The sequence below is a fragment of the Folsomia candida genome, unplaced genomic scaffold (assembly GCF_002217175.1).
Source record: "Folsomia candida strain VU population unplaced genomic scaffold, ASM221717v1 Fcan01_Sc006, whole genome shotgun sequence".
NCBI lineage: Eukaryota > Metazoa > Arthropoda > Collembola > Entomobryomorpha > Isotomidae > Folsomia > Folsomia candida.
This window is the reverse complement of record NW_019091198.1, coordinates 9,486,194-9,554,689: the sequence shown is the minus strand read 5'-3', so window position 1 is coordinate 9,554,689 and position 68,496 is coordinate 9,486,194. Positions and strand designations below refer to the sequence as shown.

At 39.0% G+C, this 68,496-nt stretch overlaps 7 protein-coding genes and 2 long non-coding RNA genes across 24 annotated transcripts in view; 3 read left to right on the top strand and 6 right to left on the bottom strand.

The window, feature by feature from the left end:
- Nucleotides 1-953, bottom strand: part of LOC110851449 (ribosomal protein S6 kinase beta-1) — a 5,188-nt gene extending 4,235 nt beyond the window's left edge. The window contains exons 1-2 of the mRNA XM_022099225.2: nucleotides 193-953; nucleotides 50-93 (exon numbers count right to left, since the gene is read on the bottom strand). Coding sequence (XP_021954917.1) covers nucleotides 50-93; nucleotides 193-318 — 170 coding nt within the window. The 5' untranslated portion in view covers nucleotides 319-953. The remainder of the gene's footprint in view (nucleotides 1-49; nucleotides 94-192) is intronic.
- A 179-nt stretch (nucleotides 954-1,132) lies between these two features.
- On the top strand, nucleotides 1,133-5,343 carry LOC110851448 (KAT8 regulatory NSL complex subunit 1). The gene is made up of 15 exons (XM_022099224.2): nucleotides 1,133-1,357; nucleotides 1,468-1,530; nucleotides 1,622-2,131; nucleotides 2,386-2,508; nucleotides 2,588-2,716; nucleotides 2,780-2,875; nucleotides 2,986-3,305; nucleotides 3,384-3,635; nucleotides 3,714-3,807; nucleotides 3,896-4,012; nucleotides 4,078-4,207; nucleotides 4,303-4,468; nucleotides 4,542-4,765; nucleotides 4,848-4,985; nucleotides 5,058-5,343. The coding sequence occupies exons 3-15, from the start codon at nucleotides 1,629-1,631 to the stop codon at nucleotides 5,166-5,168; spliced, it is 2,403 nt and encodes an 800-aa protein (XP_021954916.1). The 5' UTR covers nucleotides 1,133-1,357; nucleotides 1,468-1,530; nucleotides 1,622-1,628; the 3' UTR covers nucleotides 5,169-5,343.
- Nucleotides 5,344-5,558: 215 nt separating this feature from the next.
- LOC110851370 (cell wall integrity protein scw1) lies at nucleotides 5,559-28,139 on the bottom strand. 4 transcript variants are annotated; one of them, XM_035853030.1, is made up of 9 exons: nucleotides 26,346-28,139; nucleotides 22,710-22,828; nucleotides 12,870-12,947; nucleotides 12,725-12,778; nucleotides 12,592-12,654; nucleotides 12,100-12,459; nucleotides 11,059-11,258; nucleotides 10,365-10,620; nucleotides 5,559-9,742 (listed from the first exon to the last, which is right to left on the bottom strand). In XM_035853030.1, the coding sequence occupies exons 2-9, from the start codon at nucleotides 22,773-22,775 to the stop codon at nucleotides 9,707-9,709; spliced, it is 1,113 nt and encodes a 370-aa protein (XP_035708923.1). In that variant the 5' UTR covers nucleotides 22,776-22,828; nucleotides 26,346-28,139; the 3' UTR covers nucleotides 5,559-9,706. The 4 variants fall into 4 exon arrangements, with proteins under 4 accessions (XP_035708923.1, XP_021954807.1, XP_021954806.1 ...); XM_022099115.2 differs by having other exon boundaries at nucleotides 5,559-9,176; nucleotides 26,346-28,138; XM_022099114.2 differs by having other exon boundaries at nucleotides 5,559-10,620; nucleotides 12,100-12,254; nucleotides 12,321-12,459; nucleotides 26,346-28,137.
- LOC118436050 lies at nucleotides 12,954-16,502 on the bottom strand. Its single transcript, XR_004835158.1, has 3 exons — nucleotides 16,270-16,502; nucleotides 14,932-15,078; nucleotides 12,954-14,853 (listed from the first exon to the last, which is right to left on the bottom strand). It is a non-coding gene; the product is annotated as an uncharacterized LOC118436050 (long non-coding RNA).
- A 2,498-nt stretch (nucleotides 28,140-30,637) lies between the features above and the next one.
- LOC110850845 (zinc-type alcohol dehydrogenase-like protein C1773.06c) lies at nucleotides 30,638-35,083 on the bottom strand. 3 transcript variants are annotated; one of them, XM_022098428.2, is made up of 11 exons: nucleotides 34,766-35,082; nucleotides 34,546-34,617; nucleotides 33,346-33,502; nucleotides 33,069-33,257; nucleotides 32,856-32,959; nucleotides 32,671-32,762; nucleotides 32,527-32,604; nucleotides 32,301-32,454; nucleotides 32,076-32,223; nucleotides 31,820-31,972; nucleotides 30,638-31,630 (listed from the first exon to the last, which is right to left on the bottom strand). In XM_022098428.2, the coding sequence occupies exons 3-11, from the start codon at nucleotides 33,484-33,486 to the stop codon at nucleotides 31,514-31,516; spliced, it is 1,176 nt and encodes a 391-aa protein (XP_021954120.1). In that variant the 5' UTR covers nucleotides 33,487-33,502; nucleotides 34,546-34,617; nucleotides 34,766-35,082; the 3' UTR covers nucleotides 30,638-31,513. The 3 variants fall into 3 exon arrangements, with proteins under 3 accessions (XP_021954120.1, XP_035708940.1, XP_021954119.1); XM_035853047.1 differs by lacking the exon at nucleotides 34,546-34,617 and having other exon boundaries at nucleotides 34,766-35,083; XM_022098427.2 differs by having other exon boundaries at nucleotides 34,546-35,081.
- A 1,045-nt stretch (nucleotides 35,084-36,128) lies between these two features.
- Nucleotides 36,129-38,800, top strand: LOC110851338. Its single transcript, XR_002548040.2, has 3 exons — nucleotides 36,129-37,771; nucleotides 37,879-38,119; nucleotides 38,193-38,800. It is a non-coding gene; the product is annotated as an uncharacterized LOC110851338 (long non-coding RNA).
- A 681-nt stretch (nucleotides 38,801-39,481) lies between these two features.
- LOC110851109 (diacylglycerol kinase 1) lies at nucleotides 39,482-53,454 on the top strand. Of its 3 annotated transcripts, XM_035853299.1 has the most exons (23): nucleotides 39,495-40,177; nucleotides 41,444-43,263; nucleotides 45,171-45,247; nucleotides 45,399-45,599; nucleotides 46,016-46,265; nucleotides 48,700-48,828; nucleotides 48,925-48,974; nucleotides 49,256-49,330; nucleotides 49,414-49,533; nucleotides 49,640-49,763; nucleotides 49,935-50,020; nucleotides 50,501-50,593; nucleotides 50,668-50,691; nucleotides 50,793-50,960; nucleotides 51,161-51,271; nucleotides 51,351-51,431; nucleotides 51,539-51,659; nucleotides 51,783-51,907; nucleotides 52,007-52,141; nucleotides 52,221-52,313; nucleotides 52,393-52,455; nucleotides 52,560-52,752; nucleotides 52,997-53,454. In XM_035853299.1, the coding sequence occupies exons 2-23, from the start codon at nucleotides 42,948-42,950 to the stop codon at nucleotides 53,191-53,193; spliced, it is 2,832 nt and encodes a 943-aa protein (XP_035709192.1). In that variant the 5' UTR covers nucleotides 39,495-40,177; nucleotides 41,444-42,947; the 3' UTR covers nucleotides 53,194-53,454. The 3 variants fall into 3 exon arrangements, with proteins under 3 accessions (XP_035709193.1, XP_035709192.1, XP_035709191.1); XM_035853298.1 differs by having other exon boundaries at nucleotides 39,495-43,263; XM_035853300.1 differs by lacking the exon at nucleotides 52,997-53,454 and having other exon boundaries at nucleotides 39,482-43,263; nucleotides 52,393-52,495; nucleotides 52,560-52,675.
- Nucleotides 53,186-56,763, bottom strand: LOC110850752 (cytoplasmic polyadenylation element-binding protein 1). 4 transcript variants are annotated; one of them, XM_022098294.2, is made up of 9 exons: nucleotides 56,250-56,763; nucleotides 55,599-55,947; nucleotides 55,369-55,524; nucleotides 55,048-55,270; nucleotides 54,900-54,976; nucleotides 54,654-54,809; nucleotides 54,433-54,559; nucleotides 54,131-54,268; nucleotides 53,186-53,982 (listed from the first exon to the last, which is right to left on the bottom strand). In XM_022098294.2, the coding sequence occupies exons 1-9, from the start codon at nucleotides 56,630-56,632 to the stop codon at nucleotides 53,450-53,452; spliced, it is 2,142 nt and encodes a 713-aa protein (XP_021953986.1). In that variant the 5' UTR covers nucleotides 56,633-56,763; the 3' UTR covers nucleotides 53,186-53,449. The 4 variants fall into 4 exon arrangements, with proteins under 4 accessions (XP_021953986.1, XP_021953987.1, XP_021953988.1 ...); XM_022098295.2 differs by having other exon boundaries at nucleotides 55,063-55,270; XM_022098296.2 differs by having other exon boundaries at nucleotides 55,048-55,186.
- Nucleotides 56,764-57,083: 320 nt separating this feature from the next.
- LOC110850761 (UDP-N-acetylhexosamine pyrophosphorylase) lies at nucleotides 57,084-65,152 on the bottom strand. Of its 6 annotated transcripts, none has more exons than XM_035853302.1 (12): nucleotides 65,045-65,150; nucleotides 64,911-64,983; nucleotides 61,266-61,493; nucleotides 61,007-61,176; nucleotides 60,198-60,408; nucleotides 59,614-59,789; nucleotides 59,355-59,527; nucleotides 59,197-59,262; nucleotides 58,990-59,117; nucleotides 58,584-58,910; nucleotides 58,329-58,376; nucleotides 57,084-58,195 (listed from the first exon to the last, which is right to left on the bottom strand). In XM_035853302.1, exons 3-12 carry the CDS (start codon nucleotides 61,382-61,384, stop codon nucleotides 57,943-57,945), a joined length of 1,671 nt encoding a protein of 556 aa, XP_035709195.1. In that variant the 5' UTR covers nucleotides 61,385-61,493; nucleotides 64,911-64,983; nucleotides 65,045-65,150; the 3' UTR covers nucleotides 57,084-57,942. The 6 variants fall into 6 exon arrangements, with proteins under 6 accessions (XP_035709195.1, XP_035709196.1, XP_021953999.1 ...); XM_035853303.1 differs by having other exon boundaries at nucleotides 64,911-64,978; XM_022098307.2 differs by having other exon boundaries at nucleotides 64,911-65,151.
- Between the last annotated feature and the right edge of the window lie 3,344 nt (nucleotides 65,153-68,496).

Below are 68,496 nucleotides of genomic sequence, written 5' to 3'. Positions count from 1 at the left end.
TCTCTTTTCAACTACATTCAATTCTCAAATTTCTAACTGCGTCACTCACTTCATTATTTCCTCTGGATCCCTGCCTTCCGACATTTCGCTGGCCTGCACACAATAATATGAAACCATATTGAGTCATTTGTTTAGACGACGAAATGAACTAAAATGTGAAACCCGATCCATAATTTAATTATTTTTGCTTACATCATCCAGCTCTATTTCAATATGTCCCACCTCCTCCCTAGTTCTCGGGTTGAGAAAAGGGACTCGACTGTCATGACTGATGATGATCTCATCCTCCAATTCTATATCAAATACGCCCGTCGCCATACTTCCGCCGTCAAAGTCACCCCCACCACCAACAACCTCTACGCTATCAACGTAGTTAAATCTTCACCAAGGTTTAGAGGTCACCCTTGGCGAATGGGGTCACAGAATTTTTGCGTATAAACTTGCCCCTACTTCCGGGGAAGAAGAAGAATGTCGAGAAAAGAACAGATTATTCCACTCTGCTTCCTTTTGTTTGAAATACTTTCGAATTTTAGCTGCTCAGCTTGAGCAACTTTTTCTCGTCGTAATAACTTAACTGCGTTTGATTATTAGAGAATTGACTCACGTTCGAGTAGTGTCTGTGGTGCGAATACTGTGATTGCAACAGCGAGTGGTGGACAACATCGTGCTCTGCTCGTGCCGTGTGTATAAGGAAATATATGAAGGCGGTTGGTTGGACAGTGCTATAGACGAACAGTGACTGCACACAGACTTTGCTTCTCTCAGCCACCTCCACTTTCTCTTCTATTATTAAATCCCACCACCACCAGAAACACTTTTATACGGCTTCTTTTTTACCAAAAGAGCCCCATTCACACTCGACCCTGAGGACTGCTTCCTGGTCGAGTTTCCGTGCTAAGATCGACACACCGTGGGTGAATGGTCCCCAGACAGGCCAGCCACCACCAGATCAAGATCAAAAAGACATGCAAAGTAAAGTAAGTAGCGTTAAAATACTTCTTATCTCCTTTTGGTCTGGTCTGTCGGTCGTTTGGGGATTTTGAGACGAGGGTTGCAGCGGCCTTTGAATCGTGCGTCTCACATCGTTCTTTTCTGCTCTTGCCTCACTCTTTCTTCGGCTGGTGGTTCGTGAGGTTCTGCTGGTCTGGTTGGAAGTAGAAAAATTTAGGTTTTCTGAAATTTTAAAGGGGTGTTTTTTATAAAGAAGTTTCGGACTCGGCTAGTCATCTTATTGTGCTAAAGAGAATGGGCTTTTCGTTTTGTTGGTTTATTTTTTAAAAACTATAAGGTCCTTAAATAAGGCAGGTTCGCCCGGCTCGGTTCGGAGAGATATGATTGTGATTGCTGGAGTGGAGATGTAAGTTTTTGAATTCTTTACTATGTGCTTGGCTAATGAATCATTAGTAATGATGAAGACTGCAGTAAGGTTTGACATGATTGAAATTAATATTTTGTATGGACTTGTAGATTTTGCGGATTGTTATTGGAAATTGATAGTTTGTAGTTTACGCCAAACAGTGAATCAAATAGGTATGTGTTTTATATCCAAGCTACCCCTTTGTTACTGCTTCATTTTGTTTTTGTCGACCTTTTTAAGAATAATAATTGTGCACTTTTCTAGTACCAAGATGAATTCCACTATAGCCGAGAAGCTGTCAGATGTACAGCGATCCTCGGCAAATCAAATGGCGAGATGTCAGACCTTGCTCAAAAGATTGAAAGTAATCCAGCTCCAAGAGTTGGAGGAGTATGGAGAAAGGCAGATGGAATGTGCTGTTAAGCTTCTCGCAGAGACGAAGGGAGTCAAATTGAAAGAAGCTATCGTACCTGACTTTCTCCAGAAGCGAAAATTACCAATCCCACCAGCGGATGCCTTTGAAGAAGAGGATTTTGTTGAAAAGTTGGATCCGTCACCGCCACCAGTTTACACGAAACATGGCCTTGCTGATTTAAGAGATGTGGCGCAAATGTTTCGACAAAATATTCGAGAACTTTTACTCTCTACAATTCCACTTGGGACTGATGATGTGGATACGGATTCTTGTTCTGAATATGAAGATGAGGTTCAGGCGACTGCCAGTACTAACAATTGTACGAATTGGAGGGATGATGATTTGGTTTATCTTCCTACGTGAGTAGACTGATCGATAGTTACAAAAGTTAGACATTGAGGTAGTTCAATCATGCGTTGTATTTTGTGTAAAGTTTCATAATTTACAAAATTTCCTTGGACAAAGAAAGAATTATTAGATATAAAGGTATATGAGGTGCCGTCTTATTTTCTAAAAGTTTGTAAAATGTAAAGGGAGTGAATACTCATTGTCTAACTTTGGGTGATTGGAGGACAACACTTATTATAACTATATATCACTTTACGCATTGCAGAGGAAAGAATCCAACAACTCCGTGGGCAAGAAAGCGTACGAATCTTAAGGCCAGATTTGCGTGGCTGAAGGACGCTGTCAGAACTGTTGATCAGCGACTGATGCAGCATAATAAGTTATTGAAGTAAGTTTTTTAAGAGAGGCACCAAAGTTTTATTATACTGTCAATTTCTTAATCTCGTATTCCTACAATAACCATATAGGTATATTAAAGAGTATAAACCATCTTTCAAGTTTGATGAAAGACGCAAAATCACTAAGCCAGTCATTATTGGTGGAAATCTAGACTATTCAACAATTCAACTATATCGAGAACAGAGGAATACTGATAAGTTGGTTTGATACTTAATAGTGTACATTTTTTAGGTGTCTAACATGTGAATTTGTTTAAATAGAATTCCCCACACCATGAAGAATATTGTCAACCCAATTTCCGGGAACGTTGTTAAACGGACGGACAACTTGATGAAAACGATCGACAATCCAGAGAAGTAAGTTGGTTGTGGTTATATGATCATCTTCACTTAGGATTAGCATAGCGGAAATAGTTTTGCGCTTTAGAATGTCATTGTACATCTTTTTATTTATTGGTATTTTGCAGGTCGGAGCGTAATTTCATACCACTACGACTGAGAATTACCGAGTCATGCGACCCCAATTGTACGGCACGTCGATGCATTCCACTATGCCGACCGATCCGACGTAGAAAGGTACTTCAAATTGGAGGTATTCACAACGTAGTCGAGAAGCCCGGTCACCTTCCTTCTGCCCTATGCAACTGTTTTGGACGGGAGGAGCTATGCATAATATGTTCTGGACGATCTGACAAGATCAAACGAGTGAGAAACGGTGCAATGGCCAGAGCAGAAACTACAGCATTGTTGGATCATAATTATCATAAAGTGCTGTCGTCATTAGATGGTAAGAGTTAAATGTCGTAAAAAAGATTTTGGTTTTTAACTACTCGTTTTTACTTTTGAATTTAATAAATGATTACAGACAAACCATTACGACTTTTGACCGAAGCAGCCCTCAAAATTGCAAGTTCGGCTAATCCAAAAAAGATATTACCAACATATGACAGCTCTGATGAAGAAAGCAAACGTGCATTTGCTGAAAGTTTTCTTCCTACTGCTCCGATTCGACCTCAAAACGACATAGTAGCAGAAGAGTCACCAGAAATGATTTCTCCCCGTCGACCTTCACCCGTTAAGAAAGTAGGAAAAACTGAGAGGAAATCTACCAGAAGGAGTAATTTACATTTTGTTAAAATCACATTCTAAGCATTAATTGAATTATTTGTAATCTAATATGTTAACTTTATTTCAGAGAAACGTACTAGTGACGACGAAGAAGACGAGGAGGAAGAATTCGAGGTGAATTGGGTACCCAAAAAGTCGTCGAAGCAAACCGATTCTTCACAGTAATATAGTTTACTTATTATTCACTATATTCAAATCATATTTAATCTCAAAGAGTAATGAGTAATCAGACTGTTTTTTTTCTTGTAGGAAAAAACGAAGGATAGCAGATGAAAAGTATGACATTGATCATATTGTAATTCCATACAGCATCGCGTCTACTACACGTGTGGAAAAGATTGAATACAAAGAAATAGATCTTCCAAGGTAAAAGGAGGACGTAATTATTTAATTCTGGTTCATTATACAATGTGCAGCGTATTATTTTTTAGCTGGAGAACTAACCAGCTCCTACTTTCCAAAAACAAAAACAAAAATAAAAACCCCGAACCTCCGAAAAAGAATACTCGAAGAACACGAAAGTCACGAGCAACACCCGTCCCAGAAATTGTTCAGAAACTTGTAACATATATATATATTATACCAATTTTATGCATTGCCATTCACCTATTTAAAGTAATAATATAAACGAAACAATTTTTTATTTGAAAATTTAGAGCGAACCACTCCTCGAAGATATTAGATTAGAAACTATCTTGGCTCGACATGCGAGAAGTGAGGAGGAGGAAAAGAAACGATTTCTGAAAGCCATGCACGTGTTATCAAATAGACGTAGTCGTAAAAGTGAAACAAAAGGAGAAAATACTGACATTTCACAAGATAGTAAGCCACATTTTAAAATCATTTTTTTACATTTGAATATCTTGGAAAATGATTTTGTCTGTATTTTTTCTAGTCTCGCCACCGCTTAAAGTGGAAATTCCTGATAACATATTTATCAAGGAAGAAGTCGTGTCTCCAACTCTACCACCTACTACTGTTAATCAGATCAGTGCAGCAGATGCTTCTTTGGCCGTTACAGCTTTAAAAATTTCAGTTCCTAATGCACAATCCTCTACTGCTTCATCTGGTCGTCGACGAACCGTATCTATTTGCAAGGTTGAAGAGGAAGATCCAGAGGTAATTTATAATTATTATATAATACCATAGTTGAAGTAAAATATGAAAAGTTAATGTGTAATGATGAGTCGATTTATTGTAGGAGCCTGGTGTAGCTCCATACGAGCCAAGGAAGTTCCCATTGTCTGACGAAGAGTTTGCTGCTATGGTGAAAGAAATGGATGAATCATACCTGGAAGAGCAAGCAAAGCGAGCACGGCGTGAAGCCCAGGTGGCATTGGTAAGTTTAATACCAAGAGAGAGGGAGAGATTCTTTCTATAATTCTCTAATTATTCCCGATTATGTTTGCAGAACATCGCGACCAAAATTGAAGGGATTGATGAAGAATCTGACGATGGTGGGAGCGAAATGGATGACCCTGACTGGCGAGAAGTTTCTGAACATCATTCCGTGATTTCTTGAAATACTGCATAAAAGACTACAGCCCATGAAGCTATTTAAAAAAATAATATGAATTAAGTCTTTAGCTTTTTTTTGAAACCTTTCATTTTATTAACAAGCACATGTATTCACAAATGTTATATTATTTTACGATTGCAAGACCTAAATTTGAATAAAAGTTTAAGCATTTACATAATATTTGGAAACAGTCACAACTAAATTGAATAACTATCAATTCATTATCGAATCAACATCAAAAACAAATAAATTGAACCAAGCCGAGTCTGATAAACAACAATGAGTGTACATAGAATAGAATAGAACATGATTTTTATAAGAATTTTTGAAATATGTAAAAGACCTGCTTACTTTTATGCTAAACATAATATCGTTGCATGTCACTTTTTTTTATTTGTATCGTTAGTATTATTATTATTATTATATTGTTATGAATTAATAGAGCAGTACTGTATTTCCTTCTTACTTAGTTGCTAATTATTGTAAACATGTAAGCAACAAGGGGCTGGTTATGAGATAATTATTATATTTAACTAACCACAATTAGTTGCTGCTGCGTCGTTGAGGCTAGCACAGTTCTGAGATATGTATTTGTTGCTAGATTTCTAGGCAAAACGGTGGAATTATTTTTATGTGAAATCAGTTGGGAAACCTTCCTTCTTCACAATTTTTTTCTAAAAACAACGTCCTCCCATTTTACTCAAGAGTCAGAATGCATCCTTCATTTTCTTTTGCGTTTTGTTTGTAAGGCATCTGGATTTCTTTCTTTCGTCAAAATAAACTACATGATACAACTGCATGATATTATTGGGTTGGATTGTGGTTTGGGGTGTGTGGCTATACTTTGAAAAAAAGTCCTTCGACTTATCATATCATCATCATCATATGTAGTACGTATTGCGGGAGGAAAAATTATATTACAATAATTATATGATTGATAAATGATGTATTTTTTCACTAAGATTGAGTTTTCACTATTCCGGTTTATTACATATGTCGATTATAATCGAAAATGATTATTAAATTACAATCGTCTCAAAAGGCGATCATTTTGGATAATCGAATCCGATTATAATTCGGTTTACTGTATGTAGAAACCCTTGATTTTTTAACCACACACGCAATTACAGACATACATCGGTAAGTATTTTGGTATCCTTATAAGTTTACATGATCTCTATTTCCTCGTAACCTATCTAACCCTACGTACGTCCTACCAACTATCGCACCGAATCTCTTAATTATATATAATGTTTAGCATTACTACTATTTTATCATTATGACCAAATCAACACAACCAGCACAAACTATGTCGTCCTTCCTCAATTTCAATCCTTTCATGTATTTTTTCCATGTAAACCACACTCCTCAATTTATATCACAGCCGTGCCCACACTACTACAAATTGTTCGTATTCACAATAATTGAAAGAAAAGTCGTCATGATTAGAAATTATCTTCCATACTTGAAATTATGCATTATGATCGAGGGATGTTTAATATGCTACTTACATAAATTTGAGCTTTTTTTATCTGACATCAGTTTAAAGTAATATCAAAATCGGGGAATGTACTAAACTTATCAAATGAAAATAAACGCCTATCATTTTAACGACGAGAATATTACAGACTTTGCTACGAATGAAGGTTGTTTATTTAGTCGAGTACGTCCTACATACTTATTTTTCAATTGACAATAAAAAAGGCATTAAACCGTAGCTGGTGAAAGTATGCACTGGAAATGAACAGAGTACAAAAAAGAAATTCGTTCTTTCTCCATTTCATGCATCAAGTGTTTTTTCTTGTCTAACAATAAGTGGATATCTTTAAATAGATACAAATACGATACGAAGTTTTAGCAAACACAACGGCCCGATATGATTGATCGCGTTTGGACGGATTGAGATTGACGAGTTGAAATGTAATGTAAGTCTGTTCTGTGTTTGCATGAATAAATCCATTTATTTCAGAAAAAACTCTCTCATTGCAGTTCTTTTGTGTTTGTCTTCAGATTATTATGAGAGTTTTTCAAAATTTTAATTGCAATCCTGTTTTTATTACAACAAGTTGTGTTGTCTCACTACACTGTCTCCTACTTTATCTCGCAGGATGATGATATGATATGAATGGTATTTTACATGTCATAACTGGGATGATGAGAATGGGACCGTTTTCTCTGTTTTATTAGACGAATAGATATTTGTGATCCATTTTAAATAGCCTCAATTATTTGGTTAGTTAGGTAGTTAGTTAGTTGTACCCTATAGATTCTAAGTAGATAGATATACGCTCGGCATCGGCTTTGGTCATTTGTGAAACTTCAGAGATTCATGATATGTATTAGTTTCATAGCACTGTAGCATTCTTTGTGACCTATCTCTCTCTCTACCTAATATGGATGTAGAATTACAGTATTATACTAATTTTACGGTTATAGCTTATCCTGACGCATTCCCTTCTCCTTTTGTAAGTAGTGTTGATACGCACTCATATCCATCCCAGAAGAACAAAGAATTAATAAGATGCTCGAAAAGAGTTGGAGCTATGAATGATGAGTTTTTTCAGCAAAAAAATGAGGCTAACCACCCATCCAGACTTTTTTTATAATGTAATCTATGAATATATAGAGAAAAATGACTTTCACTAGAAACAATATTTCAAAGTTTGATCCTAACAGAGTGAGAAGAAATAGTGACGAATTGTTGCTTTAGTTCAAATCTATTTAGATTTTATGCGATGATAATTACGTAACTGTATGTAACTGTTTCCGAAAAAACAATATCAATATAGACAAGCCACTGTAGACAATCAGTCAATTGGGGAGTGTGACCTTTTAAAATATTTCTTGAATTCCTATCCTGTTATGAAATCTTTGGATGTTTCAACTTTGGTTTTTCTTTTGGGAACTTATTGTGTGGTCGCGTAATGGATAGCCGTCGTAGGTAGGTATCAATATACAAGTTGTGTGTGCTTCTGCACGTGTGTCTCAAATCAAATCATTCAAATCTGACGTTATCCGTGCTAGGAAAACTCACAACTTTTTTTTCTTTCTCAGAGAACCCTTTGGTTGGATATGTATACTTAATTTTAACTAGTGACGCACCACAGCCCAACTTTCTTTCGAGGAGAAAGCACCCCTCCTTCCTCGTCATCAACATTATGATCCACCAATCACTATACGACAAGCAACTTCGCATATCACAACTTTAAGAAATAACAAGATATTTTGTCTTATATCCTAGTTTTACAAAATATTTTTAACGTACATAGATATTTAAGTATTTATCCTAATTATTATGAATCGCAATAACTCGCAGCATTTCGACTGGTCCAGTTCTTGTCTGTTGTGTGTTTATGTGTGTTTGTATATAGTTTATACTGTCACTACTACGTTTCTCATATTTAATTATTGGTTTTTCCTAAATAGTACTAAATTTAAGAAAGGTAATAGATAATCACGACTAATTAATAAAAATAGTAACAAAATAATACCACAAAACTTGTAATCATCAGAATGCAGATTTCAAAGCACACTCGTAGTTTCCAGAGGTAACAATAAGACGTGTGGTTAACAGACTTGGTGGTGGCTTCAAGAAAGATAACCACCAACCACAATCATTACCACCACCACCCACGAGATATCGTCATCATCAGTCTAATGAACGTATTTTCTTATTTCCTTCCTTTCTCGTCAATATAAAAATCTAAGCAAACTAAAATATCGACAATATATATTTATATATATTTATCTAAATAATTATCATCATGTTTTCTTGTTTGGTAGTAGCACAAATAAAATTTTGAATTGTTGCGTCACGAAAATCAATCAGTTTCAGTTCGATCAGGAAAGTTCGCAGTTTGCAATGCACAGCAACAGCAGCAATGTTTTTTTTTAGTTCATGCAACAATAAACTGAAGATAGGAGACGAGTTGACCAGAAGTGGCGATAAGCTTCAAGTTCACAGGGTTCAGGACACATCTTCAAAGACTATTGGTCGTATCCCACCAACATCTTGTAATGAATAGGAAAAGAAAGAATGCATGAACACACATTAACTTAATTTGGAGAAAAACAGACGTGTTTTAAATAGTAATAGGTCAGGGAGGTGGTTTTGTCAAGCGGGCATAAGAATAAGAGAATGTTAATAAAATCATAGGAATCTATAGGGTTTCAAAATCTAGCTACGAGTGAGAGTGCATCCAACCTTGGTATTATTATACGATCTTTGATTATGTCAGAGATTTCTTGCATGGCTTCTAAAATTTATGCTCCTTTCTCTCCCATTTTCGAGAGGTGAAAGTGGAAATAGTGCTGTTAAAATGTTTAATCTGTTTTGTAGAGACTCTGCTGTTCTCAATTAATGCAGTGATGTTACGTATTTTGTGTCGGAACTTTTGCTAAGTAAATAATAAGGCTACTACTAAATTAATAGAGACTGAGAGTGATATTTTCGTATTCTGATGTTAATAAGAGTGAATAGAACAATAGGTCAAAATGCATCCAGCCAGCCCGTCGAAAAATGAAACGAGAGAGTGAGTGAGTTAGGACTGTCCACTTTCCTCCTTGATTATCAGTCCCTGCAGACAACAATTAAATAATCCAAACTTCAGATTTTTTCATGCTCAAAGTTATCTGGAGTTATGATTTTTAGATTCATACACTACGATAGACTACGACTTACAAAGAATTTGTTTTTTCAAACTGCGGCTAAAAAGCACGGTGTGGGTGAGCAAGTTAATAATAGTACTTGAATAATGTGTGTGTATGTGTGTGAGATATTCGGTATATACTGACGAGTAGATTAGTGCATATTATTTTACAGAGAAGCATTATCATGTGTGTATGCATGTACGTATTTTTACTAAATTTACAATATGCAACAATAACGAGGATGAATCCTGACACATTTATACGTATGACAATATTCTAAAAGAGAAAGTTAATTGATACTGAATTACTTTCTGTTATGATGAAACCTACACAAGCCTAGCTGAACAACCTACGTATTTAGTTGACCTCTCGTCATTCGTTAGTTATTTTTTTGCCAGTTTTTTTTCTGTTTAGAAATTATGAATAAGTGTGAAGTGGGGCAACTGATTAGATGGCGTCGACAAGGTGGCGATGGAAATTGGGATTTCCATACATGGGATGTTGACTACTGGGATTTTCAGAGGTGCTGGTAACAGTGAAGTAATTTACGTGGTTATATTGAGACGCGTGCCCGTTCATGGTGCCGTTATTGGTGGCGGAGAGGAGGACGCTGTTGGGCCCGTTGATTTCGGCCATTTTCGTCTTGGCATACTCAATGCGAATCCCCCCGCGGTCGGAATAGCGGAGGAAGGAGCCTTGGAGCGCCGCCATCGACTGAGTCGCACACCGCACGTCCATGTACTCCACAAACGCCACTGGGCTACCTCCTTTCGTGTGCAAGCGCAGTCTGCTGAAACCAGGAAAGCTGGAAACAGCAAGCAATCAGTCAGTCAAAACTTGGTCATTATAAATTAGTCAATAAAATTTATAAATGAGATGAACAATATTTTGGGCAAGAAATCGAAGTCGTCGACTTTTCTGTTTAAACGCTTTCTCTTAATCATTATCCGTGATTACTTGGAGTACGCGTTCATCAGCACTAAAAATACTTGCAGCTATATAATTAATAGAGTGGTAGACAGGTAGTAGTAGTAGTGCCACAACCCCCAGATATTAAAGTACTGTGCAGGAGGAGGACTTATACTTTTTGTACTAGTTAGAGTAGTGGGTGGGGAGGTGGTGGTGACACTGTCGTTGTTGGTGTTTGTCCTCGCAATCGTGTTACCCTTTCTCTCTGCCCCAGAAGTTTGACTGCCCTCGCCCCCAAAGGTAAATGATGTAATGATGATGAGTGAGTGTTTACCTGCCGAAAATATCTTTCAATTCTTGCTCCGTAATGAATGATCCCAGGTTCGCGACGAAGAGTGTGGAGCAGGGGGCATGACTACCAAGTTGCTGTGAACATGCAGAGCCGACCGATGCAGGCGATGCCAGGGATGGTGAAGTAGGTAACAAATGGGGTATACTGGCGTGAAGTGCAGGCCCCCCCAGTGTCAACGCTTGCTGTTAAAAAATTGAGACAATGAGCATTGAACTAACTATAGTGGTTCAGTGAGAGCGGTGATTAAGAGTACGCAACAACGGCTCTATACATTTAGAGTTTTTAAAATATTTGAATATTTAGTAAGGAAAAAAAGAGGAGGCATTTAGTTTTGTAATTTTATATAAAAAAGAATTTATAATTTAGGATTAAAAGTTGTTGAATAAGGAACAAAATATGTAGAATAAAAAAAACACCCGACAATGATATTTGACAATTATGAGAGGAGAAAGTGGCATTATTATTTTTTCCTTCCCTGCACTTTCTCTAATAGTTAAATACTTATTAATTCCTTTTCGAATTGGAAGGAAATTGAACAGAAATTATAAAATTCACCGAGAATAAATCGTATATAAAAAGTTGTTAACATTACCGAGTAAAAAGTGAACAAGTGAAAGCAATTGACGTAAATTAGCATGGATTTATTTGTGACGCATTAGGAAAGGGGGCCATATAAATACTTGAGTGAAATTATTGTAAGTTTTGGGTGAGTATAGTAAGTGCTAACCCGCTAACCCCACGACTAATAATTAGCAACAAACGTACAGAATTTTTATGATGGTGAGTTGTTAATCGACTTTATGGTGAAGAAGAGCAGTATTATTATTATTGTAGAATTCGATCAATTTCATAGGTATGTAGCCGCATTTCGGTCAGGAATTGATTATTGGACATACATTTTTTGCCCAGTTTGACGGTATGAGAGGAGCTTAAATTTACTCATGATACTATTATTGTGGAGCTGTATATTTCTGAATTATTTGGACATTTCTCAGTTCAAGGGAAGGTGTAAGTGTAGTTCACCTGATGAGGATGCAAGGCAGGATGGACAAGCGTCGGTCCTTGAAGGCCACCTGTCAACTCGCCGGCCGCTGCGGCTGCTGCTGCTGCTGCTGAATGGTTCAAAACCAGTGGTGGCCATAATTCCGGCGCTCCGGTGAAGAAGGGTCCTCCCAATGCTGTGGGGACAGATTCCAACATTTGGCATCGGGAATCTCCAAGTGATGAAAAGAAGCACAACTTACGACCAGCCAACGAGTGCATTATCGTCGGGTGTGGAGCCGAGACGGGCTGCTGCTGCTGTTTCGGTTTACTTGCTTTCGTATTGCTCTTCGCAAATTCCAGTCTAATCGTTTGCGGCAAGTCGGGGTCGAACTGGACTCCCTGCACAGACAGAAAAAAATTGGTGACATTATGCATACGCACATTTATGTATCATTATACTTGGAGGACAGGTCTATATTTATGTATATAGACTATAATTTTGCCGTGGTTATATAGTTAGTTAAAGGTTACCTGAAGCACTTGCTTAGCAGCCTCAGCCTCAGACCTTGAAGTGAAAGTCACGAATCCCACGGGCTAGCCAAATATCAAATTATACCCTTAGCTCGGACTGGAGTACCATTTTCAGTGATAAACAATAACGTACCGATGAAGTTTTCCCATTTTTGCTGGTCACTTTCAACTGGGATCCTTCATATCCCTACATACGTGTCGTGCCCATAATGAGTTTTACAAATTAATTTGCTCCTGCCAATCCAATTAAATGCATAATAAATGTGTGGTTCGCATACATCATATCCTCGAAAGAGAAGATAAAGCTCGCGTGGTTTCGCATCCATGGGTAAGCCACTGACGAAAAGGGTTCGCACCTGAAATTGAGAGTATTTATTAAAGTCAATGTTTACACAAGAGTTGTTTCAACAACGGCGACACCGGAGAAACGAGTATGTTCATGCATACGAGTTATATTCATGTACAGGAATGGCACAACCGACCAATCAAGACTTGTACCACCATACTTTATAATTTTTTTCGCAATAAAAGTCAATAACTTCAATAGGTCGCAATCATATAATGTCTAAATATAACTGCTTTCTCCCTATTTTCAAAGCAAAAAACTAAATAGGCCAACTTGCATACATTACACGTAGTCATCACTCACACGGAATTTGTTTGCTATCAGTTTTCTTTCTCATTTTACGACACACTTCAAAGTGAAAGCATTTACTAAATAAAAAATGCATGAAACCGTTGAGAGAAAATTGGCTGGAGCGGAATACATATGCAAATGATTCCATAATTTACGAGTTTGCTCAAGGAAATCTCAATTAACGCCGTGACACATAGTGTTGGCGTTGTTAAGCATACTTACATAAGTACAAGAATAGAATACAAGTAGCAACTTGGACCTTATTAAGCACCGTGCTGCTGCTGCGGAATGTATATATGCAACTCAATAGTCATTCATGTGCGGCATATGAAATTGGAGATAATGGGCATCACAGCATATAAGATGAAGCAGTAATAACTGTACATAATGCGCGCATCATTGAGAAAGTGTTTCATAAATTTGACATCGTCAACGTCAAGGAAGACGAAATGTCAGCTTACATTTTTACTACTGCACACATACATTATTGGGAGTTGTCTCCCTCTCCGTCTCGTCAAGAATTTAGAATTGACAGGTTTATTTTTTTCGACTACCTGTCCACACTCAAGTTTTTACATACTCGGGTTTAAAATTGGTGGAACATGGTCGTGACGAAGTAACATTTTTAGCTTGATTTAATGTCGCCTAGTCTAAAGGAAGTTTATATTTTATGATGTACAGAATATTTCATGAGATTGTTTGTTATGAACTTTCGTGTCCATGGGCAACTGGCATTTCCAACTTAATTACAATGTTGAGTTTTCAACTCGTGCTCTACTCCAAGGTGTATGTATGTATAAGTAGATATATATATAGCTCTGTAATAGGCAACCCGATATTGTACGTTGTGTCCACTTCCACCACCACCACCACCACTTGGTCAGCGATAATTATCATCGTTTATTTTCTCCTGCAATAGACACGAATGTTCTGTTTGCATAGTCCAATCAAAAACTGAACAATTCAATGAGCCTAACGTCCTCCATGTGTGGAGGTATGTCTATGCAAAGCAAATGTAAAGCCAGTAGCCACACGGAGAGACATTTACGAAACGACGTGCGATGTGAACCCCTCGGGTCCCTTCTTGTATCGGTGAAATGTCAAGGAGGAAGGAAGGAGGAGGTTGAAGAAGCGGAAGAAAGTGGATAGATATCCGTCCGGGTTGTACCGAAATCCTGACATCATCAACAACAAGAAGAAGGAAGACAGAGGGAGAAGAATACAAATGGATTTATACAACTGCCACCCATGCGGCAAACAACCCTTCATATATTTCTTTTCGTCTTCATAATCTCGTTCTCACACTGTGCAACCCAAAAAGTTAATATTGTTTGAAGACCTAAAGAGAGAGAGAGGAGAGAAACGTCAGTCAGTGAGGAAAATGAGACTTAGAAGGCTTATGGCTGGTAGTAGAGCACATATTCGTACGTACGTACGTATAGCGTGTCGTGTGGAAAAGAATTGCAAATTTGAATTAATAATTTAGACTAGAAATCGCGCAGTTAACATTATGAGTAATGTTGCATCAAAAAGTGACATAAATAAATTGTAGCTCGAGCCAAACAGGAAATTCCTCCTCTCCTTCTCCGTAAATACACGTATAGTCCTTGTTTAGCTCTCCATTTCTAAATGTTCAAGAGGTAAAGTTTAGTCCGAGTTTTATAACTCTGCCACATTTTTATCGATCTCGTAGCGAACTTTACCTGGCAACAAACCCCATACGGACAAACATACGGACATACATACACCTGTCCACTATTTGTTGTGGTTACACTCTTCACTTTTGCTATAAAGGGTGGAGTGGTGGCCATTTCAGTTATGTTCTTGGATTACGGTCAATAGCACAACAACTACAGTACAACATATAGTACGACATAAAACATGCAGCGAAACACGAAATGCATGCAAACTTAGGAGGGGAGCTTCACCACCTGCCCCTCTCAGATCTTGATGTGCTTTGGATATGTGGTATGAGTGTACTAAAACCCTGAACTGGTTTGACTCCATGGCCACAGTTACGCCCGCCACACCCACTCAAAGGCGCCAAAAACACGAAAAAAGCCCTGTTTTCACTTGTTCAAACCCTCGCCAAAAATCCAATTTTGCTCGGATTTTGGTAAAATTTACATTTTTGTAATCCCAGATACTTGCTTGATCATATCCAGTAGCAATCTCAACTTTTTTGAAATTTTGAATTTTCTCGAATAATTCATCACCCCGAAAATGCCCGAAAATTTCGAAAATTTCAAAAAATTTGAGATTGCTACTGGATATGATCAAGCAAGTATCTGGGATTACAAAAATGAAAATTTTATCAAAATCCGATCAAAATTGGATTTTTGGTGGATTTTTGAAGTTGGTAACTTTTGTGGTTTTCATCCCTTTGAGTGGGTGTGGCGGGCGCAAATGTGGCCATGGAGTCAAACCACTTTAGGGTTATAGTACACTCATAGGACCCTACCACATATGCAAAGCACATCAAGATCTGAGAGGGGCAGGTGGTGAAGCTCTCCTCCTTAGACCTCTCTCTCTCTCTCTTGTTACATATGTGCCGCAAAACTGAAATTATTTTCGTCAAGGGTGTCCCACCTTGGAGGAAGAAAACATAAAGTGCAATAAGTTAGCTTCCCATTCCGCAGGGCTAAACGCTTTCTCCGCCAGAACCACCTGCCAATTTTTAATCATATTTGATTTGACTGCTACGTAGTGCAATTATTCTCCTAGAAATGTTATTCCGCCACCTGTCCGTCATCTTGTCATCGCAACAATCAAAGCGAAAAGTTCAGACTTTGCTCCCAATTTCAAAAAAAAAATTTCTGCCCCGTTATTATTTCTTTTTGCTTTATTGTGTTGGAGCAATTTTACTTTAGACGTTCATTTTTACAACGGGTTTTTACAACCTATAACTTTGCGCAGCTGGGATGAAAGAGGATCCAGAATTCTTTATCAAGGAAATGAGGGAAGGAAAGGATTGCTACAATTGTCTCAGCAAGAAAGAGAGAGAGAGAACTGCTATTATTGCTCTTGTTGGAGAAACCTACCGTGAGAAATCTGACCAACATATACGTTTTTGAATTATAAATAATCTTCTCTTCTTGTTGGAACGGATAGCCTCGACTTATTACATTTTCTCTCAAATGATAAAGGTGTCAGCAACACAAGAAATGATCTGCTTTCTACTCCACCGCGTGAAAAATAATGACCAAAGTTACTGTACCATAAACACGGTCAGAGGAAATCCTACTACGACTAGTCGTCGTGTGGCGATATTGCGTATTACGTAAATATCTCTACCAAACCAACAAAGCGGCGGTGCCAAAAAAGTGTTGTCCTTTTCCACCACCTTTTATTCTCTTCACTTCCTGTATAGCCTAAAATAATGAAATTATTTGTCTCTACAAACCCGAGCGAGCACACAGCAGGAGCACATAGGAATATAATGCATCAAATTTCGGTATAAATTTAATTGCTCGTCTCATCATCTCTGAGCAAAAAAAGAGAGAATAATGGTGCGATATATGTGCATGGGGAATGACATCATTCATGGGATTGTATCGTGCCATAAAAATTTGGTCCGTCAAATATGCATTAATTTAGATTCATGCAGCAACTTATGAGAATAATTTACGCGTTAATTTTGGACGTGAACAAATTAATGTTCATTATTATAGCTCGTAGTTAATGTTGTAGTTTGATTAGTAGTCCACTCTATGGTTTTGCATTTATGTGTGTGCATACCTGGCAAAAAAAACACCATAAAAATGTGTCCCTTAAAAAATGTTGTTCTCTGTTTGCATGTTTTCTGGCAAAATTTGGGGACTGGGCACACACACATTTGCAAAGCAGTCGAGGGGAGGAGGAGCATGTACAGTGTAATGTGTCGCAATACATCATCGCACTCCGGCGTGATGGAGGAGTTGATTGCAAACCAAACAGAGCGATATTTGAGTATGATTTACATAAATTGTATTCGAGGAGGTGGATGATGATAGTATGCATGTAATATGGGTGAAATTACGAACGGTAGCAGCAGCAGCGACGGCGGTGGCGGCGGAAGCGATGCATGAAACTTTGAATGAGGTTTGGGCGTGGTTTCCGTATTTCCGTCATAGTCTCGTATGCAGGGTGATGGGCTTGACAGTTTCCGCTGCGACTCCTGATACAAACATTGCAACACGACCGAAACCATCAGCACCATCAATATCGTGCTTTATCAACAAGCAGAAGCTATATATTCACATTTAGGACTGTGTGCAGTTTATATTTTGTACGAGGAGCCGACCCCTTCGACCAGTCACGCTTAATCGATGAGGAACACACCCTTTTCATCCTCTCCATTAACAATTCCCATCATCATAAACCACGTGCTGAACACGGTCAGAAATTAACTCGGTGCACAACAAACTAATGCTGGGTCATGATTTTCTTCAAAAACTGGTCAACTACTGGATGTAATCTAGGCAATTTTTTAGGATTTGTGTGCCATGTTTTATTGGAAACGGAAACTCGGAGACATTTTCATCATCCATCCCGTGGCACAAAACATTACGTTACGATGTTGTGGATGAACGTGTATTCATACAGAAAGTGGAAATGCTGTGCATTCCTTTGTGTTTGGGGAAACAGGACACTGCTCAAAGAGAGGAGGACATAACATGCCGGAACGCCATGAGTAATAATATGATGAACGTGGGAGATGCCATCAGATAGTAGGATCGACCAGTTTAGCTACCTATGCGAAGGCAGGAGAGAGGACGAGATAGAGAGAGAGATGTATTGAAAGTTTTCCCGTTTATTGACATTAGCCATGCGACAAAGTTAATGGGATAAATTAACAACGTAGACAGTGAAGGTTTGTGTTGCGTAGTTATTTAATTATATTAATCCCACCCCCTTTGGGGATATCTTTTTGTGTGCGGCTCATTCCGAATTAAAAATGAGCCTCACCCTCTGACTCTCTCTCTCTCACGGTAACATAGCAGCATCGCAGAATAACTTGAATTGCACAGAATAACAGAGCACTTGACGGCGGAAACTACACTCTAACCCAGTACAAGTATCGAATTCATGTGACATTTGCATTCATCGTTTCGACTTGACTACTCTAGTATGCAAAATGAATCCATTTCCCTTTAACGCTCCTACTAAACTTTCTCCCGTCCAATCTCAAAGACATCGTCCACCGCAATTCACGGAAAAACAGAAGGAGGACGAGGTGGAGGAGGAGGACGATTCTTCTGTCGGACTGAAATGTTTCTCAAGCCATCTCTGCATCTCAATGGTTGCGAGACATGAGAGGAGAGAGAGAGAGAGATCGAGGAATCCAGAACCAGGATGACTTTTGCAAGCAACAATTACACTTTATTTTTGCAAAAGGGATGGAAATGGAAGTCTAATGAGATAGAGAATTACTCGTACGTCGCTACTTCTTAGTGGTGTGACATGGCACGGGTTAATATTTCTTGGATACGGATATATATACGTATGTATATACGTACTTATGTATGTATATTCTCACTACGCAAAGGTTGGTTCCTGCTTTCCACCCACCTCGCACTTGCTAAAAGAAGTAAAGGAGGTGAAATTGGAGGCAGGGAAAAGTCACGAATTGGGAATCCACTAATTCTGCCTACTGTCCGACCATCCATATATGCATGCTTCTTATAGCCCAGCACACCTTTCGTCTCTGAGCTGCGTTCATCAATGTCTCGCAGGCAAGAAGGAAGCACTTTCTCCACAACTGCAACGTGCTTCTATCCCAATTTTTGGCTTTATTCTGATTTATTCAATTTTTTAGATACTTCTGTCTGTAATTCTCCGTTCAATTCTCTGCCTTCATGCCCTCGTTCGTTAATAATTTAGTGGGTAAGCCCCATTCACCCGCAACCTTCTCACTCACTCGCCTCACCAGCCTTCCAACTCCCCTCCTCTCAGACTTTCCTCTCTTCTATCCCACTCAAGACGAATGAACAAGACGAAGCCACTCCTGCAGGAATCACTAATTTCTCGTGGTATTAAAGGAAAATTCTTTCTATGACCACTAAAAGGCTAAAACGAGAGAGAGAAATATGGTTCATCCTAAATCACGGATTTAAGAACGAGACGGCGAGTCCGTTTTCTACGTAGCTTTTCACATTGCATAAAACCATTCCATTCTTGGACTACTTCTTCATAAGCGAATACATATTCTATTTTTGAAGCTGGTGTAACAATCAGATTTCATTCAGGACACTGAATGACTCACAGCGAAGGAGTGTGACGCCCAATCTCGTTGCAACTGAGACTTTACAAGTGTGTATTTCTGTTGTGTTTTACGAGAGGAAGACGTTGGAGGAAGCCTTATTAATTGGATGGATGTGACGTACTTCAGGCCGCATACATAGGTTTCCCAACTACTATGCATACCTATACATATGTACATACATACTTTTCTCTTTTAGGGAGTGGACTCTAGTGTTCTTTGCGTTATTTAGTAGATGAACAATCAGCACACAGGTCTACCGGCTTAACGGTGATTGTAGTACGAGTGACAGTGGAAGTGGACTTGCCGATTATTGGGAAAATGTTGGAACGAACACGACCTCAGCAGTGTACAGTGTCGGACAGATGTCTACGTCCACATAGTCGCGTCAATTTCATTTTCAAATTGTCACTGAACTACTGAACCAATTTTCATCATTGATATATCAAATTCTCACAAATTTAACGTAATTTCATAGCACATTATTAGTTTTCCGCTAAAAAATTTATTTTAGGCCAGAGATGTATTTTAATTCAAAATGAAAACAATTGGATGGACAAAAGTCAACGTCCAGTCAGAGAAAACATACAAAAAAAACTGTAATTTATAAGGAATGTTATAACAATTAATTTTTAATATTTGGTTGGGCCTCCGTTCGCTTTAAGGACGGCTTCAAGGCGTCGAGTCATAGAGTTTACCAAATTCTTGGTCACATCTTCAGAAATGGTTTCCCAAACTTCACGAATTCTGGATTTAAGGCCCGGAATTCCTGAAAAAGATTGTTTTCTTATTTCTCTTTCAATGTGGTCCCACAGATGCTCAATGGGATTCAAGTCTGGAGATTGGGGAGGCCATTCTAGCTTCGAAATTTTTTTTCTTGAAGTATTCCATGGTGGACTTGGCAGAGTGTTTCGGATGGAAGACAAATCGTCGTCCAAGTCCAAGTTTTCGAACAGATTCCTGGATATTGCCGTCAAGTATTCCCTGGTACTTGTATTGGTCCATAATTCCGTCAACAAATTCCATTTTTCCTGCCCCACTTGAAGCCATGCATCCCCACACCATTACCGACCCGCCGCCGTGCTTAACTGTGGGGTTGAGATTTTTTGGATTCAATGCTTCTTTTGGATATCTCCACACTCTACGACGCCCATCTGACCCAAAGACATTGAACTTTGACTCGTCAGTCCATAAAATACTGTCCCAGAATGTTTGTGGCTTGGAAATGTGGTCTCTGGCAAACTTCACTCGTTTGGTTGCATTCCTCGGTACAATAAGAGGCTTCCGGACTGCTCTGTGGGATTTCAAATTTCCCTTGTTGAGTGTTCTTTGGATGGTCCTAGGACTAACTTGTTTGTCGAACATCTCCTTGATCTCGGTAGATAGCTTTGGAGCACTAAGTGAGGGTGTAACGTTGACTTTGTTGAGCACGTGGCGTACTTCTCGGTGAGCCAAAATCGGTTTTCGACCACTTCTGACCTTGTTTTGGACTGAACCATTAGCTCTAAAGTTCTTAATGATTGTCTGGATGGTTGTCCTTGCTAATTTATACTTGGTCCCTATTTGTCTCTGCGACAGCCCCCCTTTTTGTCCACCCTTCCAGTCCTGAATGACAAGATCTCGAATAGCGATAGGAATTTCCTTGCGTGTCGACGCCATCATATTTTTCTGGAAGAAAATTATTTAAAAATTAATGCGGCATATGTTATTGATAGATTTATTAAGTTACCTGATTTTATAAATTGGAGAGATTTTTGTTGTTGACAATTAAAGTGAAGTGGACGTAGACTTTTGTCCGCTCAAATTTCATCCTCTCTCGCTCTGCACTATGATTCTCAGTTTTCCCAGAATTTTCAGAAATAACTCATATGTTTTATGAAATTACGTTAAATTTGTGAGAATTTGATATATCAATGATGAAAATAGGTTCAGTAGTTCAGTGACAATTTGAAAATGAAATTGACGCGACTATGTGGACGTAGACATCTGTCCGACACTGTACATATATGGAGAACATAGTCTCGTCTTTCCAACAAAGTAATGATGTACAACGATCTTGTGCAATTTGTTGATCATCGTACCAAGTAACCCACACAAGACAAGACACTCATCTGCTCCTCCTGGTTTATGCAAGAGTTGAAATAATGCAACGAGACCATTGTTGTATGTACGAACAACGTATATCACCACCACCACCTTCAGCACCACGACGGTTTTTGTGTAACAATGCACGCAGATTTCAATCAGAGCACATAAAATGGATAAGAATGAGAATGCCCGGCCAGCGGAACTTCGATTGGATTCCCTTCGTTACACTCTCTCATTTTTTTTATTTGTTGTTGATCTACTTGCGTCCCCTCGCTCTCTTCGTCTTCTTCTAATGACCGTAATTACACCACCAGCACCACCATTTTTCATAAGTACACTCACTTTGCCCATTACATAAATACACGTATGGCTGCTCTAATAAATATGAGGTCCCCAAGCCGTTTAAAAGTGACTATAAACTCGATCTCTTGTCTCTGCGAAGTAATATTATGACAGTTTATTCGACATGATCCACCAACGAGACAACCTCCTCCACTTACGTCAAAACTTTTAATATGAAGTCCAAATTTATAATTGGATTAAAACTAATGTTCTCGTAGCACCGAGTCCAGCTTTTGACATGCCAACTATCATTCTATGTATGAACTTGGTTTTATACTTCAAACTCATAGTCATCATCTGTCATCTAGACGTGTGTGTAGATATGTACGTATGCAGATACGTACGTGGTGGATCCCTCTGCTCTTTGCTTGGTTGGTATTGACCTTTCCATTATTTTTGCTTAATCACCATACTTTTACGGTGTCTGCTTTCTAGCATTTAGTCATGTATGGATATATGTGCAGTTGATAATCGTAAGTCACACGATACAGGTGGTGGTAGTGTAGCGGAAAGCAAATGTGCTTTTATTTCATGCAATAATTCACGTCTGTCAGTTCGACGTTACACTCGTCTCAACTTTTGAGCCAAACTTTGTTGACCACGACGGCAAATGACTTTAGTTATGTTTTTGACGGAGTTTTTGGAGGTACACAGGAAATATATGCGCGACTAAAGGGCTTTAATGTACGTTCACTTATAATAAAGTTAAACTTTGTTTATCAAGAACTCGTAATACTCTTTGAAATTAATTTAAACGGGAGGAAATTGGTTCCTCGGTATTAGTCGGTATGTACAACATCATTTTCTTACCTCTTCTTCTCCCGCAGCCGTGTTGACCGAGTCCATGCTCTGACTTAAAGCACTGGGGGTGTCCATTGCAAATAAGATGACGATGATCCAATAATAGTAGCCCTACACCCGGCGAGGACCTGCAAGTGGTAAAAAGAAATTCAATTAGGAAAATTCATAGGGATTCCTGCATGCAGGGTTATCGATGGATAATTTAATGTGTCCCGTGATAATAATACGTCATATGACTCTGCCCTAACAAAATTGTGAGGGAATATGTATGCACATGTAGTTTTGTGCCACTTTAATGCAGATGCAAATAATACAGTTCTAATGGAAGGTTGAATGTTTTCTTGACCATTGCGAACGGATAATTGAAAACTGAGTGAGTGAATAATCTAAGAGAAATTGCCTAAATTGGGACGGGAGGAAAGGAGAGCATTATTATTCACATGAAGAGTTTTCCATGCCTTTCTCAGAAATAAGAAAATGAAATAAATGAACCAGGGTTTACTTTCTCTCAGTATTGCATAGCAGCGTTAACATTGGGAGCAATATCCTGGAGAATTATTGCTTTTCGAGATCAAAAAACTCAATTTTTTAAAGCTTGGCCCTTCTTATTATACGAATTCGTGTAGTAACCATCCCAAGTACAAAGGCTACAGAGTTGTAAATGTGAGTCTGTGATGATGCACTTCCTACTTTCCTTCTCATTTTTCCCAGATCATTAATACTCCTGGTATCAACGTCACGCCGGAACTCTCTCCGAAACCAGCTACAACTGTCAAAAAATGACCAAGAGGACCTTTCTCACTATAAACAAGGATTTCACTCTATTGTGACAAGCATGACGGTCTCACTTCTTCAACAACTTTGTATACACTTGTGAATTGAAGAACCTTCAACATCGATTGATTTGGATTGGAAGGACTCAATTTTCATCACAAAGTAGTTATTGATTGGATTGAGTAAATGTCCGTCCGTCCAGAACTGCTCGCAAACTCAAAACTGTTTTCTTGAACGTTATATATAGTGCTCATGTTGGATTGGAAAGCAAACTAAACATTTACCCATCTCCGGTCTTCCGTTTTGTCGCTGTCACAATTTTTTCCGGCATTACATTACCAACTATTAAACCTACATGTATGTATCCATCCATATACCGTAATACATTAATAGCAAACAGCTCACTGCGACATGAGGAGTGAACTTTGGATGGGTGCAAAACATAATTTTTCAAAGGTTCACTCATACATAATGTGTACCACTGACTTGAGGTGGTTGGTAATAAATGCGATATTCAAAGGTATCGATTTATGATATAGAAACCCAGCCCAAACTTTCCTCCTTTTTATTCCGAGGAGTTAATGGAAACTCAAAGGAGGAGAATAACAAGTTTGATAATAATGGGAGGAAGAAAGCGAGGACGGAGAAAAGGTGGATGCAGTGGGTGGAGTGAAAGAAGAAAATAATAAACGGTTCCTTCTTCGTACATCTTTCACTGAGAACCATTTGACTAATTCTCTCTCCTTAATTCCCATAACCAGCCAAACGGAGCAGAGAATGGATAAGTGGACTTATCAATAATATTATTTGTCTACCCAGTTATGTCCCGTTTTTTGTTTGTTTGCTTGCTGTCCTCAATTTTATGACACTTTTACTGCCAGAGGCGCCGCTGCTGCATGAATGTTAAACAGGACGCCTGATAGCATCAAGAACCTCTCTCTCTCTAGTTTCGTATGTATATAAATCGATAATGAAAGCAGCGGGGAGCGGCTCTTTTTTAATTCGCTAATTGATTGTTAATGCCAAATTAATTATGGTAAAAGCTTCTCGGTGCAATAGAAGCTCACTGGTCAATCAAGCTATTGAGTTCAAAAGTGGTGTGTCCACATTACAATTAGAAGAGCAATTCCTTAATTTATTTACATGCTTGGCTACAAACTTGGGCAAAAAAATTTGCCTTTTCGATTCTAATTTTGGTACATTCTTATTTTCCTCAGCGAGAGTTCATAAATGTTTGTGCGAGCGAGTTAATGAGAGTGAGAGACGAAAATGTGGAAATTTTCGTTGCGCAAATGAGTGAGTGATGGTATTTAACGCGTAATAAAAATGTTAAAAAGGTCAAAAATTCTCAAAAGATGGAACAATCTGGAATATACAAAGCTAAATGAAGTTTATGTCGCCTTCTTCTTCTCCTCGTCTACTTTTTATAGCGTAAAGTGCAAAAATAATGCAATCTATTTTTTAAGACAAAAAATGTCATTTGGTGGATAAGCTGCTAATGTCGCACCTAGCGTAGGGCAAAAAAATGGTTCCATTAATTACTCATGTAGCCATATGTGCCATCATTATTCTCATTATTTAAGGGGCGGTGTGTTAACAATATCTCATCTCTCGTTTCCCTTACGGCTTATTTAATTTTCACTTCTTCACTGCCCAAAAAGTCACTCATTCGTTCGGTTGCGTTGTTGTACAACCAACCGTACTTTTTGTGTGGGGTCAACTCGAACCCTGCACAGAAAGGGCATTGTCCAATGATTAAGTATTACAATACGCGTTAATTTAACTCCTCTCGTAACTCTTTTTTTTAAAGTGCAAACTAAAACAAGTCCACCAGAGCGGAAGAAAGAAGGCATTAAGATGTACATAGTGAGTAAGTTTTTGATCTGCTAGAGGAAAAATAATGACGAGAAGTGGAGTGATGATGGCAATACAATACAGAAGCAGGATTAAAACCCACCTTAAGGAAAGTCAAGAAAAATTGGTTGGTGAGCACAATCTTCTTCTTCTATACGCAAGGGTAGGCACGACAAAAGTTTAAAGAAACTCTACTCCTCCTCCTTCGGTGCATGTATTATTATTGTAGAACCGAATAGTGGAGTGAATCTAAAGTCAACTCTCTTGTGAGTTCTTCAGGTAAAGTGGGAAAGGTGTGTGTGTGTGTAAGTCTTCTTTGCCACGCGACTGGCGTTTGCCAAATGGCATTGTTTTTTGTGTCGAGATCTCATACATTGATGCAGCCGAGGCCTAGCTTAGCTTAGAGGGCTTCCTTCTTGGTTAAGCTGCTGCTTCTGCTGCTGTCTTAAGAACCTTCGAGCACCTGGCCCGGTTAATTCGGCGGAAATGAGACTCCTCATATCTTTATATCATCCATCCATATTTATTTTTATTATAGGGCAACGTCCACTTTTTGACGGAAAAATGCACGACCTCTCCTCCTCTCCCTCGTCACATAATAAAGCAGACTTCTTGTGTAACCCTTTGTTTCGTAAACCGCTTTTGTGTTCCCTTATTATTGTCCTTCGTAAGTCACGACCCGACTTATTTCATTCATATAAATGAGGTAAAATGTGTATGCTATGCTATACTGCGTCTTTCCTCCACTTTTACTGGATTTTTAATCAAATAGGTATCAAAGTAAGTGCACTTTTATTTTATTGAAAGTGACAATCGCCATCCCTTTTGGATGTGGTTATGTAAGTAAGCATGTGGATAAACGAGGAGTGTGAAAAATATGTGAAAATGTTGCCTAAAACTATTTGCCACTATCAGTGGTGGATGCATGGTGGTTCATTTTCAGAATGATTCACATCCTCTCTCGCGAATTCTCTCGAGACCAGTATGAATGAAACCTCAAACAAATTAATGACATACCCAAGAGTATCAACTTTAGTGGTTGAACGTTGAATTGAACAGCAGCAAAGGAAGTGAGTGAGCACGTCTTTAAAAAGTGGATGCTGATGCTTCTTCTGCACTTGCTGATCTTGCTATGGATTTTTTCCTGGAAACCTTCTCTCCTCGCAAAATGTGGTGTGGTTGGTGTGGCGTGGTCTCCTGTCTTGACGTTGATGGAATGCTCGTCAATAATAAATAAACATTTTATTATCCTCTGTTGACGACAATTACCTTAATTTTTAAATGGATTGTAAAGTTTTCTTTTAAAAATTCCTTCTTTTTTTCAGTGAAAAATTATCTTTTTGGTTTTTATTAGTTTTTTTTTGTATTCGATTTCGGAGAGATTTTATGATATGCTCGTTCCGTCTTGAGGCACGGTGGGTTTCATTCACTATGAATCAGAGTAGTTCCACTTTGGTAGTATTATTTTTAGTAATAATAATGGTATCGATTTCAACGGGGTTCAGTACAGCACTTTTCTCCTATTTGTCAATTTATTCCTTCCTGGATTGATTTGCATTGATTTGAACTTTGTCGTAGTTGAAGAATAAGGCAAAAGGACACGATTTACACTATTTAAAGGAATCCCAAGTATTTATAGGACTATGTTTTGAAATAATTGCTAATAATATTCTTTTTTCTTCTAGACGATTACGATGATGATGATGATGATATGGTGAACAAGGCAAATGGTTTACGAAGATGTTGATTATTTCTCCTGGATGGGTAACATGATATGTTTGGTTGGTCGACGTTTCTGTCGGTCGGTGATTGCAATCGATTCCTGACAAATCGATCCTATACTTATTCCGCTTTGCACGATATTTGTCAACAATAAATACTAATTCTTCTTTCTTTCCTCAGGAATTTGCAAAAGTTTTTTGGGTTCGTCCCCGTCCCCGTCTTTTTCGTATTATTTTAGTATTTTTTTTCTTTTACTTTTGCAGAGTTGTTTTATTCCTTCGTTCTTGCTCTAATTAAGTGATATGCGAAGATATGAACATATATTTATATATGGAAAATTGCACGACAAATTTCCAGACCAAATACGTACGTCGTCTCAACTTGTCCAAGTTTTATAGTGGTTCACACGATATGTAGGATACAGGCTTTCCTTTTGGTTGATGTTGGTTTTTAGCTATCAATTCCGTTCACCGTCTCAAACCCAACTAACTCGTTTCACTCCAATCCCCCGTCCGTCTTAATAAATGAAACTGTGTTGTTCATTTGGTTGGTGATGATGAGGAGCAATTTTATTTTGGTGGTGTCTGTGGTGTGGTTCTTTGTTGTTGGTGGTAGTGATGGGACAAGTTGTTGTTTAGTTGTGGGGAGTAGTAATTTTTAGCTTCCTTGAACTTAGAATTGTGATGGAAAGTAGTAGAAGTTGCAGAAGAGTGAGACTAGAGGTTTAAAGGGGCCGAGAAGAAAGTAAGTAAGTATGGGTCGTGAAGAGGAGGAGGCTTTTTTTGGTGGGCCCTGCTGGTACTTAAAAAAGTCGTGCGGGTTCTTATTCCGTGCGTTCCTTTTTCCTACTCGAGGGCGCCTTTATTGTAAAGAAGCGGAAGTTGCGGACAGGTGATGGCTGATGGTGTGCTCCTGTGTCGGTGAACCAGAAGTAAATGGTGGAAGATTGCATGAACAGTTGGTGTGGAGGTGATCGTGGTGGTGGAATGAAAATGTGGTGGAAAGTTGGCTAGCTGGAGGTATAAGAAGTTGATTTGACTCTGATCAATCCTGCTGCTGCTGTTGTGTGCTCTCACTCCTCAGCCAGAGCACGAGTCAACCTTTCTCCACGGCACCACGCTTGCTCAGCACTTTCCCCCACTCACCACCACCACCACCCTCCTTCGTCCTCCTTCTCCCTCTCCCACGATGGACAGGACACGAGGGGAAGAACACACCTACAAACAGTGTCAAATCCATGTCCCCAGTTTAAAGGGCTCAGGCTGGCGAGAGGGGCTGATTATGAGAAAAATGAGATTTTTAATGCAATTTCGCAACTTCCAGATCGGCAGGAGGATGAGGACGGCGACGGAGAGTGTGAAGGGGGTGGTGGAGGTGGATATGCTGGTATATGCACGTTTAGGAGTAAGGCACTCATGTAGGTATAAATATGGTGCTGTGGCTGCCCAACTTTCCCCCAATCCACCTTTATCACTTTCTCTGCTGCCTTTGTTAACTAACTCGTTTCTTTGCTTTCCTTCTGTTCGTGCCCCATTCCAGTACATTATCAAGATTGAAAGTTTCATGATGAATGGAATGGCGTTTCTTCTCTCCTCAAAATATTTCGCGAAGCGGATTATTCGACCATTGTCCTCATTCCCGAGTCTTCGAATTATTCTTATTGGCTACACGACCATACCGCTAATTTGGAGCAGTGTTGTTGTTGGGATTGTGTCCCTTGTTGCAGTTTTCTCACAGCCTGGCTAAAACTCTTGTTTTGTTTTAATAGCTTTATTATGCAATTTTGTGTTTGTCGTCCGTTTGGAAAGATTGGAGATTACGATGAATATAAAAGGGTTAACATATCGTGTTTATATTATTTGCTGGATTTCATAAATAGGGCAAATTTCATTTCTTGACAATCTATGTCCCCCCACGCCTACACGAAACCTGTACGATTTCGGACTGTATTATTTTGTGTCATGCAATTATAATCCTACCGTCGAAACACGGGTAATTCAATAACTAATGTATAGAAACTCTATTTCTAGAGTTTCAGTACATAATTCTAATTGAAACTTGAGCACCACAGGGTGTTGAGCAAGACTAAATGTATTAAACTCATGGCATACGTAGCTGAAACATATATCAGTTCTGCCTGAGCGAAAAATAGTGTTTTTCCTCCATCACCGTCTCTCTTTTTCTCATTTCTTTCTGCTCTCTAAAATACCTTAATATTTCTCCAGCACTTCTGTTTTTTACATCGCATCGACATCGATTGAGCAACACCTCAACGTCGGTGTTACAAGTTGACATGTACTTATGACACGCGGTTAACCTTTTCCTTCAAACAAACAAAATTTCGCAAGACTTGAAGATTTTTAGTGTCCGATTGGATTGCACAATTTAATCTTTTAAAGGACCTTTGTTTTTTTTAACATGACATTTTATTACTCGAAAGACTTTTAGATGGATTTTACTTTACGTGATCACGCCATCGCACGTTACGAACGAAGGGTGGATTATATCTCCTGGGCAGGAAAGCAACATCCTTTGGTGCGGATGACAGGTGCTTGACTGGTTGGCGAGCCTTCGTTCAGACCCCTCAGGCCTAGTTCCTTTTCCGCACTGGACTTTATTTTATGCACTCGGACACCCTTTTGTCGAGTGAAATAGGAAAGTCATCATCATGAATTTTAAATGCCACACAACAACAGCAGCAGCAGAATGAATTCTCATTCATTAATGTTCACCTATAACATGTATGTTTTCCCCCACTTAGCGATTCGAACTTACCTCAACTCTCGTCATCATGGTTGGATTTTCATCTAGTCGTTACATCACAATTCAGCGAGCTTCAGTTTATGTATGGCAACAGCTCTTGAATAAAAACCTCTTCCGTTTCAGCCAGGCCGCTCGGTAAACGTATGTAAAAAAACATGGCATAAAATGAGTGTTATAGAGTCAGCTTCATCCGAGTTGATTTTATGCAACAATAAAATAAACTCTAGACCTATTATTTATTTGGTCTGGCTACAATTTTCAAAATGAATTTGCTCATGGCACGATTCTTTAAAATATTTATGTAATGAGATACATCATGGAGACAGATTGGAAAATGTCGAATTTTAGTTTCCTTATATTGATTTGATATCAAACGTTACATTATGCATGACGGAGGGGTATTGAGTTAATTAAAATGTGGTATTAGCAAGCAGTAATGTGTTGGTGGATACATGCATAAGTATGTATTACATTGGTACGTATGCTCTAGAGTTGACCCATCGTAATTAATTAAATGTCGTGTCGGTTGGTTTACTGGATTGGCGAATTGAGAGTCCCACTGCTAAATTAAAGTACGATTTTGGTCAGTAGTTTCCATTTCTATTTTAGAGATAGCGATTTCCTCTTCTAATGACAGCCAATAGTTTACTAAATGCATGGTGGTTGTTGTTGTACTGGTCACTCTCGCAATTTTGTGAGGACACAATCTGCCTTGATATTGATGAATTTATAATGCAAGTAATTTCTGTGACAAGTTGTTCTTGTATCCTGAAATTCGTTCGGTCTTAACTTTAGTGTGGAATGAGTAGTCAGTAAATACAATGTACATAGAGTTCTATAGAGTTTATTCAACGTGACTAAATTTATACAGAATATAGTATATGCAGTATCATCATCATCATCATCATCATATTAAATGGATACATGTTATAATTATTCAACAACGCCTTAATTATCTGTACTACATGCCACTCAATAAATTAACAATATGAGGCTTCTCTTCCGATATATAAGAGTGTGTATAAATACCTACTATTTATCACTGAATAACAACAAACAAACGCATTTAAGAAACTTTCTTCAAATTAGTGGCAAATGATTAGGTCTCATTTCCTGTTGGCTAATTAGCTACGTATACATACGTATCTCTACAATCTATAATCTGAATATCATCCAGGACAATTCATGTATGAGAACATGAAATCACTTTGCATATGAACAATCTCAATTATATTTCAGTGTCAGTTTCGTAAAAATTGTTATAAGTTTAAATCATACAGAGATGCTCGTTCATATGAAAAGCTGCTAAAAATACTTTCGCAATTCGTAGCCTTAACTAACATGGTCAAGAGTGAATGAAACTCGTAAACAACGCTTAACTAATACTTAACTTGCAAACTTATGGTGGTAAATACGTAAAAGCTTAAATGAGTGGCTGCTTGTAATCTGGTAATTGAATTGTGTGTGTGACATTGGTTGTCATTCAACGGAAACAGTTTATGTGGGTAATATGACAATGATGCGCTTTTCCATCAGATTTTTTTTGCTCGCATTATTTTGACAATAACAACAAAGGATCTCGACGCGGAGAAGTTGAGTTTGATTGGATATCGTGCTACGTTTCGACGACGACTTGTTTTTGGAAATGTAATATGTGGATTTTTAGAGTTTTGTGAGTTTTAGCATAAAATATGCGGTCTTCAGTCAATGGAATGGAATCGAAGAATCGCTCTTCCTTGAATTTCCGAGTTGCACAACTTCCGGATCACCTCTTTCGCCTGATCCGCCGGAAAGACTGTGTGAGGAGGGGGTTCCAACTTTGCCAGAGTAAAAAAACACAAATTATTATGCAAAGAAGGCAACTGCTTCCATTTAAATTTGCTTGATAAAATCAACAAAACTGGTCCAACTACGGCATATGGGTCATGCCAGCAGTTGTTGTTTCTATTCCATTACTCGTACTGCTATGTAGCTACATGTTCATGATGATTACTAAAACAACTCACCTTTCCAGATGACACCAAATCCACCAATTCACGAAGTTGTTCCAACGACCCCAAATCAACCGGTTTTATGGTTTGTTGAAGTTCTTCGGCACGTCGACTGAATTTCGGAAGAAGTCGATCAGAAACTTCCGAACTGATTAAAACAATCCCTCCCTTTTCGAAAGAAAAATTTGTTATTCATAATTTTCATTGTTTAATAAACCCCAAAAATGGTATTTGCTGCAGTAAAATTATGTCGTATGTGTTATCTTATCACCTTGCTGAGACATTGCAGAGACCGATGAAGACTCCGTGACGTGGTTCCAAAGTCAATGACAATGTTAACCTCTCCCTCACAAGAGTCCTTTGTGCGTTCGATTAGAACCCGTTCGTAGCAGTCTTCGTTCCATTGTACCACACTGACGCTGGATCACGATGAGACAGTTATTGAGAAGCCATTTCTTCCAAATTTATACAACAATACAAATGCAATGATGCATACTTTGCGGCTTCCTTAGCAAGCAGGATGCCCTCATCTCTCAAACTCGCCACCACCAAGAGCAATTGATCCTGAACATCGTTCAAATAGTATTTTGCAAGACGCAGAGCCCACAAAGCTAGTCCTCCCGTTCCAACCAGCAAAACTTTTACTCGCTCTGTACACACATTTCAAAAGTTAGATGGAAGTCCGTAAGTAGTACGCAATACAGCAAATGTCCAAAAAATACCGGAATTTCCTTGTTCCTGAAGAATTTTGAGAATGTGCTCTCTTGCCACTTGGATTGTGTTCATGGCCCAAAGTGCGCCTAAAAACCAAATAATAATCTAAAATCAAAATAATTACGCACTATACAGAAATATGTGGACATTACCCGTTGGAAGCATTGCGGCAACACTTAGTGGCATGTTGTCTGGGACTTTGACCAAGTACTTTAGCTCTGGAACCGTCATGTACTCAGCATACCTGAGAATGTGATGAAATGAGAGTGAGCAATTAGTAACTTGCATACCACTTAATGAACCACTAGTCAAAAGAAGAAGGTATGAAACAACTCACCCATGAGGCACACCTTCATAGGGATAGACTACGACTTTGTCCCCAATTTTGACACTAGGTTCTGAGCCAACCTCAACTCCCAATGCTTCCACTATCCCAGCAACCTATTTAAGAAATCACGAATAATTACATTACCTACCAACATTGATAACAAATCAACCCACACGTGCACACGATTATGTGCCAATTTAAGCTATGTTTATATGTACGCACCTCGTAGCCTGGGAATAGAGCAGCATCTCGAACGCCATAATACGACGGATTTTGACAGATACTTCCCACCGACCCTGAGCCACACATCGTGGAAACATCTCCACTCAAGCTTCCTTGGCTTGACATACTGGTCATTGAAGATTGTGAGTTTGCCCTTTTCGAGCTGTAGCACGCCCCGGCACATCCCACCTAATAATCATTAAAATTAAAATCAAAAGCATTATTAATTTAGGAACGATTTTAACGGTAATCTTAAAAAAATTCCTAAAGTATTTACTCGAATTCGGGCCCCATTGGCTGGGACGTCAGGAACTGGAACGTCGAAACTGAAAACACAATCCTTCACCAACGGACCAGGGCTTTCTATACTCACTTGTCTGCACAACTTGTTCATTGTGGGTGCGGACTGATTGGGCATGCTATTCACACGTCCCCTGGTCATTGTTTTAAAATTCTTATCTTTAGCACAATTCTGTCATGAAAAAGTACACAATTTTGCAAATTCTCTACTCCTTTAATGGATAATACAGCTAACACAAGGACAACAAGTGCAATAATTAACTAACGAGTACACTAAATAAGTAACTGGTAGGTGATTAAGAGGGTCTAAGGTTTCTGTACTAAATAAATTCCAGAGGTATTATTAGCACTTGAACTAAAAAGTGGTCAAGGAGTGCGAGGATTAAATCGTGACTAAATTGGGCACCGTGTATATTTTGCTATATAAGAAACAATTCATAACTTATCAGGCATTTAGGTGCCAAAAGCAAAACAGCTTCAGAGGTCAGAGTATTTAATATACCAATTGCAGAATTAATTCAAATGCTATGTTCTCTATATACTTTGACAACAAGACACAAATTTGATGGGCAAACAACAAAAGGCCAGCATATACAAATAACTACTTATCTTTCTTTTGCTTGTAAAAAGATAATGCTCTGAATTAAATGTCAGTTTGACAAAATCACACAACCAACACCGCCCGTCCGCACGGGTCGTGGCATCATTATGTAAATACGTATCCTTCTTCGCCAATGTATTGGATAATGTGACATTGATTCAACAAGGCGAAATAGATGACCACACAGGTGAAGTCAAGTGCATAGCAGAGCGAATGGTGATGATTATCATAATGCCGTGTGGGTGGATGCATGGCTCGTAATTAAATATAATTCTCCTCGTGTTTGCACCGTGCTTTTCAAGTAATGCAGTGAACTTTGGTCAGTTTAGCATGCTTTTAACTCATCGGTATTTTGTTTATCCGGTCCCTTAGTCATGAACTTGTTTTTTTTGTCAACCTAATTGACAAGAATAACTTCAACCAAAATTGTAAAATTGTCCATACTTATGTGTGAGATAAGGGTAACTTTTTACTTTTTAGAAACAGCTATAACTCTTTGTATAGTTTTGTCTCACTTAAAATTGACCGAAATATATAAATACATACGTGTCTACGTGCATAGCTATAAATACATACCTGAATTATATGACGTTAATAGATGACCACTCGGTAATTTGAGATATGTATCATGGACGACATCAATCCACACTAATCAAAGTTTAATTTACTCTCTCTCTCACTAGCGTTACGCAATAATTCTATACACTAAAGCACTCCTACTCGAGTATACTTTTGGTCAAAATTTAAACAACTTAATAATAATAGCTGAACTATTATTAAGGTATAATTTTTTTACCGTGAATTTCCTTCCAATTCCATTTTCGCTTCACCAATAAATTCTGGCATTTTGGATTCTCATGATTAAAAAAGTACTTAATATTTCAGAGTATGTAGGAAATGCTTTCTCCTCAAGAACTTTCTACAGTCGAATAATTATTATGTGGTCAGACTAACTTTTATAATAATGGCAATGGCGGAAATGTGAGCTTGGGGGTGGGGCCGAAATTTAAAAGTGAAGTACCAAAAAGACTAGAAAAATGAGTCTGTACAGCCAAACGTCGTCAGATGAGGAGTGCGTTGTGAGGAAGTTGTAAATCCAGCAACAAGAAGAATTTCACTCTCTCACCTCGTGTCCACATCGATCCATTTCCAGAGAAAGCACGAGAGCAAGAGGAAACTAGACCAGTTCGGTCGACATGAATCAGACCACCAGACTTTCCCCGAACCCTTTTCGACCAGGCGGTCGGTCGGGCTCCAATATTTTAGGCCGTCAATATGCTTTGCAAAATTGCACAATTGTTAGCATCGATTCCTACCCTATCGTTTGTCTCAATTGAACAATTCCAAATCATTATAGAATGAGTGTCATATTACAGGGCAAGATACAAATTGAGCAACATTAAAAATTATAAATAAGTAATTGGCCAATTTTTCTTTTTGAGTCATTATTCCATTATTTTGTTGTCGTCTTTCATGTTTTGGATGCCAATTTTTTGCGCAGCTGTTTTGTACAAATATAGGTTAGATAATTGACATGGTGGGTGGTTTCAAAGGTTAATGTGAGAAATTATCTTAATATGAAAGTTTCATAATGACGATTAAATTGCAAAGGAATAAATGTATCCAATTTGAAAAAAATTATAGATTGGTCATCATTAGAAATAATGCCATAATATTGATGATAATTGACATATAAGTTCGACAGAGAATGTATTTACTACATTTTCATATCCGGTGTTTTACCTAATTCATAAGTACTGATCACAAGAATGAAAATTATTCTGTGTAACTGTACCCTTGTAATTTGTAAGCATAATTCCTCAGTTAACCAAAGACATGAATGAGCATAATAAGTACAAATCGCATACTTGTTAAACAGTAGACATTTTTAAGGTTTAATATCAAACCGATTTCCGATAAATACTTTGTGATTTACACTACGTAAATATGTAAGTATCTCTGTTGTCTAGAAAATGAGTGGGAGTATCTCATTGTTGATGATGATGAAACACAATTAATTGGAAGCCCATTACGTCAGCATCAGTACATATTGAATTTAATATTCTGCACACGTCCCATACGTACAGTGGGATTTAAAGGAGTGAATTTAGGACAGAGGGATTTAGTTTTTGGTGTAACCATGTATCTCAACTAACAACCTTTGCCTGAATCTTGTCTAATTAGCGAAAGGATTAAAAATGAAGGATTGTGACTTGAGAAATAGTTCAGTACGGAATGTTCTAGTGGTCGTGGTGGGTCGTGGGTGGCGACGTTGTTCAATCCGAAACTTGGGAAGCAAATCTCTGGAAAGAATTTGAAAGCCTTATTGTGAAATCTTGTTAGTTTTTCTTGTTATTTATAAACTATGTGCGTTCTCTGTTCGGAGTTTGTAAGGCTTAGAAGAAGAAAATGAGCATTCGTGTTTACTCATAATAGGCAAGAAACAAGAGTTATTTTCTGTTACCCCTTCATCCACGTGTATCGTAATTAACAGACATTCAACGTAGATAAGTGGGCAAATTTTTGTCAAAAAGTTTGTCAAGAAATATTTTTGTGTAAAACCTTGTCCTTCAGCGCACGTGGAGTTCTTCGTGCATATCTTTAGATTTTTGATGAACGTATGATGTTTTTCGCTGCGTAACAAGAATTGAGCAAAAGAGACGCTAAACATGTTTCCATAAACATATAATCCACCTGTCTGATCTCACACAAAAATAAGAAATTCGGTTCGACACCTATTTCTGCTGAGTGGTCTGTCTAAAATGTTGTTGTTTGTTTGTTATTTTAAAATTTTTAGAGTAAATGCGTGGTGAAAGTTCTGATCTAGAAAACAACTGGAGAACATGCCCAGGCCAAATCTCCAGCGGAAGATTACTTTCCCTAAACCCACCACTTTGTCTGATTTCCTCTCTGTATACATAATTAATGCATGTGGTTAATGTTAACGTGCAGTAATTTGCATGTCATGACACATATGTACACACATCAAACAAAGACAGATGTATAATTGTATTGTATAATGTGAATCTGGCCGAGGAAGAAAAGTATATACCTAAATATGTATTCATGCAAGGATTACGCTTATCATATCTTTGGTCCCTTTTACGCGGAACTAATGCCAAATATGGTATTGGAAACGTGCTGACGCGGAGGCTTTGTTTAATAAAACGGATCAAGTGATGAGTTATGTTATGTAAATGTAATAATGTGATGCAAATTGAGAAGTGGAGGAGGGGGGAAAGCAATGCGGATTTCAACCCCCACCTGTGCATATGTTCATACCTGTCATTCTGCATCGATCCCACCCACCGGAGCACCTACGCAAATTGAAAAATTGCACCAGAGTGTCTCCAACTTTTAAAATAATGGTAAGAAGCGATGACGCGTAAAAACATTTTCACCATTTTAGCCTCTTTTACCTAACTAAATAGCAGATGTGGTAAGTTGTGGAGACAGTTTGTGTGACACATCCATTGTACATCTCTCTTCCAATCTGGAATGGAAAGCGTTGGCCGAAAGAAAGAGGAGTGACGGACCACGACGCAGACTTTCCAGTTAGCAGGGAAAGTATAAAAGGGGAGAAGGAGACCTTTGCAGTGATCAGAGACAAAAACTGCGTCCAGCAAGACAATACACTCCCACGATCTGCGGGCTTTACCTGCAGAACCACCACACTCCATTCTTACCACTCGGACGCTGATAGAGCAGGCCTCAACTATTGTGTAGCCGTTGAAAGAGCAAAGTAGAGTTAATTAACTATAATTTTTCTGTAATACGAGGGGAATTCGAAACTCGAAATCAGGTTGGAGGCACACTTTTGAAGAAAAAATTTGTCATTCTAAATTATTGCGTCAGTCCTCAGTGGACTTGAGTTTGAACTATTTCTAAAAGTATAATTTTTCACCGCAGGTAGCAGAATGCATTGCATGACTGCTTGGGTTCTGGTAATAGTCGTTGGGTCAGCAATTTTGGTGGCAGCGAATGGCCCACCACCCACGGAGTTGCTTACCGAGGGAGATATTCCAATGCTGACCTCGAGTATGGAGATGGAGGGAAAACCACCGCGTCCTCGGCTGTTCCAGTCGCCGGAACAGATTCGAATGTACTTGGACAGTTTGGGAAAATATTACAACTACCAAAATCGAAACAGGTGATTTATTTTTTTAAGAGTATTTTTCTAGTCTTTTGAAATTCAATTGTTTTGGTTATGTGGCTTTTGACAGGTTTGGGAAACGGGGCAGTGGACCAGACCCGTATTTACAATTCAAGGACCCATACGAAATTAAGGGTGTTCCAGAGTACGACTTCAGAAGTCCTTTGTAGGTTGCGGAAGGTAAATGGGGAACTAGACGAAGACGAAGAATAAATAAATTTTGGCTAGAAACCATTTAGCAAGTATTTTATAACAGAAAGAATTGTGCTCCTTCTCAGAAGATGCAGTGAAACTTGTTATTCGATATCTGCACTTGTCGTCGGCGCTGAATTACGTAGTTGACATAATTGTATGTAGATTCTCTCTCAGATAAAAAAATCTTATTAAAAAATAGCCCACATTTTTGTACGGGTGAATTGTGTATATAAAGTGGGCTATAGAATTGATTGATGTTCACGTATGACTCGGAAATAGTGAATTCATTCTTTAGCAATTTTTGCCAGTAGAATTTAGCTGCAATCATAGAATATAATATGGACCGAAGAACGAAGTGCAACATGAACACGGCGTTGGTTAAGAGTATCTCCATCCAAATAATCATTCTAAATAAGTTTAAGTCACAATTATGTCCAGTTTGTTTTGCATAAATAAAAGTCTTTTATTTGAAAATCCATGTAATGGCATCGTATGTATTAAGCAGTAATATTTTTTTGCAAATAAATCAACTACCTCAAAGTTGCATGAAAGCAGCATTTGTCAAGTCGTATTTCTTGAACAAAGCGAGAAAAATGAATTTTTTCGGGGACCGGAATTCGGTTTTGTCCGATAGATCGGGCCCCGAGTCCTGTTTCAAAAAGTGAAGTCTCCCACTTTTCCCGTTCGCCATGTCATGTCGTCGTCGTCTCTTTCGTGGTACGAGATTCGCATACAGCTGTCTTTGTTTTCGCACTTACCACATTGGAGTCAGTCACATAATACCCTTTGTGGGTGTTCAAGTCTTATGCACCCCATGGAACCAATTGCCATCATCTCTGTAAACAAGATGGCATCTTTCTCATATTTTATGTGTGTGTCAAGAGACGTCGTTATTCCCACATTTTGGTAAAACCACAAAACGATTGTTATTCTTTGATACTACAACTGTTTGTCGATTCACATTGGACGAGTGCCATGCTATGATGAAGCTCAAACTTGATGCGAAACATGCAGTTGTTGGAGAGAAAAATTAAGCAATTGGATCATTTTAGTGCCAAGAGTAGCAGTTCTGTAGTTGTATCGGTCCGGATGACAAACGTATGCATTCAGTACCGTATAAAATACAACTAGAACAAGTCATTTGCTACTAATGTTTGTTGCTTGCTTCTATTCCCATTAAGTAGGTAAGTTCATAGGTATACGTATTTAGCTTCGCGTGATAAAGTACAACAGCATTTCATTTCATTCAACCTCGAGAAATATAACGTGTATATTCCGTCAAAGCGTGGTTGGTGCATCGCATCGTTCGTAGGTGCTTTCAGACTTTGGAATAATTGTGAGTAAAACAAATCTGCTTAACTTAATGAAATAAATCTAATTAGCTGCCAGCGACTCGACGACTACTACACTGCCCGTCAATCCGTTCTATATTTATCATCCTCCTCCTATCCATTTCACAACCACACACAGCGCTCAACAATAAAAGCAACGCTGCATTCAATAAAATAAATAAATATTACCCATCCAAAGGAATCATCGTCACATAAAATCACTGTAAATCACAACAACGACCTTGATCCAGTCGTGCCAACTTGAAGCGTTTATCATGTGAGGTGGGTGAAGTCCTCGGAACAACTTTCATCACCTTTGATCAACTCACCACCTGACCTTTTCACCACCACAGATGATGTTCTTCTCAAGAAGATAGTGCTGTTGTTTTATGGAGTTAAAAGATAGTGGTGGTGGTGGTGTTGGACATGTGAGGAAATTCCGTCTCACAAGATGCACACTTACGAATTTATGTACGTATGGTGAGCTAATAATGTGAAAATTTCCAAATAAAATATTCGCAATAATAAGGTAATTCTGGGCAAATCCTCTCCTGTAAATATGCCCCATTAAATACGTTATCATCATGATCTTCTTGATGACCATCATCATCATCATCATTGGTTGGTAAAAGTTGAGTGTTGTTGAGCTAGCACACGCATGGAAAGCAAGAAGGTCGTGGAGAAGGAGGAAGGAGGAGAGTGTTGTTTTATGAATGCATGCTAACAGGAAAGCTAGTAAAAGTGTAGTAATGTTCAAACGTTCATCCGTAAAAACAAAGGCTTCATTGCAGATATTGGAAGGAAATGGTTTATTCTTCTCACTCGAAAAACATGCTGCGAAGCTCTCTCTCCTGCTCGAAAGTGATGCATCACAATGTTTATTTGAATGACGCTAAATGCAAACTTAACTCTTCACAAATTGCGTTGCTACCAACCTCATTTTTCCTTCTTCTTCCATCCTGGTTTACACAAGGAACTCTGATTTTTCCAGAAATAAAGCCCCATCATAAGAGGAATATTCATAAACGGAGGAGATAGAACAGAGACCGTGGTCTTCTCTCTCTCATTTTTCCTCGAAATATATGGGTGGAAATTGTAGATTGTAGTGATTTCACATTAGAGCACAATAAAGGAATACGTGTGTCTTTAGAGATGGGAAATATTAGCCTAGGTTGCGACTCTAGCTTTCGTTGAGAGTGTTCAAATTGGGGCAAAAAGTAGATATACGGCCGGACGGATCCGTGTTGGTGGATGCCATGATAAAAAAGAGACAGAATGCGAGCACGAAGGAAAGAAAGCAAGCGAGGCAGGAGTGACAAAGGTTTTCTTTACGACCAACAAAACAAACCTTACCAGCTTTCACTCTGGAGAAAGCCGGATGCACGGCCGGCAAGGAGAAGTATCTAACTGCTGCATGTCATCATGACATTCTTCATCTACCTGTGTGCCGTATATTGCGATGTGGTGAGATACATACGTTCGGAGTCACTTAACCAAACTGGGACATAACTACTACTCCTCCTCCTCCTCTCTGCCATGGACATACATATGTATGTAGATAGGCACCCACATGTATACGTAGGGAGAATTTGCAATTCTGCTTCTCTGCGTGTGATTAGCATTAAGCAGATGCAGTACGGAGCTCTAGAGCTGAGACATTAACAGGAGGTCTTACAAGTTGAGGTTGATGGACGAGCCGAAACGGATTTGTTCTCTCTTTTCGTCTTTGCCCATCAGCTTCTTGATGATGCTTCGTAGTGATGATGATGATGATGATGAGTGCAAAACTGTAAAGGTTGCTGGTTGCTGAATGATGATGACGGAGAGAGAGGGAGGGAATAGCATGGTCGCAATTCACCACACCCAACGGGAAGAAAAGTGCATGTGTGTAAGTGGAAAGAAAGGGTAATAAGACGAGCGAGGTGAGGTTGTTTTGCTGGACGATGATAAGCTGAGTAGTTATCCATTGGACTGATTGTAAATAGAGGTTGATGAGGAGAAAGTGTGCCGAGGTGGGTGGCGTGGCGTGTGTACAATTTGGTGGAATGATACTTTATGAGATGATACTTATAACTGGGTAGTGGATGCTCCGAAAAGACCGAATTCGGGTTTAGCTTATCCATCCATATGCATGTACATATGTATGTCAATTGGGCATGTGGTATAGGAGTGGGCTAATAGTGACTTCCAAGGAGAAAGGATCAAGAATAATAACAAGAGTTGAGCATGGTGTGATAGTATTTGGTTGGGCAAGGAGAAGATAGCGGTGGACGGACGGATGGATGGATGGATGAGTTGGCTGCCTATTTTCCATTCTTCTACACCATGTCAGTCAGTCAGTTAAAGACGGTTAAGTAGCATCTCGGGAAAAGTTGTTCAGAGCATTTTCAAACTGATGGTTCAGTTCAGTCGAGTAATCGGGGGGACGAGGTTGCGCTGAGCGAGAGATATTCCGCTTCTTGAAAGTCACCCAATATTTTCTTCCATGTGCTTTAGTTGGCAGTAGTTTGCTCCATCCAGACCAGATTCATTCTTCCTTCCGTCTCGTACTTATGTATTAGTCTCAGAGAGTCAGAGTCTCACAATCTGGCCGAGAAAATACACTGCAACCCGTCACGCTATCCCATTCGCCTGCTTGTCTGTCATCCTGGTTTCATCTCCGTCCTCGTCCATCCACCAACCAACCAACTAAGCCAGCAGCTGACCAGTTTATCCTCCAAAAACAACATTCCTTAATCCATTCATTAATCCAGTAATTTCTTCGTCACCTTGCTTGACCCTTGTCTCTCTCGGTACGAGGACCCCCATCAATCCATCCATTCATCCATCCATCAATCTACGGGCACAGGTACGCGTCACATTCTTTCTCATATTCCCAGCATAATAGCAGACGCAACCAACTTGTTGCAACCCGTTTGAACACCTTCTTCTTCTTCGTATCGAATCCCTCACACACTTCCGGCAGAAGAAAGGGAGAAGAAATACATAGCAAAACTTTCCCCAAGTTCAACTTGAGACTTTGATCATCTCGCATGAAAAGATAAACAAGAACGGACAAAGGAAGGGCACGCGTGAGATCAGAAGAGAGATTGCTGCTAGACGTGTCACAGACTCTACTCCTGAGAGCTTAAGTACTCATGATGACTTTCCCTCCCTCCGGGTTGTGGATACCACTGTGAACTACTTACTTTGCTAATATTGTACAACGTACAACAATTGGAAGGAAAAAGTTCATACATCTACATATCTCCGCTACAAGACCAAAATCCACTATTTCCCCTACTTGTGTGCCATTATAAATGGATTCCAAGCCACTCAACCTGTTCGAGATGATGTCCCCTAATCCCCCAATTGCCGGTACTCCAATCACAAGTCACCCCAACCTACGTCCTAACCCCGGATCGGACACTCCAAGCCGTATTAATCACCCAGAATACCCTCAACCTGACCAGCAGCAGAAACCCAATCCGCCAACTGACCCCACAACCGTCGATCCATCACTCCCACCGCCTCCGCAGACGTCCACAGTTGTTGAATCGTTTAATGAGCTGAAGAAGTTTCACTGGGATAAACTTTCTCCAGAAGAATTTCAACAACTTCATGATTTGGCATCGTGTAAGTTTATTCATTTCATTTACAACGGAATTAATTGGGCTAACCCCACTATGACGACAGTAGCAATAACACCAGTTTTTATTGTGCGGCCGGGTCGTGGCATTATGAGCATTTTCACCCAGAGTGCATAATAAAGCTTTGCTTTCTCCTCCTCGCATGAAAATGGAGCTGGGCCAACCAATCTCACTTTGGTAGGAGAGAGATCCGCATATGTAGCACTCTCTCTCTCTCCAAGGCTGCTTAATTAGTTAGGACGGAACTTGTGAAATTATTACTCGCGTCATGAAAGCGTGTTCTTCTCTCATCACAACGGCATAAATACCTGTAACACGACCACCACATGTACATACACGACTAGTTGAACAACTGATTGGCTTGGAGAAAGTAATTGTTTAATTGTTCCCGTACCAGGCAGGACTGTTGAGGAATTTCGAAATCAATTTTGGAAATGGCATGTTGATTACGCATGTAATCCTCCTGTGACGCCTTTTCAATAGTCATTGACAATTTCATGGTGTGAAATGATTGGATTTCTCCACCAACAAGGAGGCCTGTAATGAGAATGAGAAGATATATTGAGTAGTTTTGTGTACTCAAGCAAAGTACGTAACTTGTGGGATTCGTCAGATGAGCTACTTACTTACTGCATACATAGCCACAAGTGTTGCTCGGTTGGTGTGATGATCACCCAAAAACTTGCATCCTTGGGGACACTTTGTCCTATAACTCTTGTCCATTAATCCATCTTCTGTTGAAGGGGCTGCTGTGCACTGTCGAAAAAGTTTGGTATTTATCTCTCTCTCTCTTCTCGGGATATGTCGTCATAACCTCTTTTATTGGTCCAGAGATTTGCGTTGTCTTTGTGATTCAACACGACTGCTGTTTTTTGCTGTGGTCGTATTTAGTGGTTGGTGGTGGGAATAGAAGAATAAACAGTGTGGAATTCAGACCTCATTCTTTCATATGATAGAGCTGGATGAATGAATTTGCCCACATGGTATTTCTCAAATTCAAGATGGATGATGAGAAACCAAACAGTGGACGTAATCTGATCCTACACATTTCCCAATCCGGTCCAATGTTGTCCAACATGGTTTTTGTCCAGATTCCTCTTTTTCCTCTCTTTTCTCTCTTTCTCTCCAGATGTAAGATTAATCACGTTTGTCCTCCAATCCCTACATACATAATTTGCATTTCTCGTTTAAATTCATCACACGCGCACGTTATGCACCAAATAATTTAGCCAAGGTGATGCACTAGTGGTTGGATGGATTACGTCCACCACGTGGGTGGGCTGGGCATCGGGTCACTCGCTGTGCAAATGGCCTTCGATGGGAATGACGAGGAACAGCGCAAAGTGGCATTTCCGTTTTTAATTCTTCTTCCTAGTTCCGTTTTCACCACATGGTATGATCCTCATCAGCTATAAGAATGAGAGGAATATAAAGCCGGAACTTTCCATCAGAGAGCTGCACCCGGATTTAATACATTTCTGGTCCAGATGTGTTTCCATAATGCTAGCTGGCTCCAGACAAAACATTATCCAGCAGCACAATCGACTCACCGAATGAGTGCGCATTTTAAGAAGTCGACTTTTTGTCAAAGAGTTCACAATCTCTTGTAAAAGTGTTTTATGCCGTAGTAATGTTGTCGGCTTATTATTTACGCCGTTAGTTTTCGGAATTAATGAAGCGTATCCATTTTCAAAAAAGTATGTTATCGAGATAAGAGAAGAACCGGGTTTTCCTTCTCTTGGCCTCTTGCACTTTAGGGCAACTCACAAATTGTGGGTCACAATGCATAGATATGCATATTCATATCTACTAGTCAGTCAGGCGATATAGTCATATTTTATTCAGTGTTTAAAATCAATCAAAAATTGCTTTGACCCTGTTCATCTTTCGCAGATTGTAACAACAACATTCGCAGCGTCATCGCAGAGTTATGCGAAGATGGGATACTGCCAGACTGTCAGGCTGACGAGGTAGCAACTATGTATTTACAATCTTCTTCTTTTGTGTTCAAACATAAATGTGCACGTGTCTTCCCACAAATACCGCTTAATTGAGTTATGCCAGCATCTTGAACGCTAATGGGAAGCTACATACAATAATAATTTGCCCATAATTTTGAAGCAAATTGGATACTCTGGGTTCAAACTGCTAATGGACACATATCTGGAAGTGGACACACCGGATGAGCTCTGTCGACATTTATTTCTCTCATTCATCAAGCGACCCAAGAAGTCGTCGTCAACGACACCGACAGATGCTGCCATCCCACAAAACGGTTGCAGCAACCCCCCTCCTGCTGAAGGTGGAACAACATTGATACAGGTTCGTGTCATTTCTTCGTTATCGTCACACATTCAGGCATTTTCCCACAACATCATTCCCACAAGCAAGCAATGTCATGGTGGGTGTCAAATGTGAGAAATGTGGTAACATTTACTTAATATTTTGCAAGCCTTGAGAATCTGTTCTCACATTATTACATACCATCGTCCTATTAAATACCAAAGGGATTCTTCTACTTGAGACATGTCGACCTACTTTAAAAACTTTCACCGCATTTTGGTGCCAAGAACAGCATTGTCCGATTGAATAATGCGGCGTCGTGCCCATCTATAATAAATTATTGGTGGTTTCTTCTTCTCCCAATTGGAGAAAGTCAGAGGAGAGAAAATGCATTTGAGGTCCAAACTTTCTTGACGTGTATCCTCATCCTAACTTCCGGTTTCCATTTTCTCCAGGAAATGGCAGTTAGCAGCACAACGACGGCCGCCGCAGCGATTACACCGCTTAGTGCCGGCTCTCTGACGAACCTTGTGACCACCAATTCTGTCCAACTGAACGACTCTGCCACGGTGGAGAAACGCCACAATCTGCTTGTCGACAGGTTGAACGAGCTCCCAGAAAAGTACCACCACCGCAGAGACAGCCAGTTGCACTTGGACTTGGAGATGATGGAGAGCAGTCCCATCAAATCGGGTGCAGATGCAGGTACTCGTTCCAATTGTCTCATAATTTCATCCTTACATCGATCCACCCTCTATGGCTGCATATCTGCATATGTATTTTTTCACTTGGACCGAATATTTATTGTAATTTCCGCCTCACCCAAAATACGCCATAAGTTTGTCAGTAGGGTGGCTGATGGTTGGCCCCAATTACTCCGTAATCAATCAGTCTCTCTCTCTCTCTCACTGTGAGTTCTGCCTATGATCTGACGACCTTCTTTGCCAAACCTTCGCCCTTTATGTCATGTTCTGAAATTAATTATTTCCATGATGAGTATGGGGGATTGAAGTATGCATGGCGGATATGATCCAAAAAATAATTTATTCTCTGCGGCATGTCGCCAATACATATATTGGCGAGTGAAGAATGAGAAGGAGTGATGAAAGTGACATAAAATCGATTCTCCCTTAAAGCAGAAGCAGCAAAATGAAACTCCGTAGTCGTCGCCATCGTCGTTGTCGTCGTCTGTTCTCATCTATGTGTATCTGTACTTATTCGTGGACGACATCAACCTAACCCACCTTAAACTAAATGATGGTGAATGCTTGGTGGGTTTCAAGATTGGCTGCTGTGACAGAGAGACGTCACAGCAAAGAAATATATTGTAAGTGAGCCACAAATAGGACTCGGATGAATTACAACTTCAAACGCTTCAGAATAATAAAGAGAGAAAATAAGTGAGTCGAGAGAGAGAGAGAGATAAATAATGTGCAGAAATTTGGGTATTAGTTAGCTCTCAGAAATTACTTTGTAATTCCAAAACATGAATCCAACTAATAAGCTTATACTGTTTCATCCTGTAAAAGATTCAAACGAGGAATATGTGCAAGTCACATTTTGCGAGACTTCTTCTCTAATGAGCTTATAACTTTGGAGGATTGCAGTTTTATGAGGAAAAAGTACTTCTCATTTGCTTTGATTAATAATCTCGACATGAAGATTTGCAATGTTTTTGGTAATCTTTTATTGCATATGTACGAGTTGCAATGTAAGCTCTTCTCGAATGAAAAAGAAAGAATCCTTTCCAACTTTTTCAAGTATGTACAGCAAAAAGCGAGGAGTATTGAACCCGTTGACGGAGATTGGATTTTACAGTGCACTTTTTTTTGCTGCCCATCATTTTTTCTGTATTTGAAATTCTTTGATTTTGTCCAATTTGACGCAAGGATTATCTTTGACTTGCTAGCTGTGGAAAAAACGTTAGTTTCATGCACAGCTACAGCTCGTATGTAGTTATCCCTGTGACATCTAAAAAAAAGCTCTTCAAAGGAGAAACGCAGTTAATTTCCGAGACTTAATGGGAACTTTGGGATTACTAATGCAGAACTTGTGGGAATTGACAGATTGCAAGTGAAGGAAGATAAAATTCTTTGTCAGGCTTTCTGCTCTGGCATTTGAGTCCAGAATTATATATTTTCCATTACCAGGCCAACTTTCACTTTCAAAAATAATAATATGAGATTTTAATAGTCTTTTTTTTGTTGGAGTGACAGAACGAACAGAAAGAACTAATGACGTCACGGGAAAACGTTAGTTTTTTATACTAGAACCCGATGCTAAAGTATTTCTGTTGTCGACGGATTTTTACTTTGATTTTGGCAAACGCAGATGAAAAAGCGTTCTTCTTTTTCTTTCTGGTTGACTGGAAGCACAATTGAATTAGTTGACATTTAGCCGGTTGCCACATCAGTTCACCATGAAAAAATTACGTAAAATGTCATATGTAATTAGACAAGTTATGTAAAACCATTTATCAAAGTGCAACTTGTTCACTTTTCTTGTCTTAAGAAATAAGTTTCATGAACACCAAGTATTATTTTCTACACAATGAAAAACTAGCCGAGAACTAAATACAAACGGTAAAATTAACCATTCATCCTTTGCAAATTTTAAACTTAATAAACTTTAAATGTCATTCCGAAATGTCGCAGAGCAACGACACAGTTCCCTTAATGCAATATTCCGGACACTGACAAACTTGTGGGAGAAAGAGCGGCCCACGAAACTATAATAGTCTCCTCGGTCCTAATAACTAAGTCATCATTCAATGATTTCCCTCGTTGGCTGTCTAATTAGCAGCAGCAGCAGGTAGAGCAGAAAAGAGGAGTGAAGTTGGTTGTAGGCGTGGATGGTCTCACCATTGTTGAAATTTGAAGGTCAAGTACGGCACACTGTGTCCCAAGACCGTTTTCCAATGACACTTGCATTGTCGGTTGGGTGGGTAGTAGGCGTTCATTAAATGTGTAAAGTTCGCTCGTGTTGACGTACATAAGTCTGAAATAAATATAGCATTCATTACATTATATTGTTCACGTGCAGAGCGGTTGTCAATTATGCCGAGGACTGGTCTGATTGTGAGCACTGTCAGAACTGGTGAGCGTGAGAAAGAGATCGATGTGTTGTGTTTTCCTGACAGATACCCCCGGAGAGGATGAGTCCGGGGCACTTACGCCGATCGACATAGATACGGCGACGATCCCCATAAAAGATGTGATTTGCTATCTCTCTCTGATGGAGGGTGCCCGGCCCGAGGACAAGTTGGAGTGTGAGGACAAACATATCATATTATCATCACTTTAGACCCTCACTCTATCGGTCTTTCAGCCCACACGTTTTAAGAGCAATTATAATTTATTCACAGTCATGTTTCATCTCTACGATGCGGATGGAAATGGTGTTTTGGACACTCAGGTGAGTCGTTTCAAGGGTTTTTTACGCCACGCTTTGTAAATAATCTTAAAAAAGTGGTGAGTGTACATATGTATGAGGACCAAGGGCATAAGTTCGAGTGGTTGGTTCGTAGATGTTTTTAGACACCATTCTATAAGCCTTGTTTACTCTTTGTTAGCTCTATTTGCTGTTTGTGTGTGGGGTGGTCATTCACTATGCTGGAGGAGTTTTATGATAGAATATTACTGCCCATTTATTGAAACAACAGACCGTCTGACCGTCTGGGTTGCTTCGTTTTGTAGGAGATGGTGGCCATCGTGAACCAAATGATGAAAGTGGCAGACTACTTGGGCTGGGATGTGACCGAGTTGAGGCCGGTGAGTGGTGCATAATAATAATGCGAAGAAAGAAAGAAGGGAAAGTTTTCCTCCCTTTTTTTACTCACACTTTGTCATTTTAGATTCTAACTGACTTGATGGTAGAAATTGACTACGACTCGAATGGATATGTAACTTTGGTCGAGTGGAAACGAGGCGGACTGACCAACATTCCACTTCTCGTTCTTCTCGGACTGGATCAAGTAAAAGCTTACTTTTCTCTCCCACAATTTAATACAGAACGAACTGGTGTAAATAGAACAAGTGGATAAGAATGTGTGGTTCGTTGTGGTTCTTCTTATGTCACAGAACGTGAAGGAAGATGGGAACCATTTGTGGGACCTAAAGCACTTTAATAGACCAATCTATTGCAACTTGTGCTTGGAAATGTTGGCCAGTGGTGGCGTGGGAAAAAAAGGGCTTTGTTGCGTCCGTAAGTGCTTACTTGCCGTATCAAACACACACTCTTTCTCGCTGCCCTTTTCTTTTTTGACTAGGAGTATACTTGATCACTAACTACGTATCCACACGTATTTGGCGAGAGAGAGAGAGTGAGTGAGTGAGAGAGAAAGTTACAGCAATCTTGTTTTATTTTATGGAGCAGTTTGCAAGTACACAGCCCACGAGCGGTGTGTTCAGAAGGCTCCCACAAATTGCATCACCACCTACGTCAAGTCCAAGAAGGAACAAGTAAGTCCAACAAGCATGGCATCAGAGGTTAGTTGAAATGAGGAAAATGTAATGCCCTATATTTACCCACTGGTCGCTTAAAAAACGAGTATAATACGTCCATTTTTATTTTAAATGCCAATTTAGACCCAATGTAATGTCAGAATTTGTTTAAATTTTATGAAAACGGGTCATATTTTGGGCCGGTTTTAACATAGTGAACGATAAGTAAGTCAAACAGAACGTGTATCGTTTTGCGAGGAGGAGAAAGTGAAAGTGGGAGATGCGAGATTAGAGAGAAAGATAGGAGCAGAAGGAGAAAGCAGAGCGAGGATTGGGGGCGCATTGAGACTTGCCGTGCATTCGCTCACCCATCTTTTATGTAGTCTACTTTTATTCATAAAATATTGTCATTCTTCTGCATCTCCTAAAAGTGGAGGGGATTTGACATTAAGCCATCACCTACCTATATGCATATACAACACGTATGTCTGCATTCAGGTCATGACTCATCACTGGACACCCGGCAATTGTGCCGGAAAGTGCTCAAAATGCAAGAAACCTATGAGGATTTTTAACGGGGCTGCTGGACAGGTATGACCAACATTATTTATGATAACTACTGAGAATTTATTGGGATATGTATATGCATATAAATATATGGACAGCACTGCCGTTGGTGCCAAATGACGGTGAGTTTGAATTATCTTGCGTTCCAATCTCTCCTGTCTAAAACAACTTTAGACGGAAAGTGAGCTGGGAAATGATATCGATGCTGCTGCTGTCCTTCTAGGTGCATGATGAATGTAAAAGTCTGGTCAAACTGGAATGCTCGTTGGGGGAACTGAAATGTCATATCGTTCCACCAACTGCCATTTACCCCGTGGTGCTGGATAGACAGCGTTCCTTTACTCGGGAGGGTCGCTCAATATCTGGTCTCTCCAGAGGCTCCGACAATGGGGTGAGTTGATGTTTTATCTTTCATTATTTTTATCCCCCTCTCTCCTTCCACTGGTCTAGCAACTAGTTTAGCAAGGAACTAGAGTTGGTTTGATGGGGGTATTGATCGTGGTGGATTTATAGGTTTTGCATACAACACTTTAGCTTGTTTACTCAAGAATAAGACGAGTATTGTTATGCATTTGGGTTGTCTTTGTTCAGGGAGAGTCGTCCAGTTCTCAAGCAGGAGGTTCTGGAGATCCTCCAGCCCCGTCGGGTGATGGACCGCTGTCATTCCAAATTACGCCACCTGAAGGCACGAGACCACTTTTGGTAATGTTCTTATTGATAACGAGACTAGCTGAGTAACAATATTGGCAAGTAATATTGATGCTCGTGCATCATTTTAAAGGTTTTCATCAATCCCAAAAGTGGGGGACAGCAGGGTCCACGACTCTTCCGAAAATTCCAGTATTTGCTTAACCCTCGGCAGGTAGAGATATGTAGAAGCGATGCTAAATAATTATTATTAATTATTGGATGACAATAAGAATACATAATTGGCATAGTTATGAACCAATCGCTTATGAATTCATGCAGGTTTACGACATCAGTTGCGGGGGTCCATCAAAAGCTTTGCAAATGTTTAAAGATGTAAACAATTTACGCGTGCTGTGCTGTGGAGGTGATGGCACTGTTGGGTGGTTGTTGGACAGCATGGGTAAATTATGCTACTTTAAGTACACCTAATTATATGTATACTACGACACAGGAGGACTATTGCTATGCATATGTATGCGACTATAACACTGTGACGGGCATTTATACGGGTTGTTTAATTCAGATAAGATAAAATACCAAACCCAACCCCCCGTGGGTGTACTTCCCCTGGGAACAGGGAATGACTTGGCGAGGTGCTTGAAATGGGGTGGAGGTTATGAAGGCGAGTCTTTGAAGAAAGTCTTGAAGGTAATTGTTCTGTTCGCATATGTACATTTCATGATTGCATGATACAACAATGAGAGGTTTGCACACAATGGAATCGTGTATAATAATTGTGTCCGGAAGAAAATTGAGAGGTCCAATTCTGTGATGATGGACCGTTGGGAAATCTCGCTTTCTGACGTTGCTCCGACGGAAACGGAGCCTCAAGGAGATCCAATGCCCTACAACATTATCAACAACTACTTCTCCGTGGGAGTTGTAAGCCCTCTTGTACAAGTTTCACGACGAGTTGACCAAGATTGAAGAGAAATTTATGCTAATGCTTGATCCACTATAGGATGCCGCTATTTGTGTAAAATTTCACTTGGAGAGAGAAAAAAATCCGCACAAATTCAACTCTCGAATGCGAAATAAAATGTGGTACTTTGAGGCGAGTATATTTGTGATATTTTTCGTCCCTTGGTCCCTTAAAGGACGAATGTTTACAGTTTTCATTTTTTTCCCAACAGTTCGGGATGACTGAGCAGTTCTCATCCTCATGTAAAAACCTCCATCAAGAGTTGGAGATTGAAGTGAGATTGATGAAGAGATTTGTCTGACTAAATTATCCATGTATTTGTTTGTGTAAATGTGAAAAAAAAATCTCACTTATCCATTTGATACCTAAATAATATAGTGCGACGGCGTTTCTCTCGAGTTGGATCGGGGTCCTGCTCTTCAGGGACTAGCACTGCTTAACATTCCTTACACTCACGGCGGAACAAATATGTGGGGTGATCATTTATCACGGCGAAGAGTCAAAAGACAATTCAAGAAGAAGCGAGACAACAGCAGTTCCCCTGTTGCTAATTTGTCAACCGCTTTTCAAGGTACGTATACATACGTATGTATGTATGTACTGTTGTACATATATACGAATGTATGGATCCTGTTGTGTAACTTCAAACAAGTCACTTGAATTTGTTCATTCACTGCAATCTCGAGATACACACATACTTGAGAATTGAGATTGCACGCTGCAGTTCGATCGTTTCGCAGTGAACTAATGGACAGTAAAAAGAGGAATAGAGGGACATTAAGAAAGTTTGTTTTACTTTTCGATTTCTTACTCAGACATTGGGGACAAATTGATTGAGGTGATTGGTCTTGAAAACTGTCTGCACATGGGGCAAGTCAGAACTGGGCTGCGATCGTCAGGTCGCCGACTAGCTCAATGCTCAACCGTGGTCATTAGGACAAAGAAACGACTCCCCATGCAAATTGATGGAGAACCTTGGATGCAATCACCATGTTCTGTGCGTATTCTCTAATATTTTACTATTTTATTAGTTTGCTTAAACAAAATGAAAGCAATTTTGAGTCTCGTATAAATTTCTATAACAAAATTTGACCATTTTCTTTCCTCCGCAGCTGACCGTGAGTCATAAGAACCAAGTACCAATGCTGATGGGGCCCACAACGGATGGAATGTTCTCATTCTTTAAGATCTAAGTTCCCCAAAAACTGGAGCAGCTCATACAAATTAAATACATGACCTCTACAAAATTATACTTATAAATTATATTTTCAATGCAACACATAACGTGAAGCACCATAGTCGTTTAGTTGTCGTTGCTGATTGTAGTTTCCATTGAAATTTCCGTTGTAGTTTCCGCTGGCAGAACCCCAGTTGTTGTGCGCATAGTTATTATTGCTGCGATTCGAGTTCCCAAAGAATGCTCGGTTCGAGTTATAATTCGAACGATTTCCAAGTGGGGAGAAGGTCACAGAGGTCACGGATCCTGCTGTACCTGCTGGTTTGCTCGCATTACGCATCAGTGGTCGGTGCTTTCGGAATTCTTCAGACCCATGTTGGGTTTGGTAGCAAGTGCGACAAAAGTATCGGAAACAGCACCATTCTCGACAAAAGTATGGACCTTGTTGAAGTTTGCACACGGAACAAGTTGCATCCTCCAAGTATGGATCCACCTGAACCTTCTTTCGGAACTTTGTTTTAATCTCAACAAATGCAGCGGAAACTGCCTTCATGTAAGACTTCATATTGTTAAAAGTAACCCTGCCAGATCCAATGGGGTATTTGTGTCGGTCTGTGTCAATGCCTACAAAATTTAGAATTCGAATAACTGATGAATGTTTAACTAGATAATGATAATTAGTGTTTCATTCGAAATGTTTCGATCCTATCCCAACAAACAATGTGTTGAGAAAAGATCAATATATATATGTATACATGTATATCAACTATACCTGCGTAAACTACGCCATCAAACAAGTCATTCATTATCTTAGCGAGCCCTTCTGCATTTAACATTCCGTGAAGCGCACCAACAAAAATTGTTTTCTTCGCATCAATTTTAGCAGCTTGGCACTTGACGTAGTTGCTGTCTGAAAAGATATATTTAAAATGTATATTTAAGATATATTTAATTTAAAAAAATTATCATTATATATAAACATAAGTAAATCCTCTGACAACATGTACCACATTCTTCTTTTTTAATAATAAATGAATTACTTTAATAATTTCAATAACTATCTTTGGACCTTACCCGATAAGGCCCAGGGAATAACTTGAACATCCTTTTCACGAAATCGCTTCGAGGTCAACTTGAAATACCAATCGCCAGATACACTCTTGCTGTAGTCCAGAAAACAATTTTGTAGCAAGAGCTTCACCTACGCAAACATAAAGAAAGGTGATTGTTTTACAGTCTAATCAGCTAAATGACATTAATTAAATTAACTAATTTTATTCAATGTTCCTACTTACCTGCTTTTCGTGCTCAAAAATGACATACAGATATCCTTTAGGCTGAGAAGGAGCAATGTCTTTTCCAGGCCATTCGATTTTAACATTACCAAATATTTTGAATGCGTGAATCAGTGCCATTTCGGTAATATCGAATGGAACACCGCCCAAGAAAATCTATAAATTCATAAAACACGAATGGTTTATAGTAAACCTATCAATCCAACTTGTAACAACTTTCATAATTTTTTCTTGGTTATTGTTTACCTTGCACGAGTATGTAGGATTTCGGTGAATCCGTGGGGGCAGTTGTCCGCTCCAAGTAAATACAGCATCAGCAGAAACTTTGTAAAAGTATTAAGCTAAATTATTATCTTTCATACAAAAGAATGAGAAAAATACACTGGTAAATCACATTTAGAGGCAAAACCTGTGATCTCTCGGTGATACTTGGCCGTACGATCCACCGGTGACTCTAACGACGTCGAAGATGAAGGATGCCGAGGACTTGTTGGTGAGTCTATGGGCGACTGCATTTCTGTCATGAGCTGGCCCTGAATCAATTGCATTAATGAAACGATTTGAGATGCTTGAGCACTATCCGCTTCCTGACATTCGCTAAGACTATTTCCTAAGGCCTTAAAACATAAGTATAATTAATAATTATTAAATAACATAATTATAATGACTGACAAATGTAAATACGTAAATACAAAAGGTCAAATAAAACCCAAACCTTGATTAATTGGATACATTCCCTGGTAGTCAATCTTGCAACCACGGCAGATGGGTTGTTGAATTGCAGGGGATTACCAATTTTTGTCTCCCGTGTAGGACTATCCCAGTTTCTAGGAGATTCATGATCATTAGTAGACGCTTCGCCACTTGAGTCCTGAAAAAATTAAGCCGTGCATAAGTAATGAGGAAACCATCATTGTGGAAACTCTAGACAATTTAAGAACGTACCAGAAATTGAAAGTCTGTATCGACCACTTCGGTTGCATAGTTGCGTTTCCTAACAAGAGCATGAGGAGAAGAAGTGCTAAAAAAATCGGGAAACTCTTCACTGTGCTGAGCTACACCATTCATATAATAGTTCTCCCCGTATTCATCCCAATTCTTTGAAGATTGATCAGCCACGTCGTCAGAAATGTTAAACGCTGAATTGGATGTGTTCGGAGTAAAAAAATCTTGAAAAGCAGCATGAGCTGTTTGCGGGTCATGCCAAGTGACGTTCATCTTGGACAAGGAAGGGCCTTCTGCCCCTTCTCCAGGAAATAACAAAGGTGGCGTCGAACTCTGATCCTGACGAAACCTGGAGTGACACAGAATTGTCCGTTAAATCAAACTAATCAAAATTTAATGTTGGTGAACACTTCAGAGTCAACCACGAAACACGGAATTGCAAGATATATTCGTAGAAAGAGGGAGGAACTCGTACGATGAATCGCAATTATAAAATAATTTTATATCGATGAACATCCCTACCTATCCATCCACATTCTCTCTATATAAATGTTATAAAGAATGCAAATCAAAGAAACTTTAATCAAAGAAAAGCTACGCGTCCCTAGATGTATGCATATAAACAAGACATATAGAGAATCAAAACCTTACCCATCAGTATTATCCTGCGCATTTCGAAGAATGCTATTCAGCGAGTTCTCCGAGATAAAGTTTGTATCGAGGAAGTTTGGGATTGGGGATTCATTATCCGATGAAGAGATTGGTATTGATTCGATAGAGGTATTTGCAAACCCTGGTGGTAATAATGTGGAATGTTCTGGTGCTTCTATCGTCGCAGTTGTACTCGTCGTCAGATCCTCTTGATGCTGATTTTCATCCTCCTTCTCTTCCACCTCCTCCACTTCCCGTAATGTCTCTTGTGGTGGGGGCTCAACGGTTTTGAGACGGTTCCAAAGACCCAATCCAAGTCTTTGCTTCTTGACCATCTCCTGTCCCATCAGATCCATCGTTCGTTCCCAAGTCGCAGGGTCCATAGTTAAAGTACAGCCACCCACTAACTAACTAACAACTACTACTAAAACTACGTCGTCGTCTTCTTCTTTTTCGTCGAAACTCCTTTACAGGTCAACCTTCCCTGGGAAGGAATCAAGACTAAAGTAAAACTTTGCAAGTCCAACGTATTTAAAGGAGTCTCCAAAACTCGACCAAACAGATATGCCAACAAGCCAGATAAAAATGATATTCAAAGTATTTCTTACCCAAATAAGTCATACAGTTGTCTCCTTCAAAACTATGTGATGTATGTCGTGCTGGCAGGTAGTCATATATATACTGTCAAAATCTAAATAATACTGCAAGACAACATCCGAAATTGTATAGATTGTAAGTAAAACCTACACCTCCTCCTTAGATTCTAAGCACATTACTGTTTGTTGGATTTACTGAACTCGAGAGGTGCGCATGAAATAAAGGTATTTACCCAAGTTTTCGTTATTTGAATAAAAGTGGAATGTTTTACTTACAAGTTCTGTTATCGATTAGCATCACAATAAATGAAAAATCTTGCTTATATATTAAGATAAGAGACAAAAGATAAAATAATGTTTAGAGTCAAAAGGTAAAGTCAATATCTAGAATAGTCTGTCACCTCATTTGAATAAAACGCGCAGTGCTCAGCTCGATCTATCTCATTTCTCAAGATTTATTATTGAGCCCAACGGCTCAACTCTCATATCTCGCTCGCTAATGCGCAAGGAAATATGCAAATCAAGTGACTGCGTAGATTATTTGTGAGACTTTAGGCTGATATACATATAGTGTAATGCACAGCATCATCATAATACGAACAGGATATGGACACGACGTTATCTTTTCAAACTTGATAAGCTTTCCGGCAGGTCTTCAGAATTTAGTTTTTTCTTCCTTTTCCTACATACGAACAGAGCGTGTGTATGTTTTCTAAAGTAGTAGGTAATCTTTTTCTTGATATAAAAATGAGCTGTATAAAATTTCATGGTCACTTATTCTTCGCATGGTTTTGGACATGATAAAATATACTTGATCCATTATTTGACCCTTTGTTTTACATGTATACCTATGTACATATATTCTCACATAATTATACTTATCTAAATATATATGACGCTAGACAATAGTGTCATGTTTTAGAATTTTTCAAAAGTTGTCCGTCTTTCGAGAGATATTAAAAATATTTCCTGTATATATGGATATATGTATTAAAACGTTGAACTTGATGAAGACGACGAATTTATTTTGTCCAAGATGAAGAGTTGTTTTTAGAGTTGATTTTTTCAACATGTTGAAATTTACAATATTTTTGTGTTTAATAGTTGCTGCGGATAGGTAGTTGTTGAGCCATGGGTTGAACGGTGTGCACTTTGAGGGAGACATCGCCTTTGAGGTCGGGGTGACCATCTGCAGAAGACGGGGTGACCTTTTCGGTCCCGGAGATAAGGCAGACGGGTGGGGTGAAATCCTTGCGGAGAACGGCTGCCTCCAACCCCTCACCCGCGTAGGAAACGAGGGGGGATATTTCCACCACCACGGGGGACTTGTAACTCGTGCAGGACTTTTGACTAAAAAGAACACAAGAAAAGAACAATTAGTAATGCGTGTATATGAATGTGTAGTCAAAAGTGCATGTTAATTGTGGGACATAAAAAGCAAACAAAATCTTAAAATCCAGTCAGGACCTGGGAATAAACTTACATCTCGTTGTTGTTGTTCTCCAGTTGAATAGCGTTGTTATTCAAGATACTAAAGTAAAAAAAACATAAAACAAAAAGCGGGGCTAATTAGAAAAACACAAAATAAAAAAAATGCAAAACAAATTAAAGTTCAGCGTGCATGCAAATTAATGGTATTTATAGGTAAAAAAACTGTGACTTGTTGTATGACATGCTGCTGATGCTGTGCAAAAGTTACAGCTACACAGAATTGCATTGTCCCAAAGGAAGGAATTACCTAGGAATTAGTGGGATGGGGTGTCCCGCTTCGTCGATGAAACGGCCCCCGGCCGAGAGGATGAAGCGTTGGTGGAGGGAATAGAGGGCGTGTCGCGCCGTAGTGGGAGTGTCCTTTTCCGCCCCGTCCGCATTCTTCAAGGGACTAAACTCATCTTCCCGAAGGACTTCCCAGACGACAAAGTTGTTGGAAAACTGGAATACGTCGAACACAAACTTTTCCAACTTGATACCGTTAGGACGCTCGGGGTGGACAAGTTCACCCAAGCTGTTCACGTAGGGGATCTTCTTCTCGGCAATGTGGTGCTTCATCTCATTCTCGGGCCCGCTGAGAAATAATAGTGGTCAATATTTTTAGTAAGTTTGTGTAACAATTGATAAGGGAATTAGTTCAGTTGACGACTTACCTGGTGACCCTTCGAAGAAATTCTGTAGTAAAAAAGTGATTGCAGATGCTACCCGCACTGAAGGCAAGGCGTCCATCAATATTTCGTTTCTGTGCAGTTTTCAACGTGATTTCTGAGTACTCGACGACCTGTAGTAAAAAGAACATTAAATAAAAATGACCGTTGGTGACTGTGGGTTGAATTGAAAATAAATATAAATTACTGGACCTGGTAATGTCCGTCAACTTTGCACACTACGCCAACGGCCTCGGTGGGAAAGGCTTTTTCTACAACCTGATCATTTATAGATATATGATGTTAAATATTTTATTTTATACAGGATTTTGTAATTGCAAGTATGTATGTATCTCTGATCGTGAACCCACCTTGGCCCCGCAATCAGCTCCCTTGCTGTAGCAGTATCCAATAAATGTTGGGTCTGCCATTTTGACAAGAATGTTATCCACACAGTAAACATGGACGTATTCAATTCCACGCTTCTCCATGTCATTCAAAATTCCCTTTTCACGCAAAGCTCGGTACAGTCCTCCATTGCCGTCTGTACATATAAAACATTTCCCACGTTAGGGGACATTTTGGTCATAAATCCGCAAAAGTGGTTGGGTGTGAGACCTTATGCCTTACCCGGGGCCTTGGAAATTTTGTGCTTGTTCTCCAAAATGATTTGACCATCCGTGGTGAAAGTGGGCAACATTCCCTGTTCGAACACAACCAAGTTTTCTGGCTTCATTCCGAAATAAGACCGTTGTCGGAAGAACTCCAAAGTAGGCTCCTTAGTGTGCTCGCTTGTCATGATGTACCTGAAATGTAAAATGTAGTGTGTATCCTGAATCTACATTTATATAATGTGTATCAATAACTGCTAACACAATTTACATTCCGACGAATAAATTTTTATGGTTTAAACTGCTAATCATCAATCAACTATCCATCAAAGATTTATGGTTTAATTTGACATTATTGAACAGTTTTATAAAATAGTGCCTACTGCAATTTTGTGCATCTGCAGGATACATTTGACATTGAAACTTAAAGACAAATCTGCACATGTTTGTTCATCGTTCGTTCGTCATCGTTATTATGATTAAAAACTTTTGCGGTACATTTTTTCTGCACCTGTGCACCTAACCTATTCATTCTACACTCATTCATATGCACATGTGGGTAGTACTGGAGATCAATTAGAGGGGAATTATTGGTAATCCTACCATGGAATGCTGCCATCATGGTCGGAAGAAGCGGAGGCATGTGCCAGAAATTCGAGTCGCAAGATGCGTTCAGCCTGCAACTGGTAAAGAGTTTTTCGAGATGGGAGCCCCACGTCGTACATGCCTTTAGGATAGGACACTCCAAGACGAGTTCCTTGACCACCAGCCAACAGCAAGACGGCAACTTTCCCAAGACTAATGAGTCTCAAACCTGCATATTACATCAACACAATCAGCATCAGAGATACACACTTTTATTCTCTCAGTCACAATGTCATTTCAACTTTTCAATCATCATCAACAACAAGCACAAGTCCAACAACTATAGCAGTCATAAATCCAAGCAAAGCATCATCATAATCGTGTTTGGAAGAAGAAAGAAGATGTGGAGGAAGTTCACAAAAGCACTTATTACACACTACTCGATCTCTTCTCGTCTCTGCAGTCCACATTACAAAAAGATCTTCTCAGATCAGGAAATACAATCAAATCCTTCTTCTTCTTCTTGGATGATGGACTGGATCTTGATGATGATGTTTGTTGTTCCTGACTGATACTGCTGCTGCCTGACAGCAACCTCCGCATGGAAATGATTAAAACAACGCCACATAAGCAAAAAAGCTGTCAGTTATGCAGATAAACATGTACATCTTATTAGAAGGTCATTTTTTGTTCGACGAATCAAAACTGCATTCTAAAAGCTGGAAGAGAGCACGGCACCAACCCAGTTATTAAATAGATAAATAAATAATTCCGGGGCAAAGTGAGATTTTGATATTAAAAAATCGTTATATTCCCAATAAAAGTACCTTCATTTTCATACTTTTGCAACGTATTTGCATCCGTGCGAACGACTGCGCCATGAATTTCGGTCGGAATTGGTTGCAACCGATCGTCCAGTTTTCCGCCGTTTTCTGCATTTTCATTCTCGCAGGACATGGTGTTCTGAAAGTTTCGCGTCACCTCGTCAAAGTTGAGGCTGGAAATGGAAAGTAAATTTATTGTCGCATGATCATGTGGCGGATGAATTATAATGTTTCTGAAATCGGAAATTGATCTCTTCCTTACTCTTTGATATCCTTGTACAACTCTTTCTGCTCACTTTCTTCCAATGAGTCCCAGAACTGGAGAAGATGCTCTTGTCCATAGCGAGCGAGGTGTTCCTTCATCTCTACCGCGTCCATCATGATGATCAAACTTTTTTGTTGGATATCTTTTTTGATAGTCACAAATGACTAGGTAATAACTCAACACGAATTGGAAGAAGAAGAAGAAGGAGAAGGAGAAGAACTGAAACTGAAAGTCACAAACAAATAACTGTAACTATGCGGTAAATTAAAGTCACGTTACATTCTAAAAGTCTATTTTTACTGCGTAAGATAAGATATGTATATGAAGTAATCCACTACTCGCCACTAAATATATATATGCACTGCAAAAACTGTTTCGACGAGAATCAGCAATAACCACAACCAACTTTTCATCAAACTAAACAATGCACTGTGATGATGGTGATGATGATGACGACGACGATAGTTCTCCCAATGATGCAGAAATTGTTCTGTAAGAGTCTCGTTGTGTCACAAGTCTTTTGAGTCAACTTTTCCACAATTCATCCAACAATACAAAATACAATACAGGGCATGTGGATGGATTGGATTATTGAGAAGAATGCAGTGCAGCAGAGATACCGCAACAAACAACATCATTATAATGCACGTACCACTTGTTTTACATTTGTGCTCATATAAAAAAGCCAATATCCACCTCTCTGTCAAGTCAGTTTAGCATGCATTATTTTTTCAAGACAGGCGTATATGCAGTACTACGGATAGTAAATAGTAAGTTGTAACTCATCGATTGTGAGGAATCCATTGAATTTGTTAATATATTGAAATATAAACCGCATGAAACTTTACACCACCACCAAAAATATTAGTAACGACGAGCATGGATGAATGGGAGGATGGATGGACTGCTGAACTATGAACTACCAAAATATTTTTAAAACAACAATGTCTTGGAACGTAATCAGGAAGAAGGGTCAGGAACAATGGGCTTAAAAGTCTCACGCGAAGGCAAAAATGAACATAGGGCTCAATTTTTTCCAACACCAGAAATACGTTTCTTCGAATTGTTATGCTATCCATTTCGGTTAAGCACGGGGAAAACCACGCTTTACACATGCATTGTACAAATGAACAATGTTGTTGTACTTACAATTTATTTATTTCACTTGAGAAGAACAACGGGGGGACTGTAGTAGTAATGCACCAACATAAATAATGTATTATCCAACTCTGTGACTGACCCACTTCTAAATTAGTTTATGCTCTCCTACACCTACAGAGTCGCCACTACATCAATTGTGTTTTCGTACTGGTTGCATTTGCATTGACTTTGACTTACCTCATTTACCTGACCAACCAATCAGCCAATCAACCAGCTCAGTTCAATAATCACTTTCATTTCGCTATTATCAGATTGAGTGGGAGATTAGCTTGGTAGCGTTCAATCAATACTTTGTCGAGAACATTGGAGTCAAATCAATGCATTCAATTTCCAATCAATCTCAAAACTCTGTTTCGACACACGACCCATCGAATCGAAACCGTGGCTGGGGAGTTGACAGCTCAATAAAAATCTCAAACATACAAAAAGTGCATGGCCAAATGTATGAACATGGGTTGGATGGAAAGACAAAATAAATTCCTCCGCATTGACGTAACATTACATGTATGCATATCTCAAATTTCTGATAAACTGGATTTTTAATGTGCTTCTGGAATTCCACACGACTCGCTGTGCTGATACCGATTCTCATTCATTCTTTGTTATTTACTACAATAGGACACTTTCCATCAATGATTTTACGTAACTTGTACGGTTATTAGACTTTAGCTTGATTATTATCAGATGCACATTTATGCACAGTGAAAGATGTTGCATTCTAAAAATGGCACAATTGGATGCAATTTGCATCCAACGCAAGAGTGACACTGATTCGATCTTATATAATTGTAAAAGTGCATCGTATGAATGTAAATATGGTTTTGATTTGCAAAAATATAATGACTTGTGGGATGTTGCAATTTTCTGGCTTAAGTATTCATGAAGGTGCATGAATTTTATTTATTACGTTGTTTCACAGTTAATAGTGTTCATATTTTGGAACACAATATGAGGTGATCCTTTAGAAACTTAAATGCAAATGCATAAAAGTTGCACAATAGCTTATCCAATAACCTTTGATGAGGTGTGAGGTATGTGTAAAAATCAATGACACTCATTTGCATTTTGAACCTGAATTGATGTTATTCAACTTGTCAGGATGCACAGTATGTATATACAGAGATTTACTCTTCAGTATCACTTAATAGTGGATATACATACATACATATTTCTGATGATTGATAAAAGTAGACGAAAATGGAAACTGAGCAGAAATACAGACGAAGAGGAAGGGTTAACAGGTTATCTGTGTGAACTTTGTCACCAGCCCTTCCATTAAAACTACCTGAGTTGCAGTATTGAGAAATAACACTAATACATAAATACAACAAGCAATTAGCCCATAACTCATCCACCATTTGATCAAAGTCTTGTGCACACGTTAAGAAAATATGCAGGGTAAGTATATACACAGGTCATATTTACATATGCATTTACATAGGTAGGTGGTGAAAAACCCTGAGAAAGCACTAAAAAACCACCGCCAGACACCAGACACCATTGGAATTAATTTTGTCGTGAAGTGACCAGCCTTATTTATGGCGATCGAGTTCAGAATCCCAAGATTTTTTGTAGGGTGGCTCCTGCATATGTAACCCAAGAGCAATAAATCAATCACGCCTCAGCTACTGGTTCAATTATCCAGCAAAATTCGTTCAGTTTCCTAGTCTCAGTTTTTCTGGTGAGAAAGACAATTGAACAGGTAGGAAGAGTGAAGGGGAATTAAACCACCCTGCTGCCAATACTCTTCCTATTTCAGTCTATCAATTAAATCCATTACAGTGCAAAAATGTGACAAAAAAACGAAAGTGGTAGTAGCAGTAGTAAATATGTAGTAATAGGTAGTGGAACAGGCTGACATTGAGATGTGATTAGAATTTGTGACTGGATTGAGACCACAATGAAATGAATGAGAGGAGGGACACTCCTCCCATATGCAAAAGAAGTCTTTGTTGTTGCACTGCTAAGTGCAGACAAAAGGGACAAAGAGATTCGCAATGCAATACCAAACCAATAAGACATGCGAATCTGTGATGTTTTATGTCTATGTCTTGAGACGGACGTGACACTAGAATTGTTACGTCTTCACAATGCATGTCCTAATAATGGATGCGTTTTACTTCCCTATTTTTATCGTTGTTACAACTGTACACCATTACCGACACTGAATTGTCATCTTGAAAAAAATGCATTTGCTTTGTAACTAACGTCACAAGCCCAAACGAGGTACTGCAATTTGCGGTTTTACGGGAAAGTTTTCATTTTTTTATCTGTTGCAGTATATTAAAGATCGAGTGTTGATGAAGCAAAATTTGAGAGAGAATCTCTAAAAATTCCTCCAAATTTAACTAACCACACAGATAAATATTTAGTGAAACGGAACAAAGTCCAAAATTTGATCCATGCATGTGAAATTGAATCCCTCAATCGTATCAAAAACTTGGTGAATGAATATGCATGAGACGAGATTGAGATACATACCTCGAATTCTTCGGCGTCGTTTTACTGGTTTGTAGATCAGTCAAAGGGGTAAAAAAGATCAAATGTGGCTGGACTTGCGGGTGTGAAGTTTAATTAAATTGCTGTCTAATTAAATTGCTGTCTAATTAAATTACCAGAAATGCAGAATGGGTGGATGGACAACTACACGACCACTGTGTTAACGTAGGAGACCACGGCAAATGACCTGCTACTCTCACTACGGCGTGTGAGTAACTAAACATCAAACATCAGTCATAGCGAAATAATATGCCACGTATGTATATTTAGTTATCCAATCATCACAGTCAATAATAGTATGTTGTGGTCAGTAGTAGTATGTAGTAAGTACACAAGTAAAGTATGTTCATTTTCCAATTCCCAGCAATAGCCGTATTATGCCATGTAATGCATTCGTCCCTAAAATCTCACAACTTTTATTAGGCATCAATGAGCCAGAGAAACAGCAACTTTTAATATATTTATGTATGTACCAGCAAGTGTACGTTTGAGATAGTCGTTTTTGTTAAATGGGTGCAATAATACTACTATTTAAGACGATAGTCTTACATGAAACTTAATTCTTTGGAGCACATGTCCGCAAGGGGCATTTACTGACAGGCACACCCAGCCAGGTATTAATAATGGAAAACATGTAAAGAAATATAGTCATACCTTTATGTTAATTCCTGTCTTCATTTCCATCCAGCCATAGGTAACAGGCCAATTAAGAGTCGCCTAGGAAAATTAATGTTGTCGCCTTCATTAGCATAATCTCAAGTGACGGCAGTATGTAGTTCTATTAATCTTGTTAATTTAGCAACAACCAGTCTTTCCGTTTGCAAATAAACGATGGTAAGAACAGCAATGACAAATCCAATATCTGCATTGGATTTGCAAAATTGGAGACCTGTCTACACAAAGATTTCTGGAATTGCCTACCTCAGATATCCGACAGTACATAAAATGGGCGTTCGATGACAATATATATATACTCGCAGAGAGCAGATTGCGTCAATAAGTACGCTATTCAATTACAATAGCTGTACGCTACTTGCATGAGAGATATTGAATTTATTACACGTGTAATATTTACCCGAAAAAATGAAACATTCGATGGTCCTGTCCCGACAATACGTTTTCATACCACGAAAGCAATTGTTTGCTTTGGATTTTACAAATGTGTATCAAATTGATTTGATGCCATTTGGCGAGTTGTTGTATATACGAGAATATTGGGCAATGTCCCCGTGTCATAATGGTTTACTCGACATTCAAAACTAACCGAATTCTTAAGATTAGTATCCATAAATATATGCACAGGTTATACTTTGAGTACGGCTTAATTATTTTGAGCTTAGAAAATTTCTCAGAAATGCACTAATTGGTAATAAATAGCACAAAATGGAGTAAGATAAGATCCAAACAACTTTTGAGACGATGATTCAGACGAAGAGTTCATTGCATGTCAATTAAAAAGATGCTATGCATATACATCCTCACTGCCATAATGTGTCTCTGTCCGGCAGGAAATGAGATAATGACAAATTAATTTATATGCTTATTCAACTCTTCCTCCCGCATACGCTTTATGTGACAAATTCAACAACTGATTCCTGATGATTCGTGACATTGGTGACATGATATTGCGTTATCATTAACACTACTAATTTACTCATCACCGATCTGATCTTGGGCCACTTTTATCTATTTTTTCCATATTAAGCTCCAATGTTGGGACAGCGTGAGACAATTGGTGCTATATGTGGAACATATAGTATGTTATCAAGCAAGCTTATGGGCAATGTTGGTCGCTCGTACAGCGAAACCGTTTGACTTACAGAGATGTGCTAAAGTGCTTTTGGATACAGAATGACTTCTCCTGGAATTAAGGTTTTGGGTTTCCAAAATATTTTGTGTAAACAAGGGTTTCTGTTTTTTTGCTATTTCTTGCTATCATCTATACCCCACAATAAAAACATGTTGCTTCCAGTAGAAAAATAAATACATTTTTCAGAGTTTTACAGTATAACTTACAAGTTGTATATACATACATGTGGGCTCGTGACAATTTGAACAATAGTAAACAGGTTGCAGTAGCTTATCTTTGCTTTATCGTGCATATAATATGCTTAAATTGTAGTGGAATTATTATCAATGTACATACACACAAGAGAATTGTGTGCGTAAATGTGCAGAACAAGATATTGCGAATTTTCACGGACACGTCCGTCCGGACGGCTTATTGAATCAATTTCATGAAAAAATTTACAATTTATATAAAGTTGGACACTTTCCAGCCATGCATGATGCAGATAAAAATAAATCATTAAACTGTCCGCATGGGTATATGCACATTCCATGCATCAATCCTAATGATATTCACATAAAAGTGTGATGAGAAGGTCAACGAGTCGTTATATGAATGTTGCTCGTGTTATGGAAGAATTGTTTCTAAATTACCCGAGACCTGCCCAGTTCACAAGTAATTTTGACCATAACAAGGCGGATGATTATCAAACTATTATAAAAAATACATGATCAATTACATTTTCTATTGTATCAGTCAGGTTGGTGATTTTGATTTGGGTGGTATAATTCTAGCAGCCTTCTTTGAGAGCACAGTAATAATAATATTTAGCATTACTTCTTCTCGCATAATCTGACTGCACCACTTTCTATTTTCTTCTCGACAAAGTGACCGAGATCAGTTTAATTCCTTTTGTCACCTCTGCTCGTTGGCAAGCTGCCTTGAAGTCCCTTCTCTCATTTTTGAGGAAGGTCACACTTTTGTGCATATGCATTGTTGCAGCTGCAACTCTAAATTAAAAATGGAACAAGACAAAAACACTTTTCAGCGATTCAAGGTTATGGCCTGATTTAGATACGTATTTATTGCATGAACGTACCCCAGTAGGCAGCAGCATTTGAATTTTCTTTGAATATAAGTAATGATAATATGAGGCAAATATTGGGTTTTAAACTCAGCATCCCTAAGGGATGACCCCAAGGAATGAGAACAAAGGTGCAATGCATACAAGGAGAATCCTTAATCAGCTATTAATACTTGACCTCCTCAGCCATCTCGGTTCGGCTCGCAATAAATGTCAATGTCTTTTTGATGGATACACAGTAAATTCTACTAAATACTTTGATTTACTTGTGCTATGCTACAACGTATGTGCTTGAATGATTAAGGTGAGACTGGATATAAAATAGGATATACAAAAATTGCATACTGTTTTGATCCGTCATATATGTCCAGCCGTTAATTGAGTTTGTAAGGAGTTCAGCAAGGGCACTTTCACACGCAAGATGAGATGTAGACCACACCAGAAATGTAAAAGTATAATTGACAGTAATTAGGCCTTTATAAAATGATGAACCGGCTTTAACCCTACATGTGCAGCAAAGGAGATGGATTGCAAAAGTCATCTAATCAAGAATTTTCACCGAACTGTCGAAAATTGAAGGAAAAGTAGGAAAGAGAGAACCCGCTGAAATTCATGCTTACCCACCGAATTCCCGAAATCGGGTTTTACAACTTGTCCAACCACCGAATTTACCCGAGTAATACTATGAAATGGAT

Coding starts and splice junctions, on each gene's coding strand:
- LOC110851448 (XM_022099224.2), top strand. CDS start 1,629: ATGAATTCCACTATAGCCGAGAAGCTGTCAGATGTACAGCGATCCTCG. Junction 4,013..4,077: donor AAAGAAATAGATCTTCCAAG/GTAAAAGGAGGA, acceptor ATTATTTTTTAG/CTGGAGAACTAACCAGCTCC. Junction 4,469..4,541: donor TACTGACATTTCACAAGATA/GTAAGCCACATT, acceptor TATTTTTTCTAG/TCTCGCCACCGCTTAAAGTG.
- LOC110851370 (XM_022099113.2), bottom strand. CDS start 22,775: ATGGACACCCCCAGTGCTTTAAGTCAGAGCATGGACTCGGTCAACACG. Junction 12,460..12,591: donor CTGCTAAGCAAGTGCTTCAG/GTAACCTTTAAC, acceptor CTGTCTGTGCAG/GGAGTCCAGTTCGACCCCGA. Junction 10,621..11,058: donor TTGAAAGATATTTTCGGCAG/GTAAACACTCAC, acceptor TGCTGTTTCCAG/CTTTCCTGGTTTCAGCAGAC.
- LOC110850845 (XM_035853047.1), bottom strand. CDS start 34,815: ATGCCAGAATTTATTGGTGAAGCGAAAATGGAATTGGAAGGAAATTCA. Junction 32,455..32,526: donor TCAGGAACAAGGAAATTCCG/GTATTTTTTGGA, acceptor ATGTGTGTACAG/AGCGAGTAAAAGTTTTGCTG. Junction 31,631..31,819: donor ATTTGGTGTCATCTGGAAAG/GTGAGTTGTTTT, acceptor ACTCTGGCAAAG/TTGGAACCCCCTCCTCACAC.
- LOC110851109 (XM_035853299.1), top strand. CDS start 42,948: ATGGATTCCAAGCCACTCAACCTGTTCGAGATGATGTCCCCTAATCCC. Junction 45,600..46,015: donor GTGGAACAACATTGATACAG/GTTCGTGTCATT, acceptor CATTTTCTCCAG/GAAATGGCAGTTAGCAGCAC. Junction 50,961..51,160: donor CCAGAGGCTCCGACAATGGG/GTGAGTTGATGT, acceptor GTCTTTGTTCAG/GGAGAGTCGTCCAGTTCTCA.
- LOC110850752 (XM_022098294.2), bottom strand. CDS start 56,632: ATGGACCCTGCGACTTGGGAACGAACGATGGATCTGATGGGACAGGAG. Junction 55,271..55,368: donor AATGTATCCAATTAATCAAG/GTTTGGGTTTTA, acceptor TTATGTTTTAAG/GCCTTAGGAAATAGTCTTAG. Junction 54,560..54,653: donor TTTTTGAGCACGAAAAGCAG/GTAAGTAGGAAC, acceptor ATGTTTGCGTAG/GTGAAGCTCTTGCTACAAAA.
- LOC110850761 (XM_022098307.2), bottom strand. CDS start 61,384: ATGATGGACGCGGTAGAGATGAAGGAACACCTCGCTCGCTATGGACAA. Junction 59,790..60,197: donor CATGATGGCAGCATTCCATG/GTAGGATTACCA, acceptor TTTACATTTCAG/GTACATCATGACAAGCGAGC. Junction 58,911..58,989: donor TTTCTTCGAAGGGTCACCAG/GTAAGTCGTCAA, acceptor ATTATTTCTCAG/CGGGCCCGAGAATGAGATGA.